We start from the raw sequence: 60,948 nt of genomic DNA, 5'->3' as shown, positions 1-60,948 counted from the left end.
TAACTGGGGGGTGGAGGTTCTTTTGTTTTGTGTAAGTAATCAAAGATTCTCAGTTAAATATTTTGAATACATTTTATCTATACTGTATACACAATCAGTCAAATATTTTCTGAATTATATGTCATCTAGTTGTAATCTAGTTGTGATCAATACATCTAGTATTGATCCAAATGATCTGCCCCCATTTCTTACACATGGTACGCTCCATGTCGGTTTGAAGCTAGAAGCGGGAGGAAGTGGCCGCTGCTGTGACGCCGTTTGTTGTTGACGTTTCTGGACGAAAGTACAAATATCGCAGGTATTCTGTGACAAAAAAGCACGAACTAGTGTCACGTTGTCGTTTTAGACACACAATGCCATTGTTAACAGTTATACTTAACACTTAAAACAACTTAAAAACATGTTGTCATTAAATACGACGTAAGGTAGTGTTAGCTAAGAACTTCAAAATGGAGGTCGTTTTTTGCTAGTTAATGTGTTGTTTACGCGTCTAACGAATGATTCTGTTGTGAAGGATGGACCTGACGACATGTTTGAAGTCTCTGCTGTTGGCCATACAGCAGTACAGAGGCAACAGGACGACAGAAAACGCAGCACAGCTACAGAAACAAGTGAAGGTTTGTCGCTGCTGCCTGTCATTATCACTTGCTAATAATTCATTTAACGACTGATGTGTTTCATAATCCCATAAATCACCCATTTATGGGCCAGAAAATCACCCAGATAAAGTGGTTAAATGTAAACAATGTGTATGCTCTGGTTCATTACTGAACTAGTAAAATAAAGAAAGAAAGTGGCTGCACTTTACATTGATTTCTGTTACATTACGTGTAGTATGTACAATTTCACTTTTACACTTGTTTGCAGGAGGTTTCAGGCCTGAAGTGTGACCAACTGCTGTCATCAGGTCAGGTTTTACCCAGTGAGTGTGTGAGTGGACTGGTGGAGCTGGCTGGAAGCCCAAACACTAACCCCACTCTGACTAGCTCCATCATCTCCCTGCTGGCACAGCTAGGTAATGTACACCGCTGCCACATCAGTGCCATAATCTTAAAGAGATAGTTCAGGCTTTACGAAGTCAGCACATTCAGTTCCTTATCTTACCATAAGCCTTTCTGACCTTTCTGACTGGAAACTAATGTTTGTGTAAACCTCTCACTCTCCCACACCAAAGTCCATAGAGAAACTCAGCAATTTTACATCACAGCACACAGGAGTTCTTGATCCGCTGCTGCGGTTTAACCTCAGTGACGCACAAAACAGATTTTCTCTATGGACTTTGGTGCAGGAGAATGAGTGGTTTACAAGCTGTTGTTTTCAGTGAGGGGAAGTGTACATGTCAAAAGCTGGTTTCACCACACAGTCAGTTCTGACCATGAGTAATTGCCTCATACAACCCCACTCCTTAAAAACTGAACTACCCCTTTAATAACAGACATGGCTGAAAACATAGCACTTTGTGAAACACAATCCCTGTACTTGTCGTCACTCTCCTTTAGCCAGCGACGATGACAGTTGCGAGATGCTTCACAGCAGCTACAACCTCACCAGCACCCTGGCCTCTGTCGTCCACTGCCACAGCGCCACTCCAGGAGAGCCAGTAGTACTGCAGGTAAAGTCCAGCAGCACCTCTCTTTAAGTTTTTGGCGTCACTATTTTGTAGCAGAATTACCCAGAAACTACAAATATATATGTATGTGACCCACTGACTCTAACAAGTCGTTCCCAAGCTTTCTACATGGGGACCAACTTTGCAGAGATGGTAATGGTTGGAAAATTACGCGACTCTGGTCTCACCCCAACTTAACTTTCCCTTACACAAACTTTCTCTTTTTTCTTCTTAAAAACAATAAATACAGTCTTCCGCAAACACAGCTTTTAGTTAAGAAATGCCAGGCCTGCATGTGGCGCTGTAATGCTGCCACTAGGGCTGAAACAATGACTTGAATTATGGTTATTAATCAATTACGGTCTGAGGATGTTTTTCATTATTAAAACAAGATTTCTGATCGTTTTATTAAATGTCAATATTTTCTGGTTTCTTTGCTCCATACAACAAAGAAATCAGTAATGTTTTCATTTGTGGACAAAAACAAGACATTAGACAAACACTGATCAATATTTTTCTAAATTTTCTGACATTTTATTAACCAAACGATGAGAAAATACTCGTCAGATTAATCGATTATGAATATAATCATTAGCTGCAGCTCTAGTCTGTGTGGATAAAAACATTTGTGGATTCCCCTAAACTCGTCATGTTTACATGCCCTGATTTATGGATGTTATGTATGTTAACTGTCATACGATATACATACACACACATATATAATTATATAATGATATATATGTATATTTATATGCATATATGTATGTGTATACATGTGTATATATTTATATATATGTGTGTGTGTATTAATGTTATATTTGTTTTCCAGTGTTTGCAGGTGCTGCAGAAACTGACGTTGACGTACAACACCTGCATCTTCCAGTCGACAAACTACGTCCATGAGCTCGTGGCTTTCCTCATGACCAACATGTAAAAAACACACGACACTGTGAGACGTCAAAAAAGTGCCCCACCCTTTTCTCCCCTGTTTATTTTATCTTTATTCTCTCTCGGCCACAGCCAGTCTCACAATGATGACATCATCATGCCCTGCCTCGGTCTCATGGCCAACCTGTGTCGCGGCAACCACTGGGTGCAGATGCACATCAAGTCCCGGGTGAGTCTGCGTGACGCTGTGGTTTTATTTTACATCATAGATCATCAGATTATCTTTAACAGGAATTATCAGCTCATGGTGTGTGTAAATTGTGTGTGTGTTTGTTTTTAGGACAATGTGAAGCCGTTTTACCGCACACTGATCAACTTCCTGGCCCACAACAGTCTGACCGTGGTGGTCTTCACGTTATCCATACTGTCCAGCCTCACGCTGAACGAGAAGGTCGGAGAGAAGGTAGGAGAGGGGAAAAATATTTATATTATTGTAATTCGTTCTGCTCCTTTTCATTCATATTTTGGGATTTTCATTTTGTGTTTTTAATTGTTCATTTGTTTGAGGAAAGAAATGGAAAATAAATTAAGAGTAAAACATCTTTTCCACCTATGGTCCCAGCTTGCCTCTCCTCTCCTTGGCACGGCACAGTTTAGGTTGGTTTTCCACGACAAAATAGTACCTACTCAACACGGGAGGAGTGACATGACTTTGTTTTACATGCAGCACACAAAAACGAGTGACAAGTGACTTGTAAAGGAGTTGTTTTCAGTCTAACTGAATCATTAGAATCAATTAATTAAAACTATTTGTTCCGTACTACTTCCATGACCGGAGCACAGACTCTGTCTGACACAATCACGCCAAATACACCAGACTCCTGTTAAATATTGAGATTTTAGACATTTCCCTGGCAATTTTTGGAGATCAACCCACGTTTTCAGGATTGTTAAGTCTTTTTTAACTGATCTAAAGTTTGGCGACACTCTGAACAATCAGTGGCCGGCGGTATGGCGACGTCACACATAGTATCGCCTCAGCGAACGTCCGTGTGTCTCTTAATGGAGAAGAAATGCTGAAGGCCGAGATGCTGGGACTGCACTGCACTCGTTTTCATCTCATCTCGGTCTAATTATCTTTGATTATCTCTGCAGCCCAGGCGAGTTTCTGTTCTTCTTTTTTGTTAACCGCTGTGTTAAAAATGACCTCTGACTTTCTTCCCCCAGCTGTTCGACGCAAAGAACATCCACCAAACCTTCCAGCTCGTTTTCAACATCATCGTGAACGGTGACGGCACTCTGACCAGAAAATACTCGGTTGACCTTTTGGTCGATTTGTTGAAGAATCCTAAAATAGCCGACTTCCTCACCAGGTTTGTGGTGTTAATCACGTAACACAGTCCCTGTCAGTGTTCTGCTTACTGTGGCTTTGTATTTATTCATTTTTTAAATGATTTATTCTCTGAAAGGTATCAGCACTTCTCAGCATGTGTGTCTCAGGTTTTGGGACTGTTGCAGTCAAAAGACCCAGACTCTGCAGCCAAGGTGAGACCAGACCAGAGACCACACTAGATCAGATTTTGACTTAATTCATTTACACTACATTTTCCACGGGTCAGTACAAGCATTCAGGTAAATTCCTGGTTAAATAGGAATTTAAACACTGTTAACCAAGTTAAAATGTATTGATATATCTATATATTTTGTATTTGTTTGATTTTCTAGCCAAATAAAAGTTTTTAAATTTAATCGTCAACTATTTAGTACAATTTTTCTTTGTCAGGTTTCATTGTCAGGTTTGGTGAACGCCGTTCAACACTTTCTGACATTTTATGGACCGAACAAGTTCTCAGTTAATCGAGATTATGAAAGTAGTCGTCAGCTGCAGCCTTAAAATCTGTTACTCAGTGGATATTGAACCAAAACTTGACTTGAATCTTGAATCTTACATCGCAAATACAGTACAGATCTTTTCCCCAAAGTTCTGGAGTTCAAAGCACTAGTTTTAAGCCCTAACTTCAAACAATATTTTGTATTTTATCACCCATGCGTCGTGCTGCTCACCCAATGGAAAACATGTCTCTAAGTCTAAGACAAAATCCTGACGTGCGTGTGTTTTTGTGTTGCAGGTTCTGGAGCTCCTGCTGGCCATGTGCAGCGTCTCAGGTCTGCGCTCGCTCCTGTGCGACGTGGTTTTCAAACCGGCTGCCACGAAACTCAGTGCAGCAGGACGAAGGCTCGGGGCAGGGGCGGACGCAGCTCGAGGCAAGGAAGACTCCGCACTTGCTCTGGTGCAGTGGCTGAGTTCGCCCGTGGAGGGCGCCGAGTCCTGCTCTCTCCAGGCCCTGAGTCTGCTGCACGAGCTGCTGAAGGTGCGAGGTGTCATTCAGATTTCTACAAAGTGTAAAAATAAATATAACCATAAATGTCCATGACTTCACCTCCAGTAAAATGCAGGAATTAATGAATCCACCAGATTTTGTGAAAAATACCAAAAAGTGGGCTGAGCCATTGGCCAAAATTTGAATGCAGTAGCTGGTGTTTGACCAGAGAGGGCAGCAGATACACCGATTCTTATCATAGCATGTATCATTTCAATATTTCACACTAAACTATCAAGATTTGCACCTGGATCAGCAAATAACATAAACTAGTTACATACACACACTGGTTTACACCTGTATATGAGAATATATAAGTATATTGATGTGGTTATTTATTTTTTTGTCGCTGTAACTGCTACGGAACATGACACAATCTATCTCATTTGAAGATCACTGTTATTAAAGGTTATTTTTGTGGGATTTGAACACGGTTTAAGTGCAACAAGAAACAAACAAGATGGCCGACCCTGTCATCATAAACAACAGTGAAAATATAAAGTTTCTACTGACTTCAATCAGTGCCCAAACTTCCAGGATCTCATCTTAACTACTATGTCCTACTTTTATCTTTGTTGGTGTCTGTGTTTCGTCTTCTCCATTCAGGAGACTCTGGGAACAGACGACGTTCCCGATCGCGTGGTGAGCTTCGTGGAGATGCTGCTCCCGGTCCTGATGGAGCTGCTGAAGGGCCTCAAGCCGTCAAAGGGAGACACTCACCTGAGGAAACACTGCCTCCGCATCACACACGTCACCGGTTTGCTGCTCAATATCCTTCACCCTCTGCTGTGAATGTTTGTGCTTGTTGTTACTGTGGTTCTCTCTGTGATGCTCGTAAGTGGAGCCTTAACTCCTCCGCACTCCTCTGCACCGGCGACTCCACCAGATCCATCGTGTCCCGTCAGGTCAGTGCTCAGCTCTGCCTCTCACAGGCCGAGTCCCTGCTCTGCTGTTGCTGTAGCAACAGTCCTCTCACGTGTGTCCCACCCGGATCTGACAACGATCTCAGGTGAGCGACCCATCAGCAGTGTTTATTATGTAGGAACTGTCATTTTGCTAGAGTTTTTTAAAAAAAAAAAAAGGTCAAATTTCAGCTGCTTAATTGAATATTTTCCAGATTCTTTGCTCCTGTGATAATAAATGTAATGTTTCTTTTAGTTTTTTGGCGAAACTAAATTTGAATTGGTTGTTTGGTCCATGAAATGTATGAAAAAATTTAATGAAATGATGATGTTCTGAAATGTCTTGTGTTCTCCACAAACAAAAATGATTCACTTTTAATGGTTTATTTGTTATATAGGGCAAAGAAAACCAGGAAATTTTCACATTTAAGAAGCTGAAAAGTCAAAATTATCAGAACAGTTGAACTAGGTCTCTAAGTTTATCCTGCTTATTTGCTGAACAGCTTTCTATTGTGGTTTATCTTGACCAAAGGAAACATATTTGAATGTTTTATAATAATTAAAGTGTGTGTGTGTGTGTGTGTGTGTGTAGTCAGGTGTGTGCAGAAGCTCTGCTGAAAACGCTGGAGTTAATGAGCAAACTGAGGCAGCAGGTGAAAAACATGGAGACCAGCTTCTACAGGATATTACAGGTAACACACACACATTCTCACTCTCTAGCCCATTTTACAGCTAAATAAATAAATCCTTAACACAACCACACTTCAAATCTAAACTTTAACCAGATCCTCAGAAATGGACCAGGTCTTGGTCTCCAGTGACACTTTTCTTATGATTCAGTTACACCGAAAACAACAACTACTTTATAAGCCACTAAAACAATGTCATGGGAGTGTCGCACAGCCATTGCTGTGATGACTCCACCCACGTTGAGGAGGAGCTATGAAGTCATGGAAAACTATACCAATAGAGTCGAGCCGTGGTGGAACTGTACATTGGAAAAGTGCTGCATGAGGACTACTGGTCCTAAAGAGATGTGGTCTTGTGTCTCTGTCTCTCAGGATCAGAGGATCGTGACTCCTCTGTCTCTGTCTCTGACGTCTCACCACAGAGAGCGAGTCCAGACTGGACTCTCTCTGCTGTTTGAAGCGACTCCTCTACCAGACTTCCCGTCATCAGTGTGAGTCACCGCCTCAAAGCTGCACCTTTACTATAACGATAATAATAATAATAATATTCTTTACTGTTGCCTTATCTCATTTGTCACACTTTCTTGTTGAAGTCTGGGTGAAAGCATCGCCGCCAACAACTCGTACCGCCTGAGGGAGGCGGAGCTGCCGGTTAAACGTGTTGCCATGGTGCAGGAAGTCCCACCTCCCAGGACAAACACCAGCCAACTGGACTCTTCCACTTCCTCCAGCAGGGGAGTCCACAGTCTGGTGGAGAGGATACAGAACGGACTGGAGGTGAACGGATTCTCAAACTGAACATCTACATCCAGAAAGTTGTTTTAAAATGCATTTCTTTATTAGAAATCTGGAAAAAGATTCAGGATATTCAGATAAAAGAAGAATTACTTTTGTTTTTTTTGTAGCTTCAGGAGCAGGTGAAGGACTCGCATGTCTCTGAGATCATCGACGTTTATGCGCAGAAGCTCTCTGCGTTTGCGGTGAGTTTGTTATTGTGATGGTTTATGCTGTGCACATGTTTATATTCATGAGATGTCCTCATTTTACCTTACCTACTTTACCTTTACCTATAAGCTTGTAAACTGTATGATCAGAGTACAACCATTTTACTTTAATAAAAGTTATTAAAAGTTTTTTTTTTCTACTTTTTTGGAATTTTGTTTTACCTTTTCCTTTCAAATTGTTCTTGTTTTTCCAGTTTTTCATGCGCAAAACTGTAAAATGTTTGTTTTTAGACCCATTTTTGTTTCATAGACTTGTTTTAAATGCTTCAGCTCAATTTTCTAAAGTGCAACATTTACATTTTTGAAATAAAATCTCGAGTATTGTAAGTAAATCGGAGGATTATGAGCATTAATCTGTCGAATCTAACAATTATGGACATAACACAGGTGAGACATGTGACGTATCAGATTATGCACTGTTTCTCACACACTTTGTCTCAACTAGGTGAAAGCAGCAGTTGCTCTGGATGTTTGAGTGTTGGCTCACTGTTATTTTCTCCAGGCTCAGGAGCGCCGCCTGCAGGACTTATTGGAGGCGAAGGCCGCGGCGCTCTCTCAGTCGGACCGTCTCATCGCTCAGTTTCGCGTCCAGCGAGCTCAAGCCGAGGCCGAGGTGACGTTCTACACGTTTAACACGACAGCAGTTGTGATGAACTTAATGTTTGACGTGTCTGTTGGTTTCTGTCCAGGCTCATAAGCTCGGCTCCCTGCTGAAGGAGGCCGAGCGCCGGCGCGAGGACCTGCGGGTGGAGCTCAGTGGTCAGGCTCTGGAGGTGGAGCGCTCCAAGGTGGAGATGGAGGAGCTGCTGCAGCACAATGCCAGGCTGCAGCAGGACTCCGAGGAGCACCAGTCCCTCAAGGGAAGCTACAACGCCCTGCTCAACAGGTCAGAGGCAGAGAGTCGGACCACATTTAAACGTTCATAAAATTGTGTGTTTTGACTGAAAACCAAAGCTTTGAATAATTTTTTTATGATGGTTTCACGTAGGCGTTGATTATTTCCTTCTTCTGTTTCTCAGGATGACATCTGAGTTGGAAGAGAAGGAGGAGGAGATCAGATCTCTTCAGTCAGATCTACAACAGAAAAACAGTGACATCACAGGTCAGTCGCGCTTAAACCCAGCTGCTTTTTCACTAAATCACAGAAAGTACTGGGGTTATTTCAGTGCTGTTTCTTAAACAAAACTCGGGTTCATTCAATCAATTTTTCCAGGGTTCAATCTGAGGTAAAATAAATGTTTTCTATGTTTTAATCCTTAAATTTCCATGTTCCAGGGTTTAATCCTGAAGATAGAGATACTTTTTTCCAGGTTTTCATCCTTAAATTAAAAATCCGTGTTCCAGGGTTTAATCCTGAAGTTAAAGATACTTTATCCTTAAATTGAAAACCCATGTTCCAGGGTTTAATCCTGAAGTCAAAAATCCATGTTCCAAGGTTTAATCCTGGACTCAAACATCTTATGTTCCAGGGTTTTATGCTGAAATGAATAATCCTTCTCTTTCTAAAGATTTAAAACATTCTTTGATTAATCCTCACTCAAGGGCATATTCTAATCCTGTGTCCAATGATAAAACCTTCTTGAATTTTTAATTAGGGCCACTTGGTGACCAGTGGACATTAATCTATGATGTAAAAAATCATAGATGACGTCTGTTGCACTCAAATGTCTTCACGGTATTTGCTGACATGTGTCACCACCTGATGGTCACATTGAGAATCACACATGACCCGGCCCTTGTTTTCCGTCAGGTCTGCGAGGTGAGCTGCACGCTGAGGAGCAGAAGGGGAAGGAGAAGGACCGAGAGAGGAGCGAGCTGGAGGAGACGGTGGACGTCCTGAGGAAAGAGCTGAACAGGACGGAGCAGGCCAGGAAGGACGCTAGCATCAAGGTAACGCAACGCTGTGTTACAACCTAACAATAAAAACATGTATAACAAACATTTATTGAACTGTCTGTGTTCGTCAGGCGTCGTCTCTGGAGCTGCAGAAGAGTCAGCTGGAGACCAAGCTGAAGCAGAGGGAGGACGAGCTGAGCAAACACTCGTCCATGATCGCCATGATCCACAGCCTCAGCAGCGGCAAAATGAAGAGCGACGTCAACCTGTCGCTGTGAGGAGCCGCGGCCGCACGGCCATGCAGATGAGTGAGGGAGGGGAACATTTTTAAAAAAAAAACACAAGTAATGAACTGTTATCTTAAGTATTTTAAACCCTTTTTACTTAATAAAACGTGAAGAACTGCAGTCAAGTCAGATTAAAAACTACTGTGTTTGTGTGTTTTTATTTTTTTGTTTAATAAATGAGTGTGGATTTATATTCCCAGTAAAAAAAAGAAAGTCAATATTGACCAAATATTCCATAAGTAAAATAATAATATATGTATATGTACAGTATATACAGTATATATATATATATGTGTGTGTGTGTGTGTATATATATGTATATGTGTGTATATATAGAGAGAGACACACACTGCCTGGCCAAAAAAAAAGTCGCCACCTAAAAAAAAAAAGGGTCACATCGTTGGACCGCCTTTAGCTTTGATTACGGCACTCATTCACTGTGGCATTGTTTACATAAGCTACTGCAATGTCACAAGATTTATTTCCGTCCAGTGTTGCATTCATTTTTCACCAAGATCTTGTATTGATGATGGGAGAGTCGGGCCACTGAGCAAAGCCTTCTCCAGCACATCCCAAAGATTCTCAATGGGGTTAAGGTCTGGACTCTGTGGTGGCCAATCCATGTGTGAAAATGATGTCTCATGCTCCCTGAACCACTCTTTCACAATCTGAGCCTGATGAATTCTGGCATTGTCATCTTGGAATGTGCCCATGTCATCAGGGAAGAAAAAAATGCATTGATGGAATAATCTGGTCATTCATTCTATTCAGGTAGTCAGCTGACCTCATTCTTTGGGCACATAATGTTGCTGAACCTAGACCTGACCAACTGCAACAACCCCTTACCTATTTGCTTAGTTAAATCCAGGTGGCGACTTTTTTTTTGGCCAGGCAGTGTATATTACAGCTTTTGTGAGAATGAGCACTTGGCACCATCTAGTGGACTGAGATGTCAATTGATTTTTTTTTTAATGTTAATCCAACAAAAGTTTAAAAAATGTTTATACTTGTCTGGAAAGCATTGTAATATCGCCACACAAAATATCGCGATATTTCACTGTATTATTTTATTTTACATAGATCATGACACAAATCCCAATATAAATTGTAAAACAAAAGGACATTTACACCCATATCCGTAACACCTGAATTTGAATTAGTAAATTGAAGATTAAATAAATATTTAATTTGTGCACATAATTTCAAACGTGCAGAAATCTTAACTAAAAAGTTCCCCTCGATCCATCTGTGGGTCCTGACCCAGACTTTTGGAACCACTGACCCCAGGCTTTCTTTCTTTCTTAGTTTAGGAGAAATCAGGCCTGTGATAGAAGATTTTGACCCGTTCAGAGAGAGACAAATCCAATATTTGATGTTTGATTTGATAAGTCTTGCTAAACCAATGTCAGAATTTGATTTGGTGTTTGACCGCAGAGGGCGGCAGATGCACTGATTTCAATAGTTCACACTAAACTTAATGAATATTTGCACCTGGATCAACAAATAACACTACTAGACACACATTATACAGTAGTTTTAGGGATTTAATGTACACTTTAAATCATATCCTGATGCGAGTGACAGTATGCAAGTGGTGCCATCTAGTGGAGTGAAACGTATATTTGGTTTACAAACAACAAAACATAAAGGATAAAGTTGCGGTCGTCATCTGAATGTTCACTTTCTCCAGGTGAGTAACTTCTTTTTCTTCTTCTTGAAGGTTGTGGGTTCAATTCCCTACTCCTGTAATCGACACGCTGACGCGTCAAGGCGAAGAAATAATAAATGTTGTTTTATTTTTCAGATGAATCGATAGCAAAGTAGTTAACAGTTAGTTTTTGGTGCTTTAGTAATAAACCAGGAAACCAAATGTTTGTTTTCTCAGCTCACAGCCGGTGTGTGTGTGTTTTAGTGTCCACAGAGTGGAGGTGACCGCAGCCGCCTGCTCTGCCTCTTTTCTATTTTCTCCTCTGTGTTTCTGCAGCTGCCTCCTGTCACTCACTCACTCACTCTGAGTCCTCTGGCTGTTCACACTCTTCACTCCTCGGCCATGGCGCTCCAGCGAGCACTTGTGTCCACCACCGTCCTCCTCCTCGCACTCTTCTCATCTGGTGAGTTTGAAATATTAAAAATAATCTCATCTGATGTTATTATTTTTACTGTTTGTCACGTGACTCACTCTTATTGTGGTTAATCTCTCAAAATCCAACTGTCTCAAACTCTCATTTATACCAACCTACATTGTTCTTCCAGCGTTTTCGCGTCTACATTTTAATAGTCTTTATTTACTATTCAATGCGTTTATTCTGCATTATTTGCATTCTGTGAGTTATACTGTACGCCTGTTGTATACCCGTTTGTTGTCTCGTGTGAGAAAAATTACAAAAATGTGTTTTTAATCTGATCAGATGTTTGTTAAAGTCAACAAATAAGGACATATTAAGTCATTTACCACACATAATGTAAATACATGTTTTCCTGATGTTTCAACTTCTTGAATGTGAATACTTTTGGGTTTCTTTGCTCCTTAATAACAAATAAATCATTCAAATTGAATAAAGTTAAGGTTTAGGAAACCCTGACCTCATTTTATGGACAAAAAACCTTACTTAATTAAGGAAACCAGACTAAACTTGACTTTTTGTTATTTAACTTTTTATTGAACAATGTAACTTCTTATCTTCTTAAAGTAATTGTTGTTTTTTTTAAGACTCCTTAATTTGGTGCAACCAGTGACAGATTAACACAGAAGACAGTGTCTGTTCAGTTTGTGCACATAATGCCTATGATGTAAACATAAATGAGAATATGATGTAAACAAACAAACAAACACGGCTGCACGGAGAAGGGAAATGTCTGTCACTTCCAGTCTGAAGCTGAGCAGCTGCTGTGAGGGTCTGAAATATGAGCAGCGACAAAGTATTCACACACACACACACACACACACACGTGTTAAGATTAGGTCAGTAGTAGTTATAGTTAAGGTTAGATTAAGTCACCAGGAAATGTATGCAAGTCAATGTAATGTCCTCTGAAGTCATGGAAACCAGACTGTGTGTGTGTCATAAACGCTCACCTTGTCAGGACCAGTAGTCCTCAGGGAGACCAAAACCTGGTCCTAAAAAGAACAGGGTACAAGGCAGAACCTCATTTCTAAGGGTTTAGTTTTAGAGTTTGTGCATGCATGTTTGTGAGGATCAAAACACCTGCAAACCGTTTTGTGTGTGTGTGTGTGTCAGAGTGCTGGGGCAGGAACGAGGAGGAGCGTCTCATCCACTACCTGTTCAAAGTGCGGGGATACAACAAGGAGCTGCGTCCAGTGGAGACACAGCAGGAAGCCGTCGACGTTTACCTCGCCCTCACACTCTCCAACCTCATCTCTCTGGTACATACACCCTTATTTTGTGTGTGTGTGAAATAGTTATTCAGATTCACACCAACGTTTGTTGTCCTTTCATGTGCAGAAAGAAGTGGACGAGACGCTGCTGACAAACGTATGGATCGATCATGTACGTGAAAACATTGACACAACGCTTCCTCCATATTTAATCCACACCATTGGTGTTCACATGTAAATGACTGTGTGTGTTTGTGTGTTAGATGTGGACTGATTACCGACTCTCGTGGAACTCATCAGAGTTTGATGGGATTGAAATGCTGCGTCTGCCGCCCAGTATGGTTTGGCTGCCGGAGATCGTTCTGGAAAACAAGTGAGATCCTCTTTTTTTAATTATTATTATTATTATTATTTATATTATTTAAAAATGTTTAGTTTTGAAACTAAAACTAAAGTCACGTTTTTGTAGTATTACATTTCCTTGTGTGTTAAGTAATACTACTTTTTGTATCAGTATTAAGTGAATTTTCTTGCACAGTTATCATACTTTTTGTAATGTTACAAACAAAATAAAAAAAAGGGTTAATTTTTGGGCAATGTAAGTAATGTTTTTTGGAGCAGTAAATGTGGTAACACAAGTCATTTTTATGACTTATATGTACATATATGTATATGTGTGTATATATATGTATATATACTGTATATATGTGTGTGTATATATACATATACATATATACACATAATCAGGTTTGATGTTAAAAAAACATTGATTCATTAAAAATGAAAAATAGCATTTATTTAATAGTTTTTACAGACGGGACATTTTTGTCCCCAAGGTGATGGGAGCCTAAATTATTATTATTTTTTTTTTTTTTTAAGCGAAAACAAAATCCATAATTTTATCTATGTATAATATTTAATTCCATTTGGTAACGTAAGTGATGTTTCTTGCATTTTTTGGTAATGTTTTTGTAACTTTTTTTTAAGGTGAAATAAGGTCATTTGTGACATTACAAGTTCACATTACAAATTTCATAATATGGTTTTGGTCACTTAAGGAATGTTTTTGTAACGTTATATTTTATATTTTTAGCGACTCAAGTTAAGTTTTTTTGTTTATATAACTTTTTTGGTTGCATAAGTGATGTTTTTAAATGTTAAAATTTGTCACTTTTTGTTTACGTGAGTAATGTTTTTTTGTAATTTTACATTTCATACCTTTTTTTGTGATGTTTTTGTAATGTTATATTTAGTAACTTCTTTGTTGACTTCATGTTTATGTCTTTTTTGTTTTGGTTACGTCAGTAATGTTTTAAATGTCTTTACGTTTCTCTTCCCCGTGTGTCCTCTCAGTAACGACGCTCAGTTCCAGGTGGCGTATTACTCGAACGTGCTGGTGGGCAACACTGGTCTCTGTTATTGGCTTCCTCCCGCCATCTTCCGCTCCTCCTGCTCCATCAACGTCAACTACTTCCCCTTCGACTGGCAGAACTGCACGCTCAAATTCACGTAACCACACAATCACACAGGATTTACACTAAAACTGGGGGTAAATGAGACAATAGAGCAACTTCATTTCCCATGTTGCTTTGCAGCTCTTTGACCTACAACGCAAAGGAGATCAGAATGTTGCTGAAGGAGGAGGAGGACGAGACCAGTAAATGGACGGTGGAGTGGATCATCATTGACCCTGCGAGTTTTACAGGTGACACACTTCTCTTTGAGGGGATCCGACATTCACATTAAGCATTCTTTAACCGTGTACTTAAAGGTTCAGTGTGTAAAATTAATAGTATACACAAAGATACAACAAAAGCCATTAGCTTTTGTTGTATCTAGAGGTCGACCAATGGGGTTTCCTTCCCATTTTGTTTTTGGCTGATGCTGATTTTTAGAAATCAGAGCGAAATCCGGTCTGTTTGACACATATATTTAGCTGATTTTCAGTTAAGATTTTGTTCAGGTCAAGAAATATTTGCTTATTAAAGGTTTTAACTGAAAATAAATAGTATATTTAGTCTTTATCAATTTATATCAATATTCTGGATTGTGGTTATTATAATGCACTTAATGATGCTACCCAGTGTCAGCTTAATGACAGTAATTTTAGTTATTTTGGAATCAATTCATCTGAGAAAAATGTGACCCTGACAAACTGTCTGTTTGTAGAGCCAGTTAGCCCCGATGTTGGACTCACACGTCGCCTTAAACGCTTCTCATTCTCACTCATTCACTTGTTTTTGTGCCTCCGACGTTGCTCCGCACAGAAAACGGCGAGTGGGAGATCAACCACCGACCAGCCAAGAGGAACACGTACAAACACATTCCCATGGAGAGCAACAAGCACCAGGACATCACCTTTTACCTGGTCATCAAACGCAAACCTCTGTTCTACATCGTCAACATCATCATCCCCTGTGTGCTCATCTCCTTCCTGGCCTCGCTCGTCTACTACCTTCCTGCTGACAGTCAGTAAAGTGTCTTCATATAGTATTTAAGGGAAAGTTTGGGTTTTTTGTAACATGGCTGACAGTAATGACAGAAAAACACCAACAGATTTTAGTTGGTCCACTGCTTCCTCGTGTGGTCACTTTCTGTCACTGAGGTAAATCTAAACAAAGGATTTCAAACGCTGAATGTCGCAAAATAACACTTTGAACTCAGTGATGGAGGCAGCAGTGGATCAACAGCTCCTGTGTGCTGTGATGTTAAATCAATGATTTTCTCTATGGGGTTTGGTGTGGGAGAGTGGGTGGTTTACAAACTTGAGTTCCCTGTTGGCAAAGTCTGTCTTAACAGTTTTAAGATGTCCTAGACTTAAGTAGGTCTAGATATTTATTATTTGTTTTGCTGGCAGCCGTGGAACTGATGATTAATAATCAATGAATTTACACATACCCACATCTGTATATTTATATAAAGGTGGTGAGAAGATGACCTTGTCCATCTCAGTTCTCCTGGCTCAGTCTGTCTTCCTGCTGCTGATTTCTCAAAGACTTCCAGAAACATCCTTGTCTGTGCCACTTATTGTGAAGTAAGTAACACATAAAAGAGAGGATATCCTCCAAGTCTGTGTGATTCCTCCTTCAGAGTAAACTCACCGTACATGAAGTATTTCCTTATTTTTCAAGCTCAAAGCTTTTTTTTTTGTTTCTAATACAGGAAAGTACTTCATTCAATTGTCATAGATTTCATGTGTTTGTGTTTACAGGTATTTGATGTTCATCATGGTGTTGGTCACCGTGGTCGTGCTGAACTGTGTGGTTGTTCTCAACCTGCACTTCAGGACACCGAGCACACACGTCATGACAGAGTGGACCAAGAGGGTAAATAAAGCCACACGTTTCCACATTTATCAGCTCATGATTTACTGCTGTAATTGTAAACAAATAATAATATATGTGTGCTTTAAATTAGCGGTGGGTAAGATAAAGTATATCGTATATCGTCTATCAAATGCTTTATTTACATTTTTATCACTTCAGATCTTCCTGGAGCGTCTGCCTCGGATCCTGCGCATGTCCCACCCTGCGGACGCGGAGCCGCACTGGGACGGGGCGTTGCCGCGGCGATCCAGCTCTGTGGGTTACATCGCAAAGGCCGAGGAATACTACACGGTCAAGTCCCGCAGCGAGCTCATGTTTGAGAAACAGTCAGTGAGACACGGACTGAGGACACGCACCACGCCTGCTGCAGGTACGAGCAGTCGAGCCTGAGAACACACTCACAAGGTTTCTAAAGGTAGATATTAAAACGTGTGTGTGCGTATGTGTGTGTGTGTGTGTGTGTTTGTGTGCGTGTGTAGTGGTGAATCCACAGACAGATGGAGATTTGACAGACCAGCTGTACGCAGAGATCAAGCCTGCGGTGGACGGAGCGAATTACATCATCAAACACATGCGAAACAAGAACGACTACAACGAGGTCACACACACACATACATACATACACACACACACACACACACACACACGAGGACCAAAGTCTGCAAACTTAAAATAGCCCGACTAGAAATATGCCAAATATTCTTACATTTATGTAAATGTTCCTGTGTTAAGAAAAATAATCTGTCAATGGAGGGAGTGCCTTAAACTAGACAAAAGGTTGTGATATTGGTATCGATAGATACTCAATGTTGTGATATCGGTCTCAGTAGATACTCAATGTTGTGATCTCATTAGATACTCAAGGTTGCGATATCAGTAGATACTCAAGGTTGTGATATTGGTATTGATACATACTCAATGTTGTAATATCGGTTTCAGTAAATACTCAAGGTTATGATATCGGTATTGATACATACTCGATGTAATATCAGTCTCAGTAGATTCTGAAGGTTTTCATATCAGTATATACTCAAGGTTGAGATATCAGTCTCAGTAGATACTCAAGGTTGTTATATTGGTAGATTCTCAAGGTTGTGATATTGGTCTAAGTAGATACTCAAGGTTTTGATATCAGTAGATTCTGAAGGTTGTGATATCGGTAGATACACAAGGTTGTAATACTGGTATCCGTAGCAACCTGAGGTTGTGATATCAGCCTCTCTAGTTGCTCTCAGTTATGATATCGGTAGCTGTAATTCCTCGAGGGTGTGATATTGTTAGCGGTGAATCGTCAACGTTGTGATAATCACAAATGTATTTTTTTCCTGAATCATCAGGAGAAGGATAACTGGAGCGGCATCGCTCGCACCGTGGATCGCCTCTGTCTCTTCCTGGTCACTCCGGTCATGACACTCGGCACCATCATCATCTTCCTGATGGGAATCTGTAACCACCCACCGCCTCTGCCTTTCCAAGGAGACAAACACGACTACAGAGAGGAGAACCCCCGTCTGCTCTAACAGGGAATCGCACACACACACACACACTGACACTGACACTGTCACTGGTCATGTGACTTGTTGCTTCTTTATTACATTTGATTGACCTCTTTTTTTTGCTGTATAGCTGTGTGTCGTTATATCACTATTTTAATTTTATCAGTGTGGTTTGAATAAACATTTACACTCAGCAGATATTCATTTCATTTGATTCTTTTTATTAGTTTACTTCCTTGTAACATACAACAGTATGCACTTTTGTATTGTTAATGATCAAATGACATGTTGTCCGAATGGTCTGAGCAGATTATTACAACAGGAACGCAGGACATCAGTTCCACAAGTGTTTGTTTTAAACAATGCGTGAGGTTTCAGTTGACTCACTTCTTCTCACTGGCTACATAAAGTTTACATAGCATTTAAATGCATTTAAATTTGCCATTAGGTGATGAATCAGCAGAGAAATATATGATTTTTTATTGCAGCCACACATAAACCACAAAGACAAGATAAAATCCACAAAACATCAGTCAGAGTCAGCATATTTAACAGGTGAACTTTTTTTGATTTTATTTTATACAAAATTACAGGAATATTAAACTGTAAGAAAATATATATATTTACATTTCATTTAAAAAATATTTTACAAATCAAACCAAAAAAACCCTGCTTTATGTTTAAATTTCACTCGATACACAGTGTATGTACACTTTTTTTTGTATTTGTGTAAAACTAAATCCAATGTTTCTCATGATTTGGCTTTTTAACAAAGAATACAAACGAACAAACAAACTAAAATTCCCGGGATATAAGAACAGATACACACAGTCACAGTATGAATAATGATAATAATGACACATTCACCCTCATTATCGTCGGGAAATAAAGTCGCTTAAACATACCGTAAATTTCGGCCTATTGAGTGCACCTGACTATAAGCCGCACCAGCTAAATTTTATAATTTTTGTACATATATAGGCCGCACTTGAATATAAGCTGCAGGTTTTCATGTTGTAACCAGTAGCGGCGCCAGGATTCAATCTCTTATCAAAGGAGTTTGTTAGTGAATGCATCAACTTTATGAATGATGAGTGAGTGCGCGTGACTCACACTGAATGATGTGTTTAATTTTTTTTTTTTTAGTTTAGTTTTTAGTTTAGGTTGTGTACTTCATGTGTGTTTGCACAGTGAAGTGGTGGCATTTAGGAGGTTTCTTGAATGCACCTTGATAGCTCAACGTGCTGTGAACCCAGCATTTCTTTCTCTAGCTCTCATGCTCACGCTGGAGTTTGACTCAAATACTCATCCCTAATAAATGACTAATTTCTGATTCTTTTTTCAATCAAAAAAGGGTTTTTGTTTATTTTCACTCATCTCCTTCTTCTCTGGCGTTTTCGGCATCAGCAGTGTCTGCGGCACCGGTGGCATCGGCGGCATCGGCAACATTGGTGGCCCAAATGTCGTTGTCTTGCGCGGTTCTTAAATTCTCCATGATTGCCTCAGTGCTTTCTTCTCTCGCTCTTTTTAATTTTCTGACTGTAAAAAGAGTAAAGCTTAAAAAAAATCGCAAGGTTTCATGTTCTAACAAGACATTTATATTTATATTCTCAGCTACAGTGAGAGTAAGATTTGCAGTTATGTATTTATATATTATTTTATCATTAATATATAAATATATATTTATTCAAAATATGTTACGATGCAAAAAAACTCACTTTTACATCCGAAACCTACGTACGAGAGACCCAACGCCATTATCAGTCCAATGATGATGAAGATGTACATGTACTGGATTGGCTCTGAAATGTGAAATAATGTTAATATTATGGGTTGAAAACTCGCATACATGACTTTAAACAACAGTAAAATCAATATTCCGAGATCTGACCGGTCAGTTTGATTTGTAGATATCAACCCAGGGGAAAATGAATCTATCAACACAGTAAAAGTATGTTATTGACCAGCAGGTGGCAGTAAAGTCACCTCAAGAGACTGCTCAGCTACTGGTCAGATACTGCATGTAGACTGTACGATAATGTTCATCTGGTAAGTTACTCTGGTGATGAATAGTGCCCCCTGAAGGCTGGTAGGTGGCCTGTGGGGGGGCGTGGTGGAGCCTCAGTGTTCTCATCCGCATTCCCCTTTGAACGACTTTTTGGAACATTTCAAAATCGGCTATGTGAACCAGAACAGAACCTGTTAGATGTTTGTAGTATCTTTGGCATAGTTACCTTCAATGATCGTGACGTTGGTCCAGGTGATGTACGTCTTATCGGGTGTGCTGACCACACACGTGTAGTTTCCCTTGTGCTCTGGTGTCAGGCTCTGCAGCTGCAGGCCGTCCAAAAACGAGACGTTGCCAGCGACATAATGCCTCCACTGGTCCTGGATCTCCACCTGTGAATTCTCATCCACGACTCTCATCAATGCAATTGCCTCCGAACGTCCGAATATCCACGTGAGGTTATAGCTCTGAAGAGCGGTGTAAGGCAAACTGCAGAAAATCGTCACCCTGCCATATCCAGGTGCAACAACTGAGTCTACAGACACAAAGTAAGTTTCTTAAAATCTTAGCAAAAAGAAAACTTCACACCAAAGATTTTGACCTGAATTACCTTCATGTTTCAGAAAAACTGTTTTGTTGTTGACGTCATTGGCTACACTGCAGATGTAAGTATGACCTCTGATGTTTGTCGTTAGCTTCAGGGAACTGTGAATATCGTAGATTCCCAGTTTGTTTTTGTGCGTGTTCGTTTTGCTCTTGAGGAGTTGAACATCAGTTGGGGGATCTGTAGACCAGGTGAGTGTAGGAGCTGGGTAGATGCCTTCAGCTGCACAGATGACCACCTTTCCACTCAACTCCACGTCTACCTCTCGCACAGGACCTAAAAAAAAAGTAAAGAGCCAATGGTAACGATGTTATGATTTGAAGGTGTTATAGTTAGAGGTGAAGTTTTCGATATGAAGAGACAACCTTTTCATGACTGACCATAAAACTGACTGTGGCTTATCTAGATATATCTGAAGGTTCTCACTCATCCAGGTCATAGTCATCTTCAGGAGTTAGCTGTAGGCAACTGGACTTGCTTGAGCTTGAGTTTCACCTTTCATCCAAGAGTTGAGAACTGAACTTCTGAAGCCTCTTGAATGAGAACAGAACTTCTGAAGAACTGTAGAAGCTTCTTGGATGATAACTGACCTTCTGAAGAACCTTTGAAGCCTCTTGAATGAGAACTGAACTGAATAACTTCCGAAGCCTCTTGAATGAGAACTGAACTTCTGAGGAAGACTCTTGGATTAGAACTGAACTTTGACTTTGGAAGCACAGTTATGCTGTGGTCAACTGAACTCAAGACATTGGGCAACCGTACAAATTCTACATTTAGTTTGATAGGTCTAACACTGACAGGAATTGTAACAACAGCTTAAATCAGCTGCTAGTGGTCAAAAATGCTACAGTGTACGTTGAAGAAAACAAAAACCTGTACCTTCTATGACCAGTGCGATGATTCCAGATTCATCAGTGCGAGGTGCGGTCATTGTGATGCAGTAGTATCTCCCCTCGTCGTGCGGAGTGACGTTCTTCAGCAGGAGCGTCGCGTTTCCCTCCAGGACTTGGTCAGCGAACAGCCCCGTCCTCCCTCTGTACTTATCGGCCGGCGAGTTGTGGCCGACAACGAAGCTGGTGTTGCCGTAGCGCGTGCAGCTCACCACGGCTTTCTTTTTGTACCACATGATCCTCGCACCTTTGCCGTCAGACTGGAACCGACAGGGGAGCACGCAGTCCGTTGACGTTTGGCAAGTGATCGTAAACTCTGGAAACACAGAAAATGGAAGACACATTCAGGAGAATCTGGAAGAAATGTATCGTCAGAGATTATGCAAACATCCATTCATTTTCTACCACTTTGCTTTATCCTCCACGGGAGTTTTGGTGATTCAGCAGCTTGTTCACACTAAAAACTCCTGAATACTGTGAGCTTGTCATGTATAAATGCCATTTTCTGAATACGCTGGACGTCTTACCGTTTTTTTCTGTTGCAGAGACGATCAGCAGGAGGGAACAGAGGAGAAGACCGGTGTGTGCCACCATCGTTGACATTGGCGGCGGTAAAGTAAACTTCAGCTCAGTCATCAGATCCGTCTCTGAGCCTGACAACAGCCTGGTACAACTGGTTTGAGCAGCAGGGCAGCATTTTCTTTTCCCAGAAATCTCCACCTCCCTCCATTGATTGAAAAATGCATCAGCAGACACACTAAACTATTTCAGAGAGACATACTCTGACTACTATCTACTCAGTAATCACCAAGAACCCGACTAAGACTTATAAAAACCTATGCAAACAAAGTCTATGATATCTTAAGAACATGTTCACGTCTTTATCTCACTCTTCCAACAGGAAACCAACCATAGAGAAGTCTGTAGAGAAAATCAGTGATTTTAGCTGGCGGGGACACAGGAGCTGCTGGTCTACTGCTGCCTTTCGTGAGCCAAATCAGAACCTGTTTCAGTTCTGTCCACGTTGAGGAGATACAACTTTTGAAGTATGGTTGAGGGATAGAGGCTTGACTAAGGACAATAACCAGGGGGACACACACGATGTTAACTATTTCATCAGATAATCATAGTCATAATCTTCAGTAGTTAGCTGTGGGCGACTGGATTTGCTTGATGAAGTTGAGGACGTTTCACTCACTTCTCTCATCCAAGAGGCTTCTTCAGTTCAGTTCTCAGAAGATTCTGAAAACAAAGCCCCCTTAAGATTTCTGACTGCCCCCTAATGTATGCTTACCAAGAACCGGCCCTGGAACGTGCTAGTATCATCTTCTTCTTCATCATCTTCGACATAATTTCCAGCCCAAACACCATAATACATCCATATTCTGGCTGTTAGCATAGCCGTTAGCATCAGTATTTGTAGCATACTTGACTTCTTCTAACTACGCATTTTAATTCTCTTTCCCGCAACTTTAAATTAATATGATTTACATTGAAGGAGATGATTGAGTGATGCTAAATTTAGCAACTGAGGGGAATGATGTGGTCACAAAGAGCTTTTACAGCGAATGACCATGACGCCAGATGAAAGTGTTACGCGTCCCACAGTGTTTGACCACGTATCAAATACAGTTCTGTTAGAACAGATATAATGCAGCGACAATGAAGACACGGAGCGCTCATTCTGGTGTACAGGTTGCATCTGAGATGTGGGCAGACGCCCCTGCCTGAGGCCACCCGAACCGCAACAGCTCCGGCCACAAAGGTTCCCCTTGCATCCTTTTTGTCCACTATCTATATCTATCTATATGTAGTGCACCATGTGGGTGCACTACAAAAGGATGTCTCGTTGAGCTGACCAATGAAAAAATTATTTCTTCTTTATCAATGAAATGTTTTATTGTTCAGTACAAACAGACCTTGATGCGTTTTTTACAAAATATAAATAATAATAATATTTTTTTTCATTTCAGTGCTTAAAAAATTCCATAGTTCCATCACAAATACAAATAAAGGGCGTCTTCAAAACGGGGGCCATTAGCGCAGCAGCTATTGAATTGAATACACTGCAAAAACAGCCCTACTAAAATATTCTTAAATTGATTTAAATTTTATGATTCAGGAAAAATAATCTGTCAATGTGGTGAGCAAATTTAGCTCAGTAAGAATTCTTAAAGCTATCTTGTATTACCAGAGGTGGTGGCTCAGTGGTTAAGAGCGGTTCCCTGTGTGCGAAAGACATCGTGGTCACAATGGTTGCAAGTTTGACTCCACCCCTGGCTGATTCTACTCAATTCCAGTGTAAGTCACTTTGGATAAAAGCATCTGCTAAATGACAAGTAATGTAATGTTGTATTAGCCCACATATGTCAAGGCCCGTGGGCCGGATCCGGCCCGTGAATGAGTTGTCTCTGGCCCGCGGGATGATATTTAATTACTATTAAAACTGGCCCGCAGTATTATGTGCCCGCAGCACCATCATACTACAAATCCCAAGATGCACTGCGAGTGCATTGGCCCGTACCGAGTGCCCGCAAGCGAGCACGGTCCCTTCTCTTCATGAGCAGCAGCACAGTCACAGTGGAGGACTAAACATCGCCGTCAATTTTCATCTCCCTCTCCCCCAGAATGGCAAGGTAGAAGGTAGACGCTGAAAACGGGGTTTCAAGACTGGTGGGAGGCAGAATACATGTTCACCGAAGTAAAAGGAAAGCCTGTGTGTCTTGTGTGTGGAGACAGCGTGTCTGTTATGAAAGAATATAACTTAAGAAGGCACTATGAAACATCAATGAAACACACAGACGCACAGAAAGACAAATCTTGCCTAAGAAATGAATGCAACTGTTTTGCACTTTTTCAAGTTTGCACTAACTTTTCTAATTTTATTATAAAAGACAGACATTGGTGAGGATCAGAGCAGCACACTGATTTGTTTTTAATGCATGCTGTTTCATTTTTGCATTTATCTTGCCATTGAGCTTTGAAGGAAAATTACATTTTGCTGTTTACCTGTTAAAAAAAAGAAGAAGAAAAAACGTTTTCAATTTGTTACTGAAAGAGCCTTGAGAAAATATTGCAACTGATTTTATTAATGTTTTGCTTAATTTAATTTAATGATTAATGTTAAGTGCAATATAGGCTGTGTTATTGGTATTGGTTCAATATGTGCAATAATTGCGAGTTTTAATAAACATTGAACCAGCCCGGCCCTCCACTGCAAAACAGCTTTTCCAGAATATTCTTAAATTAAGTTACATTTTCTTGATTCAAGAAAAATAATCTGTCAATGCTTAGCTACATTTCTTAAAGCTAGCTTGTACAGCCCTACCAAAAATAAGTGCAAAATGTTGTTAAATTTATTGAAATTTTCTTGATTCAAGAAAAAATAATCTGTCAATGTGGTAAGCAAATTCTGCTAAATAAGAATTTCTTAAAGCTAGCTTGTACTAGCCACTTAACGCCCAATGAGACTATTCTTGCCGAATATTCTTAAATTTGTTGAAATTTTCTTGATTCAAGAAAAATTATCTGTAAGCAAATTTTGCTTGGCTGGATTTCTTAAAGCTCGCTTGCAAAATGTTGTCATGTTCGTACTGTAGTAAGTCTTAAAATGAGGAAAAACTAGACAAAACTGAACTAAATGTAAGAAAATTCTACATATCACAGACAAAAAAAAGAGAAGTTGTGACTTAAAATACATTTTTCTTTACTCAATGAAGAATTTATACCTGTGAATTGTTTATATTTGCGCACATTCCAATCTGTAATTTTGTGAACTTTCCTTCTGAATTTAACACAAATGGTAATTTACACCATAAGCTGTAATAGTTTATTAAAACAAACTGAAGTTCTATTTTAGGCAAAAGAAAAACCCTTTTCTTTTTTATGAATTGAACTGCACTGACAATGTGATCAAAATGAGCCCATGAGTGGCATCTAGTGGTGAGACTGCAGATTGTAACAGTGACAGTCTATGTTCACACACAGATTACGACTGTTTTCTTTATGAAACATATCGTTTACAAACACTTTCAATAAGTTACAGTCTGTAGTGTTTTTGTCCGAGTGTGGAGCAGCAGCAGCACGTTTTATTCATTTCTTGAGCTTCATTTCTGTAAATGAAATTCAGCATATGATTCCAGCAACCAGCATATTTTTTTCCTTCAGACGATGGAAGCGGAAAAATGTTCACGAGTCATTTAGTCCATTCATCATAGGTCTGACTTCCGGGCCCCTGCAAACACAATGAAATGAACGTCATCATCAAAAACGCAAAAGAAAAACACCTGCAGGGTGAACTGAACCAGTGGTTCCCAAACACTGGGTCGGGGTCACGGAAGATTTTATTGGTGTCCCAAAACAAATTTGCATGATTTTCCCAATCTTTTATTCAAGATTAAGGCTGAAAGTCATAAATATCATGCCTTAAAATTAAGTTTTAATTCATTTAACCAAACGTCTGTTAGAAACGATTAATTTTCACTATTTATATTAGTAAGTCCAGACATTTTTCAAAAGTCTCTGGACTTTTGAGGAAACTTCTGACCTGGAAAATCTCCAACTGCTTTTGTCATGCGTGAAATTATTATTATTATTTTTTTAATCCACATCCGATTTTCACCTGGTGTCAGAAAACAGCTCAAGTTCATAGAAATGACAATATTTAAGAGAACCACAGTGAAATAACGTGTTAGATCTGCATTTTAAGTACTCTTATTCAGTCAGGTTTTCAAGAAAAGCGACTCACTCTCAGTCACTCTCCCACACCAAACCCCATAGAGGAAATCAGCAATTTTATTATCGCAGCACACAAGAGTTTTTGATCCACTGCTGCCTCCATCACTAAGTTCAAATGTCTTATTTTGTCACTTGAGTGTTTAAAATTCTTCGCTCAGATTGACCACAGTGACACAAAGTGACCACATGAGGCAGCAGCAGACCAGCAGCTCCTGTGTCCCCGCGAGCTAAAAGCACTGATTTTCTCTATGGGGTTTGGTGTGGGAGAGTGAGTGGTTTACAAACTTCAGTTTCCTGTTGGAAAAGTCTGTCTCACAGTGAGAAAAAGACGTGAAGATATCAAAGACTTAAACTGACGTAGATTTTATCAGGTGAGGTGTTTGTTATGTGGTTAAAACTTACTCTGTTTCGCGCATGGTCACATTATCTGAAACAAAAACAAAATAATGAATAAAATAATACAAATGAATAATTCATAATAAATAAAATTATGAAATAAATGAAAGTGGAGCACCTGTTCTTTGTCCTTTTCTGTGCCTCACAAACGCTACACCTACACATATAAAAAATATTGCTATTGCTATTGCTATATATATATATATATTTCCTGTTGAAGTGGGTGATTTTGCTGAAAGAAAGAAAGAAAAAAACATTGTTTTATTTGAAATCATAGAGCGTAAAAAAAAACCAGACATAGTAAGTGTTTTTCCCAGAAAGTTGGACATTTTTTCTTCACTTGATTGGCACATTTGTCTCAAACTGAGTGAATTTCTCTCGGATTTGTAAGCGTTTAATTTTTTCTCTATATGTTTTTTTAAATTCTAAAAAATGAAAAAATAAATAAATGTGGATATTTGTGTGTGTGTGTTTTTGTGTCACCTGTCTGTATCCTCAGAAAGGTGCTGTAAATAAACGTCTCCTGTGCGTCGTTGACTTCACACGTGTACGTTCCAGTCTGATCTGCAGATAGATTACTTAGCATGAGGCTGCCTGACTCCGACACATCCTTGACCCACTGATGCCAGGGCTGCGTGACTGTGTTCTGGTCATCGTGCCACTTTGTGATGATTTCAGTGAAGTTGAATGTCCAGGTGAGGTGTGACAGAGGTTTGATGTTCACAGCCCCACAGGTGACTGTGTATTCACTCTCTGACACTTTCATATAAGCTGAAATTAAAAAAAAGAATCTAGAATAGCATCAAGATTTTCTGAAATGTTTCAGTCTTGTCCGACTACAAATATTAAAGATTTAGTTCAGGTTTTTCTGACCAATACATGCAGTCGAACACAAGAAGAATCTGTCAGATTAGATCTACGATGTCTTAAAAATATGATGTTCACTGCTTTATCTCACTGTTTCCAACAGGGAAGTGAAGTTTGTAAACCACTCACTCTCCCACACCAAACCCCATAGAGAAAAACAGTGATTTAACATCACAGCACACAGGAGTTGTTGATCCACTGCTGCCTCCATCACTAAGTTCAAATATTGTATTTTGTGACTTCAATGTTTGAAATCCGTCTTTCAGATTGACCTCAGTGACACAAAGTGACCACACGAGGCAGCAGTAGACCATCTATGGGGTTTGGTGTGGGAGAGTGAGTCAGCGATTAAGCAGTGAGAGATATCTCTCTTGAGATATCGCAGACTTAAGCTGACATTGATTTTATCAGCTGTCTTTTGCTAAGTGCTAAAATCTTTAATTTTTTCTCACACCAAACTCCATAGAGAAAATCAGTGATTTTACCCCGCGGAAACACAGGAGCTGCTGGTCTGCTACTGGTCTACTACTGCCTCGTGTGGTGAGTTTAAGTCACTGAGATAAATCTGAACAAAGGATTTCAAATGCCAAATTGACAAAATAAGACATTTGAACTTAGTGATGGAGGCAGCAGTGGATCAACAACTCATGTGTGCTGTGATGTTAAATCACTGATTTTCTCTATGGGGTTTGGTGTAGGAGAGTGAGTGGTTTACAAACTTCAGATTCCTGTTGGAAAAGTAAATGTTCTTAAGATATCATAGCAAAGGGTTAAAACATGTCAGTACATGTCAATAACCTGAACTATCCATTTAACTTAAAGGTTAGGTGTGAATCTTTTAAATCTTACAATCTTCATAAATCAAAATGAAGTTTTAATGTATTCATTATCACTAACTACTGTGTGTTTGTGACCTTTTACATGACACAGGAGCGGCTCCTCCTCCTCCATGAGGACATCGCCACCAGATGCCACTAAACCCAGGTATTTTTACACACTTACTGGTTTTAAACAGAGTGGTTTTACAGCTGCTGCCACCTTGTGTTGTGACGCTGCAGCTGTAATAATCCAGATTATCGTCAGTGTCTGTCAGCGTCACAGAGCTGCTGATGTTATAGAGCAGCTGATAGTCCTGCTGCACTGTAGGTTTATGCTGCTGCGTCAGGTTTGACCAGGTGAGCTCAGGCTCGGGGTAGATTCCCTCTGAGCTGCAGGTGACGACGTTTTCCTCCTTCACCACGTTCACTTTATGCACCGGAGCTGCAGAAACACAAGGACACTCAAACTGTTTAAAGGAAAACACAAAGGCTCCACAGAGTCTTTGCGTTCATTTCAATTCCTAATTTCCTTTATTTATATACATATATATGTATATACATAGGCTCTTTTGCTAAGTGGCTAAAATCTTTCTTTTTTTTTTTTTTTACACCAAACTCCATAGAGAAAATCAGTGATTTTAGCCCGCGGGAACACAGGAGCTACTGGTCTACTGCTGCCTCGTGTGGTCAGTTTGTGTCATCTATGTTCATTTTAATGAAAGATGTCAAACACAGAAGTCACACCAATTACAACTTTACTTAGTGATGGAGGCAGCGGAGGATCAACAACTCCTGTGTGCTGTGATGTTAAAATCACTGATTTTCTCTATGGGGTTTGGTGTGGGAGAGTGAGTGGTTTATAAAGTCTGTCTCACAGTGAGATAAAGACGTGAACGTGTTATCATAGACTTCAGCTGGTGTAGATTTCCTTACTTTAAATGTCTAAAATCTTGTGTTGTCTTGTGTTGTGAGTATAAAGTGTGATTATGTGTACCGTCCACTCTCAGGTTGATGATCGACTCCTTGCTGACTCCAGGTTTGGTGCTGGTGTAGCATTTGTATTTTCCCTGGTCCAGAATCTGCAGGGACGTCAGCTGCAGCGAGGCGTTTCCTTTAGAGATCTCGTTGTTAAACAGTGACGTTCTGTTTTTGAAGCGCAGGTTCTGGCGCGAAAGCTGGTCTTTGTCCTTGTAGAACGAGTGGACGATGGTGTCTTTGCTGCTGACATTAATCCAGTGGATGATGGTTTCTGGACCAGGCTGAAGCTGGCATGGTAAGATGCACCTCGTCATTAAAACACAGGAGACGTTATGGTCTGTGAGACAACAGGGAAACATGGAGGCATTGACACTTAAGTCACAGCTGCCTGAGCTGTGCACGCCCCCTGCTGGCCCCCTGCACTGAGAACCAGCACAAGACTGACGGTCACTTTCTATAAAAACATGGCTGCCACAGAAAAGACTCACTTTATAAAGTTTACATCACTTTAAGTCTACGATATCTTAAGAACATGTTCACATCTTTATCTCGCTGTTAGTGTCTGTCTAATATATTAATGAATGTGTGTGATCTATTTATGTGCATCTGTCAACTGAGTGACAGAGATATTGTCGGAGAAGCCTTAGGCGCATGGACTTACAATATATATACATATAAAGGTTAGACCATACACAATTTTCAATTTTAATAATTAAAAATTTAAAACAACTCAATGTTTAAATTAAGGTCAAAATTGAAATATAAGCTTCCATTTTGGGTTCATATATTTGTACATTAGTGCTTCCCCAGTCATGAACCTCACCGCACGCCACTGATTCTTCTTTTTTTTTTGTTTAAAACAACTGTGTGTGTTTTCAATAACCTACAGCCATTTTAAAGCATAGTGAGTCAGTAGAAGAAGAAAAAACAAGAAACACTGATGCAACTACAAGATGTTAGCCTGATGCTAATGTTATTCCCACTGCTAACAGAAAGTAAGAATATATTACGGGAACAATTTAAGAAACTCATAAAGCAACACTTTTTGAGTGAATTTCAACAGGCTGGACCAAAATCTACAGCCATTTTAGAGGACAGTGAGTCAGCAAAAAATGCTGTATATACAACACAATAGCCTCATGCTAGCTAAAAGCAAATGTGTGTTCATCAGGGACGTTTTGTTCTCAATATCTGCGTTTGATAATGCTAACACGACAGTTTGATGACTCATTCTAGCTAACCAAGTAGCCATGTAGAAATATAATGCTACCCATGTGAAACCAGACACTTCTCACTTACATAGCATTAGCTTGCTAGCTTGCTAGCTTGCTAGCTTGCTAGCTTGCTAGCTTGCTTCTCTGTCAGAAAATCCAGATGCAGTTTGCATAAACTAGCCTGACGTGCTAAAGGTCACTGCTCACTCGTAGGCCTGCCTGCCACCTCTCCCATATGCATGTTATATTTAAGTTTGTCTGAATTCAGCCGGGCGTCAAATTGGCATGTGGCGCAAAGTGGTCGACCAGGTTCTACAGCGATGTTTCCGTTTTAGATTGGAACCAAAATCAAACGTGCAGTGAACAGCTCACTTACCTCCTCGAGCAGAAATCCGAAGAACTGATAGAACCACGACAAACACAACTGGGTTCATTCTGCTGCTGCGCTGTCCGAGTACACGAGGAACAATTCTAGGAAATGTAGGTCACAGGATGAACAGCCTGCCACTCTGTTTGAAAAAAATGTTTTCTATTGTTATCAAAGCATAAGGACAACCTTCTTCCATCAGTGCCAAAACATAAATAAACCTGAAACTTGCAGAGCAGGTACCTTTTGACAGTCTCTCGTCGGATTGCGACTTGTTGCAACTGGTTGCAACTGTGAGTGCTGCGTGTGCAGAAGTATCGAAGGATGTGACGTTTTTCAACTTCCGGAATCTGTGAACAGAGGGATTTTGCTTTCTTAGCAATGTCGTGGAAGCACACCGAGAACTGGCAATCGTGAGCCAAATCAGAACCTGTTTCAGTTCTGTCCACGTTGAGGAGACACAACTTGTGAAGTATGGTTGAGGGATAGAGGCTTGACTAAGGACAATAACCAGGGACACACACACGATGTAAACTATTTCCTCAGATAATCATAGTCATAATCTTCAGTAGTTAGCTGTGGGCGACTGGATTTGCTTGATGAAGTTGAGGACGTTTCACTCACTTCTCTCATCCAAGAGGCTTCTTCAGTTCAGTTCTCAGAAGATTCTGAAAACAAAGCCCCCTTCAGATTTCTGACTGCCCCCTAATGTATGCTTACCAAGAACCGGCCCTGGAACGTGCTAGTATCATCTTCTTCTTCATCATCGTCAACATAATTTCCAGCCCAAACACCATAATACATCCATGGTCTGGCTGTTAGCATAGCCGTTAGCAACAGTATTTGTAGCATACTTGACTTCTTCTAACTACGCATTTTAATTCTCTTTCTCGCAACTTTAAATTGATATTATTTACATTGAAGGAGACGATTGAGTGATGCTAAATTTAGCAACTGAGGGGAATGATGTGGTCACAAAGAGCTTTTACAGCGAATGACCATGACGCCAGATGAAAGTGTTACGCGTCCCACAGTGTTTGACCACGTATCAAATACAGTTCTGTTAGAACAGATATAATGCAGCGACAATGAAGACACGGAGCGCTCATTCTGGTGTACAGGTTGCATCTGAGATGTGGGCAGACGCCCCCACCTGAGACCACCCGAACCGCAACAGCTCCGGCCACAAAGGTTCCGCTTGCATCCTTTATGTCCACTATCTCGTCAGAGACATATACATAAATATAAATGTGATTGACACATATTTAACAAGGGAATAAACTCAACCCTTCAAAATAAAAAAAGGGATTATTTTTCCCATTCAATAAATTAAATTCACATAAATGTATAGTGCACCATTTGGGTGCACTACAAAAGGATGTCTCGTTGAGTTGACCAATGAAAAAATGATTTCAGTTTATCAATGAAATGTTTTATTGTTCAGTACAAACAGACATTGATGCGTTTTTTACAAAAATATAAATAATAATAATAAAAAAAAATTTAATTTCAGTGCTTAAAAAATTCCATAGTTCTTCATTTCTTCATATCACAAATACAAAAAAAGGGCATCTTCAAAACGGGGGCCATTAGCGCAGCAGCTATTGAATTGAATACACTGCAAAAACAGCCCTACTAAAATATTCTTAAATTGATTTAAATTTTCTTGATTTAGGAAAAATAATCTGTCAATGTGGTGAGCAAATTTAGCTCAGTAAGAATTCTTAAAGCTATCTTGTATTACCAGAGGTGGTGGCTCAGTGGTTAAGACCGGTTCCCTGTGTGCGAAAGACATCATGGTCACAATGGTTGCAAGTGTGACTCCACCCCTGGCTGATTGTACTCAATACCATTGTAAGTTGCTTTGGATAAAAGCATCTGCTAAATGACAAGTAATGTAATGTTGTATTAGCCACTTTAACACTGCAAAACAGCTCTTCCAGAATATTCTTAAATTAAATTACATTTTCTTGAATCAAGAAAAAATAATCTGTCAATGTGGTAAGCAAATTCTGCTAAATAAGAATTTCTTAAAGCTAGCTTGTACTAGCCACTTAACGCCCAATGAGACTATTCTTGCAGAATATTCTTAAATTTGTTGAAATTTTCTTGATTCAAGAAAAATAATCTGTAAGCAAATTTTGCTTGGCTGGATTTCTTAAAGCTCGCTTGTAGAATTGTCATGTTCGTACTGTAGTAAGTCTTAAAATGAGGAAAAACTAGACAAAACTGAACTAAATTTAAGAAAATTCTACATATCACAGACAAAAAAAAAGAGAAATTGTGACTTAAAATACATTTTTCTTTACTCAATGAAGAATTTATACCTGTGAATTGTTTATATTTGCACACACACCAATTTGTAATTTTGTGAACTTTACTTCTGAATTTAACACAAATGGTAATTAACACCATAAGCTGTAATATTTTATTAAAACAAACTGAAATTCTATTTTAGGCAAAAGAAAAACCCTTTTCTTTTTTATGAATTGAACTGCACTGACAATGTGATCAAAATGAGCCCATGAGTGGCATCTAGTGGTGAGACTGCAGATTGTAACAGAGACAGCCTCTGTTCACACACAGATTACGACTGTTTTCTTTATGAAACATATCGTTTACAAACACTTTCAATAAGTTACAGTCTGTAGTGTTTTTGTCCGAGTGTGGAGCGGCAGCAGCAGCAGCACGTGAGGGAGAGGATGCCTTTGGTTCACAAAGTGTCCTTGTCCTTCATTTACGTCTCATGTCTGGTTCTCACTGAGATGAAGGTCAAACAACCTTCCTTTTTGTTTTTCACCTTTTCCAGGACAAAAATCCATGAGCAGCTTGTGTTTCCATGGCAACACCTAACGGCTGGGATGAGGCAACGGGATTTTGAGTCTTACCATCTCACGCTTCAGATAAAAGAGGTTTTCTTTCATTTCTTGAGCTCCATTTCTGTAAATGAAATTCAGCATATGATTCCAGCAACCAGCATATTTTTTTCCTTGAGATGATGGAAGCGGAAAAATGTTCACGAGTCATTTTGTCCATTCATCATAAGACTGGGTCCGTGCCCCTGCAAACACAATGAAATGAACGTCATCATCAAAAACGCAAAAGAAAAACACCTGCAGGGTGAACTGAACCAGAGGTTCCCAAACACTGGGTCGGGGTCACAGAAGATTTTATTGGTGTCCCCAAACAAATTTGCATGATTTTCCCAATCTTTTATTCAAGATTAAGGCTGAAAGTCATAAATATCATGCCTTAAAATTAGGTTTTAATTCATTTAACCAAACGTCTGTTAGAAACGATTAATTTTCACTATTTATATTTATTCTGTCACACGTGTCCGTGTTGTGACGTAGACAAGCTGACAGATAGCTAACAAGTCCAAGAACGACAGAGTCCGGTGTTAACTTTAAGAATCTTTAGTTGTATTCACAGAGAATCCACTTAACACCTTTCCTTCTTTCCTCCTTTTCTTTTTTCTTTAAATAAAAAATGTATTTATACAATCACACACGCACGTCTTTATGACAGACATTAGACAGGCATGGAACTTACAGACGATGCTTTCCGAAGGCACAACGTAACGGGAAACAACATGAGATGACACGTAACTCCGCGTAATTCTCCAATGTGAAAAAGTACGCTCGACTGGCCGTAGTAAAGAGCGACGGTGAAACTGCTGCGCGCGTAACGGGCGGATATCACCTTCAAAATAAAACACCCTTCAGATTTCCCGACAATGAAACGTAACAATATTAGAAAGTCCAGACATTTTTCAAAAGTCTCTGGACTTTTGAGGAAACTTCTGACCTGGAAAATCTCCCACTGCTTTTGTCATGCGTGAAATTATTATTATTATTTTTTTTAATCCACACCCGGTTTTCACCTGGTGTCAGAAAACAGCTCAAGTTCATAGAAATGACAATATTTAAGAGAACCACAGTGAAATAACGTGTTAGATCTGTAATTCAAGTACTCTTATTCAGTCAGGTTTTCAAGAAAAGCGACTCACTCGCAGTCACTCTCCCACACCAAACCCCATAGAGGAAATCAGCAATTTTATAATCGCAGCACACAAGAGTTTTTGATCCACGGCCCGATTTTATTTTCGGAGTAAAAAAAAAAGTATCATTAGTACAAACAGGAAACAAAGTTAATTAATTGAAAGAATAAATATTGTCACTATTAGGATTAGGATCATTTACCTTTTTCTTTTATGCCACCAGATTGCACCTGCCACTGCCACTGCCACAGCCACAATTAAAACTGGGACTACAATCAGAGCAGTTGTACTTGACGTGTCTGAAACAAGAAGAGTGCAAATTATTGAAAACAACAATATTGAAAAATACAGTCAAATACGATGTTTTTACCACCTTTTTACGTTCATGGAAAATGTAAAGAAAATAAAAGTAGAGTGTGGGAGGTTTCAGCACTTGACTAAACAGGACCGTTCTGTTTTTTTTAAAGCAGCCCCGAACTGACGTATGTTTTGCGTTTTCAAATAAAAGCATACTGTGAATCTCAGCGACATCTTTACAGATCAGATGATTTTTTTGTGATGGGTAAGTGATCACCCAAGTGTGTTCCCATTAAACTTTGGTAAGAATCCTCCCACTGCTGATGCCATCTCTTTCAAGAAATCCCCATCTCTTAAATATGGGCAAAATTGAAAAGAATCTCTAAAATATCTCAGTCTAAACTCATCGGTTTGAATAGAATTTGGTGTGTGTATGCCGCATCAGACACTCCAACAATTCCAACGGTAGAGAGTTGTGAAAAGTTGTTTTGTTGAGTTGTGAAAAGACTTTTTGGTCTGTAAAGGCCACCATGGTTCCCTAACATGATTGGGGCAAATGAACTGGGTTAATGGAGGAGTCCTCCTTTTGTCCCTTGCAATAGAATCTACGTTGGATTAAAAGCCCCAACTTCTGTCGCCCCCTTGTGGTCTTCTCCCATTTTCAGCCATAGGCCGTTTCTCAATATCCATACTTGTGCGTACTTGTGCGTACTTGCATACTCCCGTACTCAGCCTCAGTCCAAGGCCGTTTCTCAATACTCAAGTAAGCAAGTATGTACTTGCTTACTTGGGAAGTATATACTTGAGAAGTACGCTGGGAGTATATACTTGCCAAGTACGGGAGTACACAAGTATATGGCTGTTTCTCAATACTCAAGTAAGCAAGTATGTATGTATTGTTCAGCTGTTTGAATGGTGGCTGGCGCCAAGTGCTGCAGCCTCATTACCGCCACCTACGGTGTTGATAAATGAACATATGAAATACTTTTAATAAATGCATATATATTGTTATTATTTTCACATTTTAAATATTTATCTTCATTTATTAATTTATTTCTATTAAAATATACAATACAATGTGGAAAATAGATATTACAGCATTGTATTGTATGTACTGTATTGTAAACGTTCAACGTGCAACTTTCCTCTCCTTTTACCAAGTGCAATGTATAAAATAACATCCATCCACTCTGCTGTACAATGTACTGTATGCACTATCATATACTGCATATTTCCCTTACTGGCTCCCACTGTAAATACTGTAAATACTTTTTTACATATCCTAATTTTTATCGAAGGTATCGGTGCACTGTTTTGTTGTTTCTTCTTTTATTCTTTTATCTCTTCACTTGCACTACTAGAGCTGTCCTTTAATCTCGTTGTACACTGTATAATGACAATAAAGGTGATTCTGATTGTAGAGTAGTGTATATATATATATATATGTACTACTCTATAAATATATAACTTGTACAAATATATACTACTCTACATATCTAATATTTACATATTATATTTAAATAAAGATACAATGACCGTGCAATTTTAATATAAATCTAAAATTCAAAGTTAAAATAAATAAAACATTAACAGTATACAAACCTTCAAACTGTCAGGTCAAAACGTTTCCATTAAAAACAAAATAACACGTCAACAACAAATCTATGGATCACACCGAGCATCTAATGACAGCGACGTCTGAGCCAGCGGATCATTTCATCAGGACAGGCCGAGGTAACGCTGCTCTGTGCTGGGCACAGTGAGCGCCGAGCGTCCACAGAGGCGGAGCTGATCACCTCCAACAAACGTCGCTGCCAAACTATAAATACGTCAGATCTTCATACACAAACCACATGTTTGAATTCTAAATGACTAATTTCTCGCCTCAAATGATGTTAAAACTTTGTTCCTGGACACAGAAAAATATTTATTTCAGATTTATATTTCTATTATCTCCTGCTATGCTCCGCTGAAATGTATTCTGGGATACATGGCCATCCCAAGTATGCTTAAGTCACCTCCGATGCATACTTGGTAAAAATGGGCGGAGCGAGAACATTTCCGGGTTTGAGAACCGTCCTCGCTGTTCACTTACTTGAGAATTGGAACACAACTTGGACTGAGGCTGATGACGTTTTCACAAGTACGGGAGTACGCAAGTACGCACAACTACGCACAAGTATGGATATTGAGAAACGGCCCAAGTTCTGTTCCAATTCTCAAGTAAGCGAACAGCAAGGAAATACATTTCGGTGGTCTGCCATAACGCCATGTTTACATTCATTGTATATTTTTACTACCGAGAGTAACTGCACCTTATTACATATGTATATTTATATTATATTTATATTTATATATATGTAAATTTCTTTATAATTTCTTTCCTACTTGTATTACTTACTTGTATATTGTTTATTTGTTGTTGATTATCTATTGTTGAGCTGCTGTAACGCTGTTTTCTCTTCACTGTGAGATAAATAAAAGCTATCTTATCTTATATTATATATATACTATTCTACAATGCTGTAATATATCTATTTTCCACATTGTATTATTTGTATTGTATATTTTAAAAGAAATAAATTAATAAATGAAGTTAAATATTTAAAATGTGAAAAATAATAACAACATATATATGCATTTATTAAAAGTATTTCATATGTTCATTTATCAACACCGTAGGTGGCGGTAATGAGGCTGCAGCACTTGGCACCAGTCACCATTGAAACAGCTGAACAATACATACATACTTGCTTACTTGAGTATTGAGAAACAGCCATATACTTGTGTACTCCCGTACTTGGCAAGTATATACTCCCAGCGTACTTCTCAAGTATATACTTCCCAAGTAAGCAAGTACATACTTGCAAGTACATACTTGCTTACTTGATTATTGAGAAACGGCCATAGTCAATGTGTCGCGGGTAATGTCTCCACAGACTCGGAAACACTTGGACATTGTTTTCTGTTGAAACGTTATGCACTACAGCTTATTCCAACAGGAATGGGAGGTTTGTAAAAAACCACTCACTCTCCCACACAAAACTCCATAGAGAAAATCAGTGATTTTAGCTCACAGGGACACAGGAGCTGCTGGTCTACTGCTGTGGTCACTGTGTATCACTGAGGTTAATCTAATGAAGGATTTCAAACACTGAACTTTACAAAACAACACATATGAACTTAGCGATGGAAGCATTGGATCAACAACTCCTGTGTGCTGTGATGTAAAATCACTGATTTTCTCTATGGGGTTTGGTGTGGGAGAGTGAGTGGTTTACAAAGCAACACAAACCTCCTTTCCTCCTAGAAAATTCAGTCAGACAATAAGATACCGGTGACAACAATATACTAAAGATATCATAGACTTGAGCTGTTATATATTTTATTAGATGATTGTCTTTTCTCGTGTCTCTGCTTCTAACACGGTTGTTGTAAATGTGTGTGTGTGTGTCACCTTTTTTTGTGTCAACTGTCCACCTGTCCATCCTCAGGAAGGTGCTGTAAATAAACGTCTCCTGTGCGTCGTTGACTTCACACGTGTACGTTCCTGTCTGATCTGCAGATAGATCACGTAGCGTGAGGCTGCCTGACTCCGACACATCCTTGACCCACTGATGCCAGGGCTGCGTGACTGTGTACTGGTCATCGTGCCACTTCGTGATGATTTCACTGAAGTTGAATGTCCAGGTGAGGTGTGACAGAGGTTTGATGTTCACAGCCCGACAGGTGACTGTGTATTCACTCTCTGACACGTTCATATAAACTGAAATTAAAAAAAGAATCTAGAATAGCATCAAGATTTTCTGAAATGTTTCAGTCTTGTCCGACTACAAATATTAAAGATTTAGTTCAGGTTTTTCTGACCAATACATGCAGTCGAACACAAGAAGAATCTGTCAGATTAGATCTACGATGTCTTAAAAATATGATGTTCACTGCTTTATCTCACTGTTTCCAACAGGGAAGTAAAATTTGTAAACCACTCACTCTCCCACACAAAACCCATAGTGAAAAACAGTGATTTAACATCACTGCACACAGGAGTTGTTGATCCACTGCTGCCTCCATCACTAAGTTCAAATGTCGTATTTTGTGACTTCAATGTTGGAAATCCGTCTTTCAGATTGACCTCAGTGACACAAAGTGACCACACGAGGCAGCAGTAGACCATCTATGGGGTTTGGTGTGGGAGAGTGAGTGTTTTACAGTCAGAGATTAAGCAGTGAACATATTCTTGGGATATCGCAGACTTAAGCTGACATTGATTTTATCAGCTGTCTTTTGCTAAGTGCTAAAATCTTTCATTTTTTCTCACACCAAACTCCATAGAGAAAATCAGTGATTTTAGCCCGCAGAACACAGGAGCTGCTGGTCTGCGGATTTCAAAGATTGAAGTCACAAAATGAGACATTTGAACTTAGTGACGGAGGCAGCAGTGGATCAACAACTCATGTGTGCTGTGATGTTAAATCACTGATTTTCTCAATGGGGTTTGGTGTGGGAGAGTGAGTGGTTTACAAACTTCAGTTTCCTGTTGGAAAAGTATGAGATAAAGATGTGAACATGTTCTCAAGATATCGTAGACTTCAGTTGGTGTAGAGTTCCTTATTTTAAGTATCTAAATATTTGTTTTTATTCCATGTTTTCACTGAGTGAACAGCAAACATGTCAGTGCATGTTTGAATCTATTATTTCCTACAATCTTCATAAATCAAAATGAAGTTTTAATGTATTCATTATCACCAACTACTGTGTGTTTAGAGCTGAATCGATTAATCGATTACTAAACAGCAAACATCAGTGCATGTCAATAACCTGAACTATCCCTTTAACTTAAAGGTGAGGTGTGAATCTATTATTTCCTTAACTACTGTGTGTTTGTGACCTTTTATATGACACAGGTAAAAGGTCCTCCTCCTCCATGAGGACATCGCCACCAGATGCCACTAAACCCAGGTATTTTTACACACTTACTGGTTTTAAACAGAGTGGTTTTACAGCTGCTGCCTCCTTGTGTTGTGACGCTGCAGCTGTAATCCAGATTATCGTTAGTGTCTGTCAGCGTCACAGAGCTGCTGATGTTATAGAGCAGCTGATAGTCCTGCTGCACTGTAGGTTTATGCTGCTGCGTCAGGTTTGACCAGGTGAGCTCAGGCTCGGGGTAGATTCCCTCTGAGCTGCAGGTGACGACGTTTTCCTCCTTCACCACGTTCACTTTATGCACCGGAGCTGCAGAAACACAAGGACACTCAAACTGTTTAAAGGAAAACACAAAGGCTCCACAGAGTCTTTGTGTTCATTTGCAATTCCTAATTTCCTTCTTTTTAAATGTATTTAATTTAATTTAATTTAATTTAATTTAATTTATTAAAAAATATTTTTATTTATAAATAAAAAAACCTAATGTCCTTAAATCGATGGCTTGCCACACAATTTGATGTTCTCTTCGCCATTTTTTAACATATCATGTGTCATATTAATAATTTCATTTACTGGGTCTTTTAAAGATTTTATATATGCGTGTATATATATATATATATATTATATATACATACATATATGTATGTGTAAATATACATAATATATTATTTCAATAATAGGTATTTCAATATACTTATCCATATTTATACTGTAAATATCAAGTCCACACTGTGTATATTCTGCTAACTGTCTATAATGTACATTCTACATGCTATTTTAACTAATTTTTTAGAGTCTAAGTGTTAATATCTTTTTATATTGTAATTTTCTTTTTTGGTAATGCATGTTTGTTATTTATTATCTTTACTGTCTTTGCTGCTGTAACAATGTAACGCACCCCACTGCGGGACAAATAAAGGACTATCTTATCTAATCTTATTTTATCTTACGATAGAGTATTAGGGCCACATTGAGAAAAAAATTCACAGACTTCGAGAATAAGGGTTTCGTAAATGAAGACTTTATTCTCTGGGTTAGGGTTAGGCTGTTTTTTTCCAGTTGTTGAGTCAGAGTTAGTGATGATTCATTTTATAGTCATGATGTCACAAAATAGACGAGCCGGGTGAACTTAATTTCACAAATTCAATACTAGTACTTTCTGCTCAGGTGCGTTATATAGTTGGTGGAAATGTCATTTCTTTCATCAGATTGTCTAAAAAAAAGGATATAAAACAACTCTATATTTCACATTCTTATAGCCTCTGTACGTTTTAACATAGTGGAAAAAAGCAGCAGAAATGCTCTGTGTCCCAGTGCATTGGAACCATTTGGAACCGTGGTACCAGCAGTGCTAGAACTTTAGAATGGAAAAGTGCCGTAAAGTCTCATCCTGACGCCATGAAAAGTGATTATTAACTCACACAAAGGTCACAAAACCTCGCTGGAGACGAGAGTTAAACACTCAGCTAAACAACTACTGTGGACTCGTGGTTTATTGTAATCTGCAGAAAGAAACAGAAACTGCTTGATAATCTGCTCGTGACCTTGTTCTCACAGCCTTCAATAAATATCTCACTAATACTGAAGTTGTGGTGAGTGAAAACTTCGTGAAAATCACAGAGATGGAAGCTGTTGTTAAGTCCTTGCAATCCCAAGCCACGGTGCTCCTGGAACGTGTGGATGACCTCGAGAATCGGTCCAGGCGCTCTAACTTGCGGATTATTAACATACCCGAAGGGAGCGAGAAAGATCAGGACCCGACGAAGTTTGTTTCCAACCTGCTGATGGCGGTGACGGGGCCCGATGTTTTTAACAGCCCTCCCTCAAAAATTATACTGTAAAAATGTTTGACAATGACTGAGGGAGTAGTCAGCATGCCTCTGAAGTCAACTGTACCAACCATTGTCAGAACTTATGGGCCAAAGTGATGTTATTGTACAGTAAAAATTGAGTTTTCGGCCTTATTCTGAGTAAAAAAAGGACAACTTTGATGCTTAATTTCTCAGAAATGATACTGTAAAAATGTTTGACAATGACTGAGGGAGTAGTCAGCATGCCTCTGAAGTCAACTGTACCAACCATTGTCAGAACTTATGGGCCAAAGTGATGTTATTGTACAGTAAAAATTGAGTTTTCGGCCTTATTCTGAGTAAAAAAAGGACAACTTTGATGCTTAATTTCTCAGAAATGATACTGTAAAAATGTTTGACAATGACTGAGGGAGTAGTCAGCATGCCTCTGAAGTCAACTGTACCAACCATTGTCAGAACTTATGGGCCAAAGTGATTTTATTGTACAGTAAAAATTTAGTTTTCAGCCTTATTCTGAGAATAAAAAGAGACAACTTTGATGCTTAATTTCTCGAACAATATACAGTAAAAATGTTTGACAATGACTGAGGGAGTAGTCAGAATGCTCCTGAGGTCAACCGTACCAACCATTGTCAGAACTTATGGGCCAAAGTGATTTTATTGTAAAATTTATACAGTAAAAATAGTTGATAATGAGTGAGGGAGTAGTCAGCCTGCTCCTGAGATCAATTGTGTCAACCATTGTCAGAACTTATGGGCCAATGTGTTGTTATTGTACAGTAAAAATCTAAATAAATTAGGGAAAATATTTAGATCAATAGCTTCTGGACAATGTGACCCAATGTCTTAAAATCAGCATGATTGATTGCCCTTGTATTAGTAACGTCTTATTTTGAAAACCGGAAGTGATCGCGCCGGTATCAACCTAGCGCTGATTCTCAGCCGACTCCCAGCATTCACCGTAAGTTCGACTGCACGGGCGCACTTAAAAACGAATGACGGCTCACTTGACCACGCGAAGACGAATGACGGCTCACTTGACCGCAGTGCAAAACGCCCAGGATTTTTTACAACGAGCGCATTGCTACCACCGGTTAGTGGACTTATTGAGGACGCCGGCTATATCTGGACCCAGTGCACGGTAATGTTGATATGAGTGTAAAACTGCCCCCAGCTATAGCCACTCATGTTGCGCCTATTGCACATTGTAGACATATAGTTATAGGAGCCCCTTCTGCTCGGTGAGTGTTTAGTTCTGTGAGCACAGAACATATAATACACATAGTTACACTTTCTCAAAAACACCCTAGTCACACGAACATGACCTGATCTGGACTTGTTCACATATACTTGTTGAAGCAGTCACACACACACACACCCTCACAAACGGCCTTGGGTAAGTCACGTACCAACACACATCCTCACAAACGGCCTTGGGTAAGTCAGTTCCAACACACATCCTCACAAACGGCCTTGGGTAAGTCAGTACCAACACACATCCTCACAAACGGCCTTGGGTAAGTCAGTACCAACACACATCCTCACAAACGGCCTTGGATATCATGCACTCACTCCCCCTAACTTCTGCCTCCTGTTTCTCATGCTACATTGACGCACACACAAATAAGGCGGCGACTCATCTGAAGACTATATAGGATAACACCCCTAGACATGAGCAGACTCTTCTTGTACACGACATTGATACATGTACTGTACTTGAACTATTCTCCGCACTTTGCAAACTGCGCAATAAATCTGTATAATTCTTACTCGTCTTCTCCTGGTCCTCCTTTCACCGCATTAACGGACTCGGACAAAAGGCAAACGGCTGTTTGACCTCAACAGTTCACAGATTAGAGTCACATGGAAGTAACAGAGTCTATGGAGTCCCGCTGCTAGTTCTCGTTCTTAGGACAAGCTTAGGGAGGTTTAGGGGTGTTTTTTTGTTCCCTGTTCTAAGGGTTTTTGTGTTGGGGTACTGGGGTGGTAGATTCTACAGATTTGTTTTTTCCTACCATGTACTTACAATTTTGTTTATGGCTAATACTACAAAAAAAGGGGTATCTTGTCTGAGATTTGTCTCTTGGAATGTTAAAGGGATCAATGGGGTATAGCAGGGGTGTCAAACTAATTTTTGTTCAGGGGCCACATACAGCACAATTTGATCTCAAGGGGGCCGGACCAGTAAAAATAGTAAAATAATAGCCTATGAACAACAACAACTCCTTTGTTTTTACTCCTTTGTTTTACATTCAATGAAGGATAATTTTACAAAACATGACATTTCTTGAGAAATATAAGTGCAATTTCAACAATATCATACCTAAATTTACTATTTACACAGCACAATGGATCTATAAAGGCACAAACATTTAGTCACGGGTATGACTAAAGCGTGCATTTGACATTACGTTTAGATTAGTGTGAAATTTTAACAAATTCATCCTGCGGGCCGGTTCTGGCCCCCGGGCCGTATGTTTGACACCCCTGGGGTAGAGTATTTTCCCACTTAAAACATCTTAAAACAGATATTGCTTTTTTACAGGAGACGCATTTGATCGCTAAGGATCACCATAGGTTAAAGGCTTCATGGGTTGGCCAAAGTTTCCACTCCAACTTTAGTAGCAAAGCAAGGGGTACAGCGATTTTGATACATAAAAAATACAGTTTTACCCAACGAACGTTATAGCTGACCACCAAGGCCGGTTTGTTATAGTTTCAGGCTCTCTTATTAATATACCTGTTGTTCTTGTTAATCTCTATGCACCCAATTGGGATGATGAGGCATTTATTAGGAAAGTCACCTCACTTCTACCAGACTTAACTTCCCACCACTTAATCCTAGGAGGCGACCTTAACTGTACAATAAACCCTTTGCTAGACAAATCCTGCCCACGGCGGGATTCCCCTTCTAAAGTTTCCAAAGCAATTTCACTGTTTATGGATCAAATTGGAGGTGTAGATCCATGGCGCTTTCTATATCCTGGTAAAAAACAATTTTCCTTTTTCTCTCAGGTCCATAAAACATTCTCAAGAATTGATTACTTTTACTTGGATAGTTATTTTCTTCCTGCTATGTAACATAGAATATTCAACAATAGTGGTATCTGACCATGCTCCATTGCTACTCGACCTTTCGTTTACACTTTTACAAAAGACACGCCCTCCATGGAGGCTGAATGGTACGCTGCTAAACGATGATGACTTTTGCCAAACAATCTCCAAAGAAATTGATGATTTTCTTATTACCAACAAGTCTAATCTTATATCCCCATCTGTACTGTGGGAGACATTAAATGTGGTAGTCCGAGGACAGATTATATGTTATTCTGCAAGACTAAATAAACTCAAAAAACAAAAACAGGAACAACTCATGGAAAGCATAATAGAATTGGACAGAAAATTATCAAAATCTCCATCCCCTGAATTAGACAAAGAGAGACATAACCTTCAAATGGACTATAACTTATTGTCAACACAAGAAACTGAAAAATTACTCTTACGATCACGTGGATTTCTTTACGAACACGGTGAGAAGGCTGGACGCCATCTGGCTCGCCTAATAAAAAGCCAATCACTATCCCAGCTAATTAAACAGATTAGAACCCCTTTAGGTGAACTTACTGTAGTGCCATCTTTCATAAATGAAACCTTTAAAACATTTTACTCTGAACAATATACTTCACAATCCCCAACTGACAAAACAAAAATGATGAGCTTCCTGGATAACCTTAATTTCCCACCCATTTCTTCTTCTCAGAATAGTGAAATGGATCGACCCTTAGAATTTTGTGAAATAGCAAACTCAATTAAACTAATGCAAAGTGGCAAGGCCCCTGGCCCAGATGGTTACCCTATAGAGTTTTTTTTTTTTAAATTTGCTGATAAATTAATCCCTCTCCTTTTAGACATGTTCAATGACTCTCTGGACCGGGCAGCTCTGCCTCATACTCTCACCGGAGCATCAATAACCTTATTACTTAAGCCGGGTAAAGAAGATTCTGATTGTTATTCCTACCGTCCTATCTCCCTTTTAAGGCCGATTACAAGATTTTAGCTAAATCACTGGCCTTACGACTTGAATCAATTATTTATATATCAATTATTCGACCAAACCGGGTTTATGAAAAACCGACACTCTTTCTCCAACGTCCGCCGCCTCCTCGACCTTCTATTTTCTCCTACATCCGGGGGGACACCAGAAGTGGTGGTCTCCCTGGATGCGGAGAAGGCTTTCAATAGGGTGGAGTGGAGTTATCTGTTAGGTCTTAAAGAGGTTCTGTATTGGGTCTAAGTTTATATCCTGGATCTCACTTTTATACTCTTCCTCTAAAGCGTCCGTAAGTACTAATGGGATAAAATCCCAATATTTCACACTTAACAGAGGAACCCGCAAAGGGTTGTTTGCTGTGGCAATCGAACCTTTATCTATAGCACTTAAATCGGCCAGTTTTAGTAAAGGAATCCACAGATGTGGTTTGGAACATATTCTTTCCTTGTACGCGGACAATTTATTATTGTTTATTTCTGATCCAGTAACCACCATCCCTAAAATAATTGAATAACTAAACAGCTTTGGAGCATTTTCTGGTTATAAATTGAACTTCTCAAAAAGCGAATGTTTCCCTGTAAATAACTTAGCCCTTGGGGCCCCTGATGTGTATTTCCCATTTAAAGTGTCTAAAAGCAGCTTTAAATACTTAGGTGAGCATATCTGCCGTCAGATGTCAGAACTCTATAAGAACAACTTTCCACCCCTAATCGACAAGCTTAAATCAGATCTGGAAAGATGGTGTAATTTACATCTAACTTTAGCAGGCAGGGTAAATTGCATCAAAATGAACGTGCTTCCACGTTTCCTGTATCTTTTCCAATGCTTGACGATTTTTTTACCCAATTCCTTTTTTCATGCTATATACAAGCTAATTTCATCTTTTATATGGAAAAGCAAGACCGCCAGGATTAGGAGAGAGTTTTTACAAAGGCATAAGTCTGTTGGTGGTTTGTCACTCCCTGACCTAAGACTCTACTATTGGGCAGCTAACATAAGCAAAATTACTCTCTGGATTCGCGAACCTGAATTAATCTGGTGTAAACTAGAAGCTAAATCCTGCTCTACATCACTCCTAGCTCTACTTACATCAAAATTGCCCTTTCAACCATCCCAATATACATGTAACCCAATTGTAGTTTCCACCTTTAAAATTTGGTTCCGATTCAGATGTCAAAAATGTACACCTTAATATCCCATCTCAAAGAGACGCCTCTTGATAAAATCAAGAAAGACTGGGAACAAGAACTTGGCAGGGTTATCGATGATGGTGTCTGGAACTCAGCATTAATTCGTGTAAATAACAATACATCTTGCTCCAGGCTTAATTTAATACAATTTAAGGTTGTCCATCGTATTTATTTTACCAATTCCAAACTTTCACAAACATATCCCAATGTCGCAGACACATGTAACATGGTGTCGCTGGTGTCATTTCTCACCAGCGAACATGACCCACATGTTTTGGTCTTGTACCCGTCTGCAAGCTTACTGAACGGATGTTTTTAAACATCTTGCAGAAGCACTAAATGTGAAATTGATGCCTTGTCCAGAATTGGCTATTTTTGGAGTATTATCAGACCATCAAACAATTAGGAAAAAAATTAAGGATAGTTTCGCCTTTGCTTCCTGCTTAACATGTAGAAGAATTTTGTTGGAGTGGAAGGCACTAGTTGCCCCCAAAGCTTCGCTGTGGCTTGAGGACTTTATGCTGTACTTAGATCTGGAGAAAATTAAATACAATCTGATTTTTTGATTTGGTTTGGGGCTGCATGATTAGTTACATAGCTAGACTAAAGACACTACAGGACTAATGAATGATCTTTACCCTCTCTTAATTATCTGTGTACTTTTATATTTGTATGTCTGTTTACGCTAAGAAGGAAGGATGTGTGTTATTACTGATCGGTAATAAAATTTTGTAGGATTGGGAGGGACTGGGGGTGGCAGGGTATAAGTGGTTGTTGTTTTTGAAACATTGTATGTGCTTTTGCCTGTCAAATAAATAAAAACATTAATCAAAAAAAAGAAAATCACTGATTTTCTCTATGGAGTTTGGTGTGGGAGAGTGAGTGGTTTATAAAGTCTGTCTCACAGTGAGATAAAGACATGAACGTGTTATCATAGACTTCAGCTGGTGTAGATTTCCTTATTTTAAGTGTCTAAAATCTTGTGTTGTCTTGTGTTGTGAGTATAAAGTGTGATTTTGTGTACCGTCCACTCTCAGGTTGATGATCGACTCCTTGCTGACTCCAGGTTTGGTGCTGGTGTAGCATTTGTATTTTCCCTGGTCCAGAATCTGCAGGGACATCAGCTGCAGCGAGGCGTTTCCTTTAGAGATCTCGTTGTTGAACAGTGACGTTCTGTTTTTGAAGCGCAGGTTCTGGCGCGAAAGCTGGTCTTTGTCCTTGTAGAACGCGTGGACAGCGACGTCTTCGACGCTGACATGAATCCAGTGGATGATGGTTTCTGGACCAGGCTGAAGCCGGCATGGTAAGATGCACCTCGTGTTGAAAACACAGGAGACGTCTTGGTCTGTGAGACAACAGGGAAACATGGAGGCATTGACACTTAAGTCACAGCTGCCTGAGCTGTGCAAGCCCCCTGCTGACCCCTTGCACTGAGAACCAGCACAAGACAGACGGTCACAGACATCTACTGATCAAAAGATCACCTCAGTCTACGATGTCTTAAGAGCATGTTCACGCCTTTATCTTACTGTTAGACTTACGTTTCCAACAGGAAACTGAAGTTTGTAAACCACTCACTCTCCCGCACCAAACCCCATAGAGAAAATCAGTAACTTTAGCTCACAGGGACACAGGAGCTGCTAGTCTACTGCTGCCTCGTGTGGTCACTTTGTGTCACTGAGGTAAATCTGAATGAACGTTTTCAAACCCCGAACTGACAAAATAAGACATTTGAACTTTGTGATGGAGGCAGCAGTGGATCAACAACTCCTGTGTGTGTGATGTGAAAATCACTGATTTTAAGACATCATGGACTTAAGATGACATAGATTTTATAAGGTTTTCCAACAGCAAACTGACATTTTTAAACCACTTACTCTCCCACACTAAACCCCATAGAGAAAATCAGTGATTTTCACATCACAGCACACATGAGTTGTGGATCACTAAGTTCCAATGTCTTGTTTTCTAAATTTGGGGTTTCCAATTCCAAACTGTATATGAGTTAAAAGCCTTAACCCTTAGAAAACAGAGCATTTCAGCTGCTTTTTCCATTACTATGTTAAAACATACAGAGGCTATAAGAATGTGAAATATAGAGTTGTTTTATATCCTTTTTTTAGACAATCTGATGAAAGAAATGCAAATTTCACCAACTACTGTATATAAACACACCTGAGAAGAAAGTACTCAAAATGTTAAAAATCTGATTAAATTTGTGAAATTAAGTTCACCTGGCTCGACTATAAAATGAATCATAACTCAAAACTAACTCTGACTCAAGGAAAAAAAACAGCCTAACCCTAACCCAGAGGATAAAGTCTTCATTCCGACTTTATTCTCAAAGTCTGTGAATTATTTACTCAATGGGGCCCTAATACTCAACATTCGTTCAGATTAACCTCAGTGACACTAAGTGACCACACGAGGCAGCGGTAGACCAGCAGCTCCTGTGTCCCTGTGAGTTAAAGTCACTGATTTTCCCTATGGGCTTTGGTGTGGGAGAGTTAGTGGTTTACAGAGTGACACAAATTTCCAACTTGGATTTACTTCATATTATTTTGCCCACGTCTGCAAAACTTGAGCAATAATGCTCACCTGGAAAGTGAACTTTGTGAATCATTTACCGTTCCACACCAAAGTCCATAGATAAATCAGCGATTTTAACATCACAGCACATAGGAGTGGTTGATCCACTGCTGCCTTCATCACTAAGTTCAAATGTGTTCTTGTGTGACTTCAGCATTTAAAATCCTCTGTTCAGATTTACAGGATCTAAAATCACTGATTTTCTCTATGGGGTTTGGTGTGGGGAGTAAGTGGTTTACAAACTTCAGTTTCCTGTTGAAAAAGTGAGATAAAGACATGAACATAATATTCTTAAGATATCGTAGATAGATGTTAATGTTACTATTGCCTGGTGGTTTAGTTTTTAGATTTAGATGTTTACTTATCTAAATGATGTTAATGCACTGACATTAATCAGCAGCAGCAAAACGCCATTGGTGAGAATTCAAGAAAGAGAAACTAAAAGCTTTTCTTGTTTGTTATCACAGGAATGAGTTCCTGCTCGTCTACAGTCCATTGTGTTCAAGGGCAGAACTCTTTACTTCAAGTTGCTTTGACCTCAATTCAAGGCAAATTGCACCAAAATGACTTTAAAACTGAATTAAGGAAAAGGGAAATAATTGAGTTTCTTGCTCTTAAAAACACAGTTTATCGTTTGTGATTGTTTATTTCTATTAATTATATTGTTTATTATTAGTGTTTGTCCTGTCAGTTATTTGTTTTGTTTGTGATGAATCACTTTGAATGTTCTTTATCCCCCTAATTAAGACAAGTATGTGTGATTTTTCAGCTTCTTAAATGTGAATATTCCCTGGTTTCTTGGCTTGATAATAACAACAGAAATCAATTTCAGGATTGACAAACACCGATCAACATTTTCTGACATTTCATACGGACCAAACAAGCACTCAGATTAGGATAGCAACTCACCATTACATGGTGAGTTGCTGCCCAGACCTAAAAATAACATGACTCCCTTTCACACAGCTCATGCCCATGGCCACATAAGGTCACACAGGGCAGTGGAAAAACAGGAGTCTCTCACCTGCTCCAGTGAAAGTCCAGACAGAGCAAAGAAGCAGCAAAAGTGCCAGAGAGTTTCCCACCATCTTGTCATCAGAAGTGTGTTTCATGACAAAAATGTAGATCCAGTTTTGTTACAGGTTCCAGGTATGTTGGTGAACCTGACGAACAGGAAAAGCTGAGGCTTCGCTGCAAGTTCTATCCCTCCCTCCCTCCCTCCCTCATCCTGTCTCTCCCTTCCTTCCTCCCTCTCTCTCTCTCTCCCTCCCCCTCCCTCTCTCTCTCTCCCTCAAGTATCAAAAGTAATTTTCTGATATCAAATGTACTTAAGTTTTTAGAAGTAAAAGTATTAAAAAAAAGTGAGGATTGAGCCATGGTGGCTCAGTGGTAGGATGAGTTGTCTTTCAACTGGGAGGTTGTGGGATCACCTGACCCCATGTTGCAGTGTTCGCAGATTGGTGAATGTACAGCGATGTTGGAGGGCGCGTCCAGTTTAGGATGACCTACTTCCTGTGTGCAGGTCATGGCTTGCAGCCATGTTCAGCATGGTTCCCTGGTCTCTTAAAACGTTTCATGCAGATCAGTCAACGTATGTCAAAGTTACAGGGTACTTCCTGTTTTGTGGCGAAATGGCGGCTGGCTGACTTCCTGTTGGGTGACGTGCACGTGAGTAGATGCGTTCAGGATCGGTCTCTTGTGTCACGGCCGCACATTGACCAATTCGTTCCAAACCTCATATGTGACAATCGGGGGCCCCTGCAAGCCATGACCTGCACACAGGAAGTAGGTCATTTGAAACAGGAAGTGCCCTGTAATTTAGCCGTAAAACTGACCATTTGGATTGGAACTTAACAGACTAACCAGAGACCTGCCCTGAACACATACTGTATGCAACCATGACCTGCACACAGGAAGTAGGTAATCTGAAACAGGAAGTGACTTGTAACTTAGCTGTAAATTGACAGATCTGTTCGAAACTTCATATGTGAGACCAGGGACCACACACAAGGGGGTTGATCTGGCATTCATGGAATTTGGCACTAAAGTAAAGACTGTTGAGTCAATTGCTTTTGTTGGTTTAAAAAAAGGTCTGACAAGCTGTTAGTGTTGATGAGTAAGTTCCTCTGATTTGTGTTACATAGGAATCCATGGGTGTGTCAGAGATGTTTATCTTTCATTAAGTTTCGGGGAGGGAGTGTTTCTGATGAAAGGTTAACTTTATATCACATGACTAACTCTGGCTTCCTGTTAAATGCTCACTTAGTCACCAACACCCTGTCCTTTTGTGTCAGAAACTATTGTAGAATCATATCAGGGGTATATTACGATGAAAGGCGAGTCGTTTTATTACAAAAACTGGCCCAGTGACTGTTCGACGAGAGCTTTTATAAAATTAACACTAACCATCAACAGCCACGACCCTAAGGACCTTAACAGTGGTATTGTCACAAGTTGTGATATAATATTTAGGAAAATAAACTCCTTTCGGAGTTACGCTAGCTTAAATGACAGTTGTTTCCACTGTAGGGGCGCGTGCAAGTTATTAAGCATGCATGCTTTAAAAATGTTTCCGTCTATGTCACCTCCAGGGCTCCGTACATTTTAGTGTAAATCTTTGGATTTTTGGCAGCCTGGCCTCATCTAAAGTTTGCTGAATTATCCATAAGAAGCTCCCATTCACGTTGTGCTCATGCGAGTCCAGACAGCTGTCACTGGAACACTTTAATGCAGAAGTAAGTCTTAAATTGTGATTTTTCACAGGCAAGTATTGCAGTCATGAGAACTTAAAACACTTCCTATAAATTCCGAACGGATTTAAGGACGTTATTTAATCATATATCAAATGTTATGTTAATCACACAAACAGCAGCTGCCACAGTGTTTCTAAAAATGTGTGTTTTTATGTGTGTGTTGGCTTTTGGCCGATTTATCATAAGTTTCAAAGCACTCACTCTCCCACACCTAACCCCATAGAGAAAACAAGTGATTTTAGCTTGTGGGGACACAGGAGCTGCTGGGCTACTGCTGCCTCTTTTGTGAGGTTTGTCTTAATTAGGCAGTGGTGGGCTGTCAGGGCCAGCAGGGCCTTCTCTGCTGGCCCTGACAATATCAAAAAAAGTATTTTTTTATTATTATTATTTTTTTTTTTTTTTAATAATCAAATTAATGTGTGTCTGAACGTGTCTGAATTCAATTACTTTTTCAGAATGTTATGATTATACCAGAAAGAATATGGTTATTTTTTGTGAAGCTGAGCTGGATTTTCCTGGATGTCATTAAACGCATCATAGCTCCTGCTCTAGTAGTATTGCTAGCCTTTCGTTGAAGCTGCCATTTCCTATTTGGTTATAACTTTGACTGACGTGTGTCGTCAGCCAATCAAAATTTGATGCATAGTGACAGAACGCCCCAGGCCCAGTGATGTGTCTGGTGCTAGCCCCCGCTGTTGTCATCAACGACGTTTGAACTTTTGGCGGGTTTTGAAGTAAGCTATGGCCACTGCATTAACACCACCGATCCATCGTGTTTCTGATCTCCTTCGTGTGCACTTTTCACGGCGATCATTTGGAGAAGAGAAGAACATTTTTTAGAAGTGGTGAGGACAAAACTGTTGATCATAAATAGTGCCGGGGACGTGTTCCCCACGTAGCTGACGCCTATGCTTATGTGGAAGCTTGTTTTTGTGTCTTATGGTGGCTTGTGAAATAGCGGTTGCTGAGTGACATAACGGGAGATGTGGTGGTAATGATGCAGTAGTCTATAGATGTGCAGTGGTGTGCGTGTGCGCTATGGTTGTTGCAGATCGACGGTCTCGTGAATATAGTCGGTGTTTGTGCAAGGTTTTTTTTGTTTTTTTTTACTGTAGGCCCTGACTGAAACCCCACGGTACGCTACTGTCATTAGGTAAATCTGAACTGACAATTTCAAACGCTAAAGTTACAAGATAAGACAGATGAACACGCTGATGGAGAAACCAGTGAATGAATTACTCCTCTGCACTGTGAACGTAGTCTTTTCTTTTCTTTTTGAACATATTCTTGACATCGTAAACTGAAGCTGACTTAATTAGGTTTTAGGGTTGCAAATACCGATTATTTTCCTAATGGATGAATTAGTTTGGTCCAAGAAATGGTCAGAAAAATGTTGATCAGCGTTTCCAAGAACCCGCAAAAGTTTCAGTTTTACTGATTTCTTTGTTATATGGAGCGAAGGAACCAGAAAATTCACAATTAACTTGTTTGCCTAGCGTAGTTCGTCCCGTCCATGTTCAGAAGAACAGAACTACCTTTAATGTACTATTGTACTTTACCTTTCATCTATGAATATACAACAGTAGTCCTGAAATGTGCACAGTTTCAGTCGTCTAACATCAGGTGGTTTCAGGTGTCTGATGCACTTTTGACCAGGATCAGAAAGAACAACACTCCAAGCTCAGTGATTTTTTTTTTTATAACATCACATAAATCATGACACATAAAGGTGATAGAGGTACAGTATAGTTCATGTACATGTGAAAATATCGGAGTAAGTCAGACTACAGTGTTTTGACTGTCGATCATTGTCCTGTCACAATCACAGTAGGGCATTTAGTGCAGCACAGGGAAAAATGATGTGAAGGATGTAACTCAGGGTCAGGAAAGCCCCTAAAAGAGACACTTCCTCTGAAGGGAAATGACTGAATGTCCGGTCATGTGTGATGGAAAACAGAGATATACACGATTTGTGCCAACATGGTGATACACTGCTTTGCATTGTTTCCTTACAGTAACAAGGTTCCTGATTGGTCTTTTGCTTGCTGTTCAGCTGTTCTTCAGGCTGTGGAGGGGCAGCATTGCCCCCTCCGTGTACAGCCTCCTGGAAATGATTAGAAGGAGAACAAACTCCCTGGTTCTCATTTTGTCACCAGGCATCTAAAGGCCCATTTATACCCTCCACAAAATGGAAATTGTGGTGCCTCGCAGGGGAGCTTTCAAACAGTTACCACTGGGCATCGTGGGGGCAGTATTGAGTCAATGGTCCAATCAGTCAGGAAAAACTACCAGGACTTGTTGGCTTATCCCTGCAGCCAGAAAATGGAGAGGGACCGCAGGCGCCTAGCTTCACTCACTAGCTTGCTGTGAGGTGCGTATCTTTAATTCGAGGAGATATCGGGTGACGTTATCTCATGGCGGACAAACGGAAATACTGAAAATGCCGCTCTTCATCGATCTCTCATCGGCAAAAACACCAAGGAGTGATGTTCCCCATTAATGGACGGCTTACATTGTGTTACAGTGTACAATGTTGTGTTCCAAGTGTTGCATCCATGCCAATGCAAAAGACGCGAGGATGCATGTAGGGTAGTGAATGGGTGGTACGGAAGGGTACGGAAGAGCTTGGGATCTCGGTCTAAATCCCGGAGGACTCCCAGATGTGGGTGAGGTTAACACTCCTGAATGTTGGTTCTGTTGCAGGAGGAACCACCTTCACGTCATCATGCCCTGGGCGATCTTGTGCTACCACCACCACCCTTTGTTGCCCAAAAAGTCAAAAATTGGTGCCAACTGCGTAACACCCAGTTTCTGTGAACACCAGCCTGTTGCTGATGTCTTGCTTTACTTGCGCAGTGGTGCTCTTGTGCTACCTCTTTGCCTCCGTCAGTCAGACATTGAAATAGCTTCGATGGTTCTAATAGCTTTACCTGGAGACTCTAAGACGTGCATGCGATCGGTTGTTTGTCGATGAATATCGCTTTTGTGAAAGGTTCTCAAACTCCACCTCCGTCCAGTGTCGGCTGGATTTAGCTCCACCTCCCCCCGATGACCCTCAAAGGGCAGAAGATGGATGGACTTGGTTTGACCAGGTTCAAAACGAACCCTTCATGACGATGTTTGTCAGGGTTTCAAAGTTTAAAACGTTCAAATATACAAAAGTAGTCAAAGTAGTAGTTTATAGCATGGTATAATTCAGTATATTCATAAAAAAAAAAGGGCTCTGCGTTGCTCTTCAGTGTTTGTGGTGTTAGTATGGTGTTAGTCTCTCGCTGCTGCTGGTTTCTGTTTGCTCTCAGGTTAACTGAGCGCTGCTTCTTTGGCGCTGACGCCGCTCAGGTTCAGATGAGCGTCTGCTCTCGGCTCTGACGGGAAAAAAAACACAAAACGAGGTTTCTGGATCACAGATTTTTATAAACATGGGTCACTGACTCTTGTTGAGTCTTGACACTATTTTTTAATTTACTCTCTGGCTCTATCCAGTGGCTGACAGTGGGTATCACAGTTCTTTTTGATGACTGACCTCTGACTGAGTGAAGCTCTGTGACCTCTTCGGGGTCGTTTTTGGGCTTCTTTCCTGAGCCTGGCGAGACAGGAAGTAGATATAAAGGTGTGAGATTAAAAAACAAACAATGGCAAATAGTTAACTTCAAACTTTAATACACAATGCAGCAGCTCGCTCTGGAGTGACTCTGGTGGGCATTGCAGCTTAAAGCTTTAATTATGCTCTGATTCATTCATCATCACTGGAAAATGAAGAGTTGTTGTACCATGATGCTCGTACGGTAGCCCAGAATGGACAAACGCTGTGTGTAGGTTGGACTTTTTCTTTACCTGGTGCAAACGCTGAAGCTTTAATGAAGCAGGTTTTCAGAGTGTTGTGATGTGCAGCTTCACCACTAGATGGCACCAAAACTCCACAAAGTGGGAGCCTGACTGAACAATCATCACTACACAACACATACCTGCCTTTACGTGATGATGTCATTTCATTACACAATTGTTTACTCTTGGTTTTATTGCTTTTTCTACCGCTGTTATTACATTTTTATGACTTTATTTGTTGTAACATGCTCATGCATGATCTTGGTCTGCTGGTTCTGGATTTTGTGGCTCTGTCTTTGTGTTTATCTCGTTTATCTTTAAAGGTGCTGTATAAATAAAATAATAATAATAATAATTATTATTATTATTGTTATTGTTATTGTTATTGTTGTTATTATTATTATTATCATTAATAAGAAAATCCTTAATAACACCTCATGAAGTATATTCATGGTGAAAACTACATTTTTCAGATATTGATTATCACCTCTTTTTCTGTCATAAACTCTGACCTTGTCAGGACCAGTCGTCCTCATGGAGACCAAAACCTGGTCCTAATGAGGCAGAACCTCATTTCTGATGAACTGGTTAAGACTAAGATTTGAATGGTTTAGGGTTAGAGATAAACTGGTTATGGTTAAGGTTAGTGATGCAGCTTTGTTTACTCAGTTGCCATCGTTACCTTTGAGCTTCATGTAGGCCACCAGTCCCACCAGAGCAAGGATGAGTCCTGCGATCACCAGACCGAAAACCCACCAATGAGACGGTTTCGCTGCTGTGCTTCTCTGACCTGCGCACACACACACACACACAGGGTAAACTCTTTAGATTTGTGATAACACACAAAATTATGAGATAAAATCTCATTATATTGACTTTTTTATCTCATAATTATGCCCTTTTTTATCTCATAAGTATGCTTTTATCTCATTTTGACTTTTTATCTCATAATTTCGACTTTTTATGCCATAATTTTGTTTTGCAGGATCAGACGCACTAGCATCAGTCTAACTGTCATCTGGCTGCAATTTAAGTCCCATTGAACAAGTCCAGATCTCATTTTTTTGTGATGGTCAGGTGATCACCCAAATATTTCCCCATAAAATCTTTTGTTTATGTAAGATGGTAAAGATTGATACAGGTCCAGAAGGTTCTTCTGGATTCAGTGGATCAAGAGTCTTTATGCCCTGGTGGACTTATCTGTTGGTTCTAGTTTCTGTGTTTGTGTTTGTGACCTCACCGACAGGATCGTCGATGATGACGTTGGTGCGCTCCGTGTGCGTTTTGAACGGCGCCAGGAACTTGCAGACGTAGCTGCCCGAGTGCTCCGCGTGCTTGGGGTCCATCAGCCGCAGAGAACCGTCTCCAAACGGGACCTTGTAGCCGTCCAGCTCCACGTGTCCCTCCCAGAGCGGCACGGAGGTGCTGCGGCCCGAGCGGCCGTCGTAGCTGAGGATGTGGGCGGGGTCCTCGCCATCGGAGAAGCTCCACTCCAGGGTGGGGCTGCTCAGGTAAGAAGGGGCGGAGCAGGGGATGGTCAGATCTCTTCCCTGAGCTCCTTTTATTTCTACAGGTGGGGGGGGGGGGTGATATGTTTGAACACAGACGGCAATGTTGAATTTCAACATTTAAACCGTTATGATTTATTACCTCTTTCTTTGAACGAGGTCGTCCACACTGGGCCACCGTACGAGGTGGTGACTTTGCAGATGTAGACGAGGTCAGGCTGACCGTTCAACAATCTGAGGCGGCTGTCCACCGCGTACAGCCCCCGCTTGTCGGCCAGCATGCGTGTGACCGGCCGCAGGTCCTCGAATGTGGCCGGTTCAGTCGCCCAGGTCACGCGGGGAGCGGGGAAGACGTCGCGCACCGTGCACTTCATCTCCTCGTAGCCGCTCAGCCTCGTGAGCTCCATGTGCACGCCTCGGATGGGTGCTGCACACACACACACACACACACACACACACACACGTTCAGCATACTTTGTGGTTTCCCAGCAGCCCCTGATGATAGACTCTAAATGCCAGGGCCTAATATAACCTGGCAGCGTGTGATATCATTCTTCTGCAGATAACATTAGAGCTGTGTTAACACAGTGTGCTACACAATTATTTATTATTATTAATTTAACAGCTTCACAGTCACTGAGACGGTTAAATTGAATTGAATTGAATGACTTTGGGTTAGGGTTAGGGTTAAATGTCTTGTTAGGGTTAAATGTCTTGTCTCCACTGCCCCCTACTGTCTGTTAGCGGAAAACCAGCCTTTTCAAGATCAGGAGGAGTTGGTCTGGAGTCCTCAGAATCAGGAGGTCTCGCGAGAAACCCAAGTCTGGTACAGGATAGCGTTATTAAACCATTGTCGGAGGAAATGACCAAGCGAGGGAGGGTCCGATGTTTACTTGTGTGACGGACCGTTTTTTGGCGAGATTTCAAAACACAAACAGGAAGAAAGGATGACGACCAGCACGGACTGGATCGTTTGTACTCAAAAACTACACTGGGAGCTCTGTGGAGAATATGGTGAAAAATGCAAAAGGGTTAGGGTTAGGACTCTGAGGGCCCCGGGCAAAAGGGACTCGGTGGGGTCCAACAATGAACACCCTTGGCACAGTCAATGGTTTTCATTATACACAGGCGAAGAGGGAAAAAAGACAAATTTCAGTCTCCCATCATCCACAAAAAATCATTGCGTATTTTTGAATAATGGTTTAGCTGTTGTTAAATCACCGCCTCTGTAAAGCAAAATTTATTCTAAGTAGGTTTTGCCAAAAATGTCCAGAAACTTTCGACGGGACTGGGAACGTTAGTTGGGAGTTTTTTAGAAATGTTCCAAATTGGCAACCTCCAATTGAACCCTAACCCTAACACAGGTAATTAGCCGTGATTCTTTATTGGTCTGGAACTCACCTTTGACCTTCAGGATCACTTTGGCTTCATGTTCGCTGGTCGACGTGCGCACATGACACCTGTACGTGCCTCTGTCCTTTAGGCTGCTCCTCCTGACAATCAGGGTGGCGTTGCCCTGGGAAATCAGGTGCGTGGAAACAGACGCGCGCGCGGCGAGCTGCTTGTCGTCCGAGTCCTCCTCACTGCTGTGCTTGGTGTCGCCGTCGTCGTCATTTTCGTCCTGCTCAAACTTGTACACCACCACGTCCTGCCTGAACCACTCGACGGTCTCCTCGCCGCCGGGCTTGAAGGTGCAGGGCAGCACGCACTCTTCTGACACAAAGCACGTCACTGTGACGTCTGTGGACACAAGAGAAGACCACACTCATGTAGAAGCCAACAATGTCTCAATCCTGTCTGTGTCTCTCTCCCAGTTTTCATGTCCAGGAGTTGTTTGTCTCCTGAGCTGAGCTCATGTCATTGGCCTCATGATGCAGAGTGACTCAAACTGTCTTCTCAACCGTCTCCAAGACCAGGACACAGAGACCACTAAGACCACTCTGTCTCAAATCCTTTCTTGATGTTGATCTCTATACAACAATTGTCTCGGTCTTAGTTACATTCTGGTCTTAGTCTCAGTACAACTCTGGTCTTGGTCTTAGTCTCGGTATAACTCTTATCTTGGTCTCTACAGCTCTTGTCTTGGTCTTGGAACAACTGTGGTCTTGGTCCCTACAGCTCTTGTCTTGGTCTCTACAGTTCTGGTCTTGGTCTTGTCTCGATACAGCTCTGGTCTTGGTCTTGTCTCGATACAGCTCTGGTCTTGGTCTCTACAGCTCTGGTCTTGGTCTTGTCTCAGAACAGCTCTTGTCTTGGTCTCTACAGCCCTTGTCTTGGTCTTAGTCTCAGTACAGCTCTGGTCTTGGTCTTGTCTCGATACAGCTCTGGTCTTGGTCTTGTCTCGATACAGCTCTGGTCCTGGTCTCTACAGCTCTGGTCTTGGTCTTGTCTCAGAACAGCTCCGGTCTTGGTCTTGTCTCAGAACAGCTCTTGTCTTGGTCTCTACAGCTCTTGTCTTGGTCTATACAGCTCTGGTCTTGGTCTTGTCTCGATACAGCTCTGGTCTTGGTCTCTACAGCTCTGGTCTTGGTCTTGTCTCGGTACAGCTCTGGTCTTGGTCTCTACAGCCCTTGTCTTGGTCTTAGTCTTGGTACAGCTCTGGTCTTGGTCTCTACAGCTCTGGTCTTGGTCTTGTCTCGGTACAGCTCTGGTCTTGATCTCTACAGCTTTGGTCTTGGTCTTGTCTCGGTACAGCTCTGGTCTTGGTCTCTACAGCCCTTGTCTTGGTCTTAGTTTCAGTACAGCTCTGGTCTTGGTCTTAGTCTCAGTACAGCTCTGGTCTTGGTCTTAGTCTCGGTACAGCTCTGGTCTTGGTCTTAGTCTCGACACAGCTCTGGTGTTGGTCTTTAAACCTTTATTGTGTGGTTGTTGTTGTTGTGGAACATCGAAGTCGTCCGTCGTAGATGAATCTGCTCTAGAATTTGAATGTTGTTCAGTTTTGAAAACCTGGACGTCCTCGTTTGTCTGTGAGAAACCGTTACACCTGAGTCTGTGTCAGCGACCAAGACTCTAGAAATAATTTGAGAATTAGATTGTGTTTCAAGTCTTATCAGATAACGAGACATGGCACAGGCTGTCGAGTCAAAGCCCTCGGGGCAAACATTCACAGATGTGTCGCACGTTTAACCTGCAAACATTAATAACCTGTTAATGGTGTTTACAACAGCAGCTGGAGTCCGGCCCATACTGATGAAATCGGTTGGAACCACATTAACCACATGAATCTGACAAAACGAGAAAACCCAACCTAATTATTGGGAAATCCAAGCAGCGAGCCAGCCCGATCATGAAGGTGAATAATAAAACGTAAACATGCCTCAGCTGTGTCGAGTTCTGCTTGATTGTTCTCCAGCATTGTGATGATGTC

The 60,948-nt window shown here is 40.4% G+C and overlaps 3 protein-coding genes and 1 long non-coding RNA gene across 4 annotated transcripts; 3 read left to right on the top strand and 1 right to left on the bottom strand.

Moving 5' to 3' along the window:
* Positions 1-203: 203 nt before the first annotated feature.
* cip2a (cellular inhibitor of PP2A) lies at positions 204-9,734 on the top strand. Its single transcript, XM_058634049.1, has 21 exons — positions 204-298; positions 515-617; positions 868-1,015; positions 1,500-1,612; positions 2,439-2,539; positions 2,630-2,726; positions 2,838-2,960; positions 3,725-3,870; positions 3,967-4,042; positions 4,627-4,869; positions 5,485-5,647; positions 5,740-5,887; positions 6,373-6,472; positions 6,842-6,960; positions 7,063-7,246; positions 7,375-7,449; positions 7,976-8,086; positions 8,163-8,359; positions 8,493-8,575; positions 9,224-9,363; positions 9,441-9,734. The coding sequence occupies exons 2-21, from the start codon at positions 516-518 to the stop codon at positions 9,585-9,587; spliced, it is 2,616 nt and encodes an 871-aa protein (XP_058490032.1). The 5' UTR covers positions 204-298; position 515; the 3' UTR covers positions 9,588-9,734.
* Positions 9,735-11,577: 1,843 nt separating this feature from the next.
* Positions 11,578-17,953, top strand: chrnd (cholinergic receptor, nicotinic, delta (muscle)). The gene is made up of 12 exons (XM_058643649.1): positions 11,578-11,707; positions 12,836-12,981; positions 13,061-13,105; positions 13,197-13,306; positions 14,287-14,442; positions 14,529-14,638; positions 15,201-15,401; positions 15,856-15,967; positions 16,145-16,259; positions 16,419-16,629; positions 16,739-16,857; positions 17,597-17,953. Exons 1-12 carry the CDS (start codon positions 11,647-11,649, stop codon positions 17,777-17,779), a joined length of 1,569 nt encoding a protein of 522 aa, XP_058499632.1. The 5' UTR covers positions 11,578-11,646; the 3' UTR covers positions 17,780-17,953.
* Positions 17,954-19,072: 1,119 nt separating this feature from the next.
* On the bottom strand, positions 19,073-21,934 carry LOC131468942 (V-set domain-containing T-cell activation inhibitor 1-like). Its single transcript, XM_058643658.1, has 6 exons — positions 21,785-21,934; positions 21,247-21,573; positions 20,374-20,643; positions 19,990-20,298; positions 19,474-19,557; positions 19,073-19,294 (listed from the first exon to the last, which is right to left on the bottom strand). Exons 1-6 carry the CDS (start codon positions 21,891-21,893, stop codon positions 19,125-19,127), a joined length of 1,269 nt encoding a protein of 422 aa, XP_058499641.1. The 5' UTR covers positions 21,894-21,934; the 3' UTR covers positions 19,073-19,124.
* A 20,698-nt stretch (positions 21,935-42,632) lies between these two features.
* On the top strand, positions 42,633-43,434 carry LOC131467581 (uncharacterized). Its single transcript, XR_009241511.1, has 2 exons — positions 42,633-43,070; positions 43,192-43,434. It is a non-coding gene; the product is annotated as an uncharacterized LOC131467581 (long non-coding RNA).
* The last annotated feature ends 17,514 nt before the right edge of the window (positions 43,435-60,948 follow it).

This window comes from Solea solea, chromosome 1 (genome assembly GCF_958295425.1).
Source record: "Solea solea chromosome 1, fSolSol10.1, whole genome shotgun sequence".
Lineage (NCBI taxonomy): Eukaryota > Metazoa > Chordata > Actinopteri > Pleuronectiformes > Soleidae > Solea > Solea solea.
The sequence above is the reverse complement of the archived record's forward strand: the minus strand, read 5'-3'. Positions and strand labels throughout refer to the sequence as shown.

Coding starts and splice junctions, on each gene's coding strand:
- cip2a (XM_058634049.1), top strand. CDS start 516: ATGGACCTGACGACATGTTTGAAGTCTCTGCTGTTGGCCATACAGCAG. Junction 3,871..3,966: donor ATAGCCGACTTCCTCACCAG/GTTTGTGGTGTT, acceptor ATTCTCTGAAAG/GTATCAGCACTTCTCAGCAT. Junction 5,648..5,739: donor CGTCACCGGTTTGCTGCTCA/ATATCCTTCACC, acceptor ACTCCTCCGCAC/TCCTCTGCACCGGCGACTCC.
- chrnd (XM_058643649.1), top strand. CDS start 11,647: ATGGCGCTCCAGCGAGCACTTGTGTCCACCACCGTCCTCCTCCTCGCA. Junction 12,982..13,060: donor TCTCCAACCTCATCTCTCTG/GTACATACACCC, acceptor TTTCATGTGCAG/AAAGAAGTGGACGAGACGCT. Junction 14,639..15,200: donor TGACCCTGCGAGTTTTACAG/GTGACACACTTC, acceptor TGCTCCGCACAG/AAAACGGCGAGTGGGAGATC.
- LOC131468942 (XM_058643658.1), bottom strand. CDS start 21,893: ATGACTGAGCTGAAGTTTACTTTACCGCCGCCAATGTCAACGATGGTG. Junction 20,299..20,373: donor AGTTTTTCTGAAACATGAAG/GTAATTCAGGTC, acceptor TTGTGTCTGTAG/ACTCAGTTGTTGCACCTGGA. Junction 19,558..19,989: donor CAACGTCACGATCATTGAAG/GTAACTATGCCA, acceptor TTCACATTTCAG/AGCCAATCCAGTACATGTAC.